This window comes from Coffea eugenioides, chromosome 2 (assembly GCF_003713205.1).
Source record: "Coffea eugenioides isolate CCC68of chromosome 2, Ceug_1.0, whole genome shotgun sequence".
In the NCBI taxonomy this organism is placed as follows: Eukaryota; Viridiplantae; Streptophyta; class Magnoliopsida; order Gentianales; family Rubiaceae; genus Coffea; species Coffea eugenioides.
In genome coordinates, this window is record NC_040036.1 from 35,832,021 (window position 1) to 35,904,109 (window position 72,089).

A 72,089-nucleotide genomic window follows, 5' to 3' on the forward strand; every position below is an offset into this window, starting at 1 on the left:
ATAGCTCGACGAGCCGCTCGTTAGGCTCGAGTCAGTGTGAAATTACAAATATACCCCTGAATCAATTAAAATTTACAACTTCCTCTATTAGGTTAGGTTACCTAATTTTCTTTCTTCACTTCCTTCGATCGATCTTCTTCCTCTGGCTCCACCGACCGACTGTCCCACTGCCAAACTCCTAATTCGTACTTCCGCTACCGCCATCTCTGCTAGCTCCACCTCCACCACTTCCGCCAGCTCCTTAGCAACCTCCAAGCTTTCTCTGCTGACTGTCCTCAGTCCCAACTCTATCGCAAGTGCAGCTCCAATGAGCGGGGGCACCCGGGTCCCTTACCTGAGAATCGAAAACACCAGATTCATCCCAGTATGCACGTAGCCAGAAAGGCAACCCTCTTGAAACCATGGCAAGTCCCAAACTCCCAATTCCCCGTTACTGCCATATCTGCTTCTACTAGCTCCATCTCCAGTTTCTCCACCGCTTCCACCAGCTCCACATAGGCAACCCAACCAGCTTTTCCGAACCCAACCACTTCAACGAGGCTGACTGACGAACCCAACCAGCTTCTCGGTGAATTCCTATCTCCGGATTTTGTCTAAGCTTTTCCAGCGGAGCAAGTGCGCAACCCATTGAGCTTTTCCTAGATTTTTGCAGGTATGTACTCAGCTTCTTTTTCTTTCTACTTAATGCGCCGTTTAATTCAACAATTTGTATAATGAAAATTCTATTAATCTGGAATGATGATCAAGAAACATAATTAAAAGGGACAATTAATATTCTATCCCACTCACTGGACAATGATATGCATTATAATGGTACCTCAGCAGGTTTTTGACTGATTTGCCTTTCTTTCGGAGTATTTGGTGTCATAATTACACCTTAATTGCTCTCATCATCTTTGATGATTTGGAGGAGCTAACTGAGAAAATGAATGATGGTCTACTTTTAGTTGGTTATTTCCGTAATCAATTTGCCAAAACATCAATTTCAATTTTGGTTGAATGCACATTGCTGTAATAAATCTGAATTTTACATTTTATTGAAATGCATGACACACTTCCGAGTTCAATAATTTCTATTGTTATTGAACTTTTTCAGTTTTTGGAGACCTGAAAACTTTGGAACTTACAAACTTGAAATGGTTGGTGGAGTTCTGCTTAGACGTCAAAGGAGAAACTAATTGCATTTGGTAAGGTGAAGAAAGTACCATATTTTACCTCTGCAGGATTTGACTATAGAAAAATTCTTTAGGGGTTGAAATGAGGTTTCAGTTAGTATTTTAACAAGAAATACACACACACACATATATATATATGTTACTGGATTATAGATTTGTTGAATTAAGTATCTATATATAATAATAGAGCTGCTAAGTGTAGATTTCCTTTTATCTCTTGTAAATTGGTTCACTATCTTGTTTGAAGCTTTTGAGTTGAATAATTAAAAAGAATGCAACACTTACACAGTGAAACATTGATAAAAAGGTCCTTGTGGTTCAGTGCACTTCTAGAGGGAAACAATAAAAAAACTGGATTTTTCTCAAATATTTGGTTTTCAATTGAGTGCTTATCTTTGTTATAAAGAATGTTTAACGTGTTACACTTCCAATTTCTTGCTAAGCCAATGAAGCATGATTCGAATGATTCAACTAATTTTTAGATGGTCTCAATGCTATCAATTTTCAATAAATGTGCAACATTAATTCTTACGGCTTCAGAATGATATGAAATGTATCAGTACAGGAATTAAGTCCTTGCTCTTTTTAAAAGGATAGTGGATTTTGCATTAAGATTATCTTTCTTTTATTGCATGTACCATCCAACAATTATTTAAATGAGATAAGTTAGATGAAGCAAAGGAATTGCGGAAGGTTGTCATTAAAGTTAATATCTAATCCAGCAATATTGACGCTTGAATTACTTAAATATAGTTTCAACCTTCTATGGCCTTCAAGGGCTCTTGATGATCTAACTCAATTATAGTATATTAATGTCAAGACTCTCTAATGGCTTTGGCTTCATGACATTGATGATTCATTTTCATACTCCTATTCTGTACAAAACAGTGAGGACAAAAAAGAATGTGTTATTCTTTTTGTTCAATCTCATAATTAAATCTCTTTGCTTATTTTTCATTTGCTATCTTCTTTTGATGGATCCACTGTTCCCATTGGTCTTGATGACTTCTCTTAGATGTGTGTCACCCCAAATTAAAGTAAAAAAGAAGATGGACTTTCTTGAAAATAATTACTGCTACTAACTTGTTTCCTAGTAATAGTAATCTGTTTTGGGACTAAAGAATGCTGCTTATGGCTTCTTTTTTTTCCTTTTGGTATAGTTAAAAGAAATTGAGAATATAAAATGGATACGTCCAACCAAGAGCAATCTTCACCAATTATTAGATCAGTTGGTGATTCCGCTAGTCCAGTGAATATCATTGACAAGGGTATTGCTGTTAACATTGACGAAGAGCTGGAATTCTCTCTTGGTGATGAAGAATTAGGGAGTGAAGATGAAGCATTAGAAGGTGATACACATGCAACCACTCAAACAATTGTAGAAGAAGCTGCTGCGGATGATGGCTTGGATGCTTTTCGAAAAAAAAAGAGGCAGAAAAAATCAGTAGCATGGGATGACTTTAAAGATGTTGAAGTTGGCCATCAAAAAACTCTCATGTCTGAGTGTATTCATTGCCATGCAAAGTTCAAGAAGACGAAAACTAGTACAACTTCAAGTTTGCTAAGGCATAGGAAGTCATGTGCTATCCGATTGCAAAAACTAAAAAAAGCAACACAACAAACAAAGATCAATTTCCCATCTGCTGATTCTGCCGAAGCTTCTCAAACCTACCTTCACTCCGGGACGTTTGATATGGCAGCCATGAGAGAGGCTACTGCTGAATGGGTGCTTATGCATGAGCATCCATTTTCAATTGTGGAGGAAGAAGGCTTCAATTTGATGCCAAAAAGAGGGATGCCCGAATGGCAAAGAATCAATCGGACTATGAACAAAAATGATTGCACATCAGTTTATGAAAGAGAGAAGACAAAATTGAAGAATCAATTAAAGAAAGTCAAGAAAATCAGCTTGACTACAAATCTTTGGAAGTCCAAGAACCAAAAAAATGAGTATATGGTTGTAACCGGGCATTGGATTGATAGTAACTGGAGATTGCAGAAACGGGTTCTCAACTTTGTGCACATCCCTCCTCCACGTCGGGGCATCCAAATTGCGGATGTTATTTTCAAATGTTTAACGGATTGGGGAATTGAGAGTAAGATTTATACAATCTCAGTCGATAATGCCTCAAATAATGACAGTGCACTGAGATGTTTGAAGGACACTTTCTCCAGAAACAAGTGTCTATTAGCAAAAGGAAAGTTATTTCATGTGAGATGTTGTGCTCATATACTGAATTTGATGGTTCAAGACGGACTTAGTCGGATCAAGGAAATAGTTGACACAATCAGGGACAGTGTGGAGTTTATCAATTAGACAGATGGAAGACGCTTGCAATTTGCTGAAATTGTACGCCAACTGCAGTTGCCAGAAAAAATGCTAATTTATGACTGCAAAACAAGGTGGAATTCTACTTATGAGATGCTGACTTGTGCATTGAAGTTTCAAGATGTTTTTCCAAGATACAGAGATAGAGAGCCAAATTATGATTTCTGTCCAACCACAGAAGATTGGGAAAAGGTTTCAAAAGTGTGCGATATTTTAAAAGCTTTTTGGACAGCAACTCATGTGATATCTGGTAGTGATTATCCGACAGCAAATTTATATCTAAATGAAGTTTGTCGGATAAAATTGCTACTAGATAGTAAGGTTGATGATGAAGATGATTTTGTCCGGTCAATGGTGCAAAAGATGAAGCTGAAATTTGATAAGTACTGGGGAGAATGTAACTTATTAATGTTTATAACAGCTATTTTGGATCCCAGATGCAAGATGAGGGTCATAAACTATTGCTTTCCATTACTTTATCCTCCACATGAAGTGCAAAGCAATATAGGCAAGGTTCGACAAGCCTTGTATGACCTATATGATGAATATGTGGAGATACATGTTTCAGGCCAAAGTGGATCATCTTCTCAACTACTAATCGGCAGTGATCACCCAACCAAGAGCAGTAGTAGTGCATCTTCATCAGTGTCTCATGTTTCGGGTATGAGTGAATTTCTGACCCATATTGCTACCGTTGAGAGTGTTCAACCCATCAAGAATGAGTTGGATACCTACTTTGAAGATGGTCTCCTCACAGCTGCAGATGATTCAACGATAGACATCGTGAATTTGGATGCCTTGAAGTGGTGGAAAGACACGACAAAATACAAGATTCTTCCCAAGATGGCTGCTGATATTTTAGCCATTCCAATAAGCACTGTAGCTTCAGAAGCTACATTTAGTGCTGGAACCAGAGTAATCGACTCTACCGTGCTTCCTTGGCTCCAGAAACTGTAGAAATGTTAATGTGTGCTGGAGATTGGTGTCGTAAGCTACACGGGGTGAAGAAAAAGGAAAAGGTAACAAAAAAAAATTATCACACATAATATTTAAATTCGGCCTTACTATTTCTTAATTTCTTTTATTTTATTTTTTTGTTTTTCCAGAAATTGAAGGATAGACAAGAGATTGTGTTGCCTATTTCTTGACTTCGGAGATGTTTGAGGTAATTTACCTTTAATTTTCTATTTAGAGTTTTGTCCAATTCTAACTCATGGTATTAAGATCACAGAGGTTAGTGCAGAATTGCAGATGGTTATAGAACGCTGGTGGAGTGCAATCATATATGCGATGGTTATGTGTTGTGTTGAGTTTGTTCCAGTAGGAAATTAAGGCAGTAGGGGACATCTTGCGCCTAATGCAAGGAGCAATATATTGTTTTCTATTGCTGTTTTTTGTCTTTTTTTTAACAGCTTGTGCAATTGCATGGGAAATTGGTGCCCTTTCGATTACATGGAAGAAACTTTGCTATTCTATTGATCTGTTTTACCATTCTTGCGCAATGCAGCAGGCTAACAATGACTACGATCATGTAGATGAACAAACATCTTATGATGTAGGCACCCTTGTGCTCCTGTTAACTTATGGTTTCTTTAAGGATTCGAAGATTTGATATTCTTTTCATATAGATGAATAATGTCAATAATGATAGTTGCGTGATTTGCTTGTACTAATAAGTTGATTTCTTTCACATGTTTATGAAATTTAATGATGCAAATGGTTTATATCATCTTGGAAATTGTTATACTTTTTGCATCTCACATTTGATCTTCTTTTGTCATGTATTTCATTTGCGTCATCTATAACTCATTGGGTATGAGTTTTCTGTTATTAGTATATCTCCATTTCATTAGTTATCACGCATGAGTTCTCTGTGCATTGCTGGTTATCACGCATTTCATTTCTTTGATTGATGGTTTCATTCTTATTTGGCATTTGCATTTTTGCCAAATCGTTTTTCTTATGATTCTTTTAACCTTTAGGAATTTTCTGGAGTTGGAGTTGGTGGACTAATTCTCCCTTCATGTCATGCCTTGGTTCTTGTGGACAACAAGCTGCTTTTAATTTGTATTAGTGGATATTTGTGGAAATTTGGATAATTTGTATTAGTGGGCATCTGGATATTTTTGGATGATTTGTATTAGTGGATATTTGGACATTTATGATTGTATTAGTGCATAATTTGTAGGCCTCAAGATCAAGAATATGTGAAAAATTGTTGTTATCATGCTAAATTTTGTCAAAAATATGTGGACAAAATTGCTGTTTTCTTGCTTAAATTTCCAGAAATTTTCGAGCTATTTTCGAGTTCGAACTCGAGCTCCTAACGAGCTAGAAATCGAGCTGACTTCGAGCTATTCGTGAGCCAGAAAATCGAGCGGAACTCGAGCTATTCACGAGCCAGAATTCGAGCTAGGCTCGCGAGCTATAAACGAGTCGATCTTGAGTTTTCTTTTTCCTACATCGAGCCGAGCTCGAGCTTTATTTTTCGAGCTCGACGAGCTCGAGCTCGAACTCGAGCTCGCGTATAAATAAGTGTAGCTCGACTCGATAAATTCAAAACTCGATTCGACTCGGCTCGTTTGCACCCCTACTTGGGTCTCCATCAAAAGTAGGCTAATAGACTTGCTAAGCTCCTTGAAATGGTACTTAACACTAACCCATATCTTGCTCTCTTTCTTCTTGTTGTTGTTGTTGTTGATATTGCTGCCATCCATGCATGAACTAATATGCCACAGATAAGGTAGCTGGATCTAATTTTAGGGAGGAGGGGTACTTTGATTCGTATTATTTGAATTCAAAGGGGGTGTTACCCTAGACGTATCTTCACCTTTACGTCTTTGAGCGGCTTGGTGAGCATCTAACATAAATCCCCCAATAGGGGTATCCAATTCATCTTCATTCCCATTCGGTCCAAGATTTTCAAGTACCACATCTTCTTCCCCCGTAGCTCGTACATTATTCTCTTGAATACTGACAATATCCCTTTGCTTTCTTTTTGGTGCCATCCTGCAAACACAAATTAGGCTAGGGAAAAATCTACCTATACTAAGCTACCGAATCCTCAAGTGATAGTAATAGGTATTTGAACACGAAAATCAAAACTAAGTCAATCCACACTAAGGTTGGCCACCTGAAGTGTAAATCAACTAGCTCGAATATTCTGTTCAACATACACACTACATTACATCAAACTTTCAATAAATATTAATTCTTAAGGTACTATAAGTAAGATTGATACGTAGGCTCTAATACCAAATAAATGTCACGCCCCGTGTTCGGAATGTAACACCGCCACACCCTAGACAATGCTAAAGACGTAAGCCAACAAATTTCCAAAACAACTACATTCACCTTTATATAAACTTTCTAAATCCACAAATACAAGATCATCCATAACAACAATTTTGCATCTTTCAAAATAAAAGCAAGATCAAACCTTCTACAATATGTACAATATTCAAATCCTATTATAAGGTATCTTATATAGAAGCACAAAAGTCATCCTCTAAAAAGTTATCTCCATCTCCATTACCACTCCTAAGATCTATCAAGATCCACTTCAATGAACTCATCATTAACTGCATAATTATAACAAAGAGGTGAGCGAAATCTCACTCAATATGTAGCACATGTATCTCATTATTGGCCTGAGCATGTTAGATACATAATATATATTTCAAACGCCATTAACTTTACAAGAACATGGTCATTATAAACATTTCAATGGCATATCATACATCACACACATAAAGGAACTCAAACCATAAGACAACAATTGACCCCAGATTAACTTAATCGGTTAACACGGGTCATAGTGCTAACTTCCACATGGTTAGCCTGTTTCATATTGCTAACGACAACACAGATTACTCGTTTCATATACCAACTACCTGTGAGGAACGAGTCCCATCAAAAATCACTTATACAAGAGCTCAACAAACATAACATTTCATTTCACAAATGACCATGGCAAGAGTGATAACAACTATCACAAATTATACTTGGTCATGCCACTTTAGCAATTAGACAAGTACCTTTCAAAATTCATCTTTCAAAAGATAAAGGATACATGCATCACTTACCTTGATCCAATGGATACCCACGCTAGTTCAAGTAATCGAAAAATGGCTACCTTCTTCACCTAGACATAATAATAAAATATTCAATTACAATCTTAAAGATACTAAACTACTCTAAATTATCATAAAAGGGAGTCTAATACTACCCTTAACCACTAATTCCTAATAAAAGATCATTTCCTCATCAAAGCAGGACATAAGGGTTAATTTTAAAGGGTCACTAACTTTCAGAAATACATCAACATGGCAAGAGATTTATACAGAGTTAAAGCCCCCTGAATCTAATTTCCAACGCAACAAACAGTACCTAAATCCGAGTTTTTTACATCAAGTTATGGCCAAAAAACTGAAATATGTCTGTACAGAAAATTTAATCCGTCCAAAAATTATAGCCAATCCGTCCGAGGATTATAGCCATGGATTTCTAGCACGTTTTCAAGGCAAAAACAAGTTCCAAATACGATAATCAAGTTCTATTTCCATCTCAAGTCATCTTCCAACCTCCATAGTTGTCAAAATCAACATATTTTAGCTCCCAAAGTCATGTAAATACATAAACAATCTTGAAAATGAATTGTTAGCTCAAGTCATTCTTTCCCTCAACATTTCTCCTTTTTATATTGATGATAGCCCTATACCCATATGAAAATAGAGACCAAAACAAACTCTATACACCATAGCCATGGAAGCTAACCAAGGATTTGAACCAAATACTAACCAATCACCCAATCAAAGAAAACCAAGATCATGTTCAAAGTTTCAAGAAAATATCTTGGTTAGTTGTCAAAGTAGAATCTCCTAACTCTTCACTCCTTAGTTGTGCTTGATTTGTCAAGAATCATTCTTGATTGTAAGGAAAAAGGAGAGAAATGAGAAAGGGTTTTGTTGGAGAAGGAAGGAAGAGAGGAAATGAAGAAGATGAAGAAATTTTTTGATAAAGATGAATAGTGAAATCCCACTATCACTTTTATTCTTTCAAAATTTCACTTATTAACACATTGGTCACTCAATTTAACATGTTTCACTTTTCACCACAAAATAGTATTTCTTCATACAAAATTCTCTACAAGACACTTGGGTATCACAATAATTGTTAGGACCGACAATTCTTATAGACTGTCTGAGACCGCAATATTCATGGATATAAATGAAAGCAAGAACATTTGATATAGCGCTAGGGATTTTCGTATCAGCCTTGACATCTATATGCATCTCTTCCATTTGGATATTTATCTACGAGTCTTTGTATCGATAATGCCCGACTAAATAAAAAAGAAAAGACAATTTGCATTATTTCTTTTTTCTCTTTTTTTTCCCAATGTGTCAAACAACAAGAATAGTAACCTCCTGTTAGATCCTTAATCCAACGTTGGACTTATATGTAAATGATTATGTGTTTCAAATTGTCAAATAAGGTTAAATCTAATTAAAATGATCAAATATAATTTGGGTTTAATGTATCTAATAGGGTGTGGGCTTTTAATATGTAGAGACTTAAGGACATTTTTTATTTCTATGATGGGTTGAAATAGGAATCCAAAAGATAATAGGAATGTTATCTATAAATAGGGTTATAGTCCCCAGGTCACAAGTATTCTTATTAACGTATATTCTAGTACCACTGACGGGATTTTAATATACGTACAAGTTAAAAAAAATCGAATTACACCCGTTCACTGCAAGTATACAGGTCAACTAGTAGTTTAGGGTATATTTCGGGTCAATCCCACAGGGAAGAGTGAACAATTACCGGTATTACTAAAGCTTCTCTATTATTTAGACTATCAATGAATTATAACAAATTTAACCTACTGAAATTATACAAAATAACAAATAAAAGCTTCTTAGGTTGTGGTATCCCTAACTACTCATGCAAGTGCTATATTTGAATCATTGAGTGTTACATTTAGGCTAGTTATGGTGTAATTTCCTTATGCATTTGAATCCTACTTTCGTAGTAAATCAATTATACTTATAACTAATCCATACCTATTCTCATGGTTATGAAATTAGCTACAAGTTCATTTCTTCAGTGAAATTACATGAAATGAATTACTAAAAATCACATAGGTGCACCTCTACTTTCGTGAGTGTACTCCCTATGATTAGCACTTCTTGAACTAGTGTTAAATCTCAATTTTCATTGCAAAGACAACACCTTAGATAATCACAATCAATGGTACCAGATTAATCATGATTTAAAGAGGTAAAGTGCTAAATAACTTGCTCAAATAATAGCAATCAAATAGCCAAATAATAAACACTAACAATCATAGAAAATTCAACCAAACCCAAGGCATAAATTTTAAAGACACGTAATAAACATGAAATCCAAAACTTGTATATTAACTAAATTTGGAATCAAGTACAAAAGATAAAGAGTTGGAAAGGAATGTAACCCTTGTCACATGAGTTTCAATTCCTCCTTCTTCATCTCCATCTTCATCTTCATCCTAATCTAGTTAACATACAAAAAGGATGAACTAAATAGCTAAACTAGCCTACACTAAGGAAATGGAAGAACTACATTTCTGCACTCTTCAAGCTTCTCCCGTATGATAATAGTGCTCTTTTCAATATTTGCTAGCTAGAGAGAATTTGCTATTAGAAAATCTAGCTACGTATGGATGTCCAGACATCTCCCAATGTCTGTGCATAAAAACTGCTCAAGAGCTCCATTTTTCCAAGTCAAATTCCCCTTTTTGATTCCCAAATCTTAGATTTGTTAAGATAGTCAATAACCAAGGTTTTTACTTGAAAATAAGCCATATTGTTAGCCCTTTTGTCTTCTGAAGAATGTGCACCGAATTCCCTTGCAACTTATTGCTGGAAAGTAGTCTGAACACAAGAGAAATGGCTGAGCAAATTGCAGAATTTCGGCTACAAAACGCGCCTACACAAAACGCAGCTTCAACCCACATTTTGTCAACTCGCGTTTTCAACTCTGTGAAATTGGCCTCACTTCAACTGCGATTTTCTATATGATGGAGGCCGAACTAGCTTTTGTGAAAAACACAAAAGTTGTAGCCCTTTGCGTTAGCTTTACAATGCTTCAAGAATCATCCAAATCGGAGCTTTATCACCTGGTCAAACCCCTGTTTCGATTTTCGACCACAGAATGTAGCTTCTGTATTCCGACTTTTTGTCCATGAAAATAGCAGAATTGGATTTCGATGTCTTCATACCAATTGTCGGTCTCTTTCTTAGCTTTAAAATGGTATAAAGATCACTTCAATCCGATAAGTGTAGCTCCAAATATAGTCGAAATACTGAAGAGTGTCAAAACTGTTTTGAACCGCACTTCTTCACTTAAATGTTTTTCACTTCATTTCTCTTTTTTACCACTTGAATTCATCACCAATTATCTACTTTTCACCTCATTTGACATCCTTTGGTGATTGGATCATTAACCTGCAAGAAAATGAAATTTTTACCATTAAAATCAATAGAAATGCCATATTAGTCACTTTTACAAAAGTTGTATCTTTTTACCAAAACCTAGTTATTTTAGTTATAAAACTAAATAATCAAACCAAAATTAACTAATAAAATGTACTTAAAAATACGTAAAATAAACTCTTATCAACCACAAAACAGCTCTTTCCTGATATCCCATTGTCAGGAAAGATACCAGAGAAAAACTAAAGCACTCTCTCACGAATTGGTAAATACGTGTTGACCTGTAAGGCCACCTCAAAATCTTCAAAGATTCAAATGCCAATTTGTCAACATGAATTTAGGTACGCTTCAGCATTTATATTACTGTTTTGTTCAAATATCTGATATTGGGATTCTGGAAATTCCTACACCTCCTCCCTTTGAAATTTCAGAGAACAGAACCAAATATTTCATTCCTACTAACTTATGGGCACGCGTTACATCATTCCTACTCAATTTAACTATCTTAACGACTTAGAAAAAGCTAGCTACATATACATTGTCTTCTTACATAGATAAAAGATGTGCAGGGCATATAGAAAGATCGTCCAAATGGGTTTAATTTGCTGCTTTTAAGCTTGACATTTGTAAGACTTATGACCGGGTATCATGGCAATTTCTACCGGCTGTTCTAAGAAAAATGGTTTTTCCAGAATCCAAGATTAATGTTGTTTTGAAGAGTATCTTTTTTGTCTCTTACTCAATTGTAATTTTTTTTTTTTTACTTAGGGTTATCCCAGCCTTTCGGCCAATTAATTCCCTAAATCTTATCCTAAGGATACAGAGTAAGGTAGTACACGGAATTCGATTATGGGACATGGTAGTAACTATCAGACTACGGAATCAGTCCAACTACCTGCGGGACACTCAATCGTAGTTAATGGAGCACTATCATCGGTAATATATCCTACCAGAGGCCTTCGCCAGGGATGCCCCCTCTGATCATCATATCTCTGTCTTATACCAAGAGGCGTTGTCAGCAGCATTATGTTCTTTGGCATCTATAGAATCTGTCCCCAAATATCGGTTAGTCGTGCAAGTCCTCCTGCATCGCATTTAGTATTTGCTGATGATAGTATTTGTGTTTTTCAAGTGCTCGGAGGTAGCTGCACTGCACCTGAAGGTGGTATTGGAGAAATATGCACATTTCTCTGGGCAGGAGATGAAATTTAGCAAATCTAGTTTGGTCTTTAGCCTCAACGCCCCTGCTAATTTGAATCAATTAACATGCATCATATTCTCTATCCAATCAGTTCCTACAATGGGTAGATATGTGGGTTTAAAAGACGAAGAACCCACTACTACAAAGGTACAAGATTTATCAACAAATTCCACCGGAGTCAAACTCTAGACGTGGCGTTGGGACACAACACCCTATTGTAACGTTGCAATACAATGACTTAAAAGTACTGTTAGATAATTTATTGATTGATTTGCAATCTCAAAAAAGTTTATTGAAGAAATGCAAGCTTGATCTCCAATAGTTGGCTCTTGCGCAATTTTAGTGTCTAAAGTTTCGTGAAAAACAAATATTGTGTCCAAATTTTCAATTCAAAATATTTTTGAGACAATTGACAAATTTAATAAATTTGAATTGATCCCAATTTCAAGTAAATTTAGGACAATTGACACGACCAAATTCATTTTTGTTGAAACCGTGGACACAAAATTTGTGCAGATACATTGGAGACCAAATTCATTTTCAATTCCTCTCTCTCTCTCTTTATTCTGTGAAGGGAAGATATGATTTTGAAAACTTATACTTTGGCCTACAAAATCTTAATTTTTTCCAAATCCAATAAAGAAGGAAGGGAAATAAAAATAAACAAATAAAAAGATGGAAGGGAAATATAAAAAAATAAATAAGAAACAAAAAATACAAAATCTTTTTTTGACTACAAATATCATTATAAGTTTTTAATCTAAAACTTTAATGGTATTTTCTATTTCTTATTTATGTATTTTTTTTATTTCAATCTCTTCCTTTTTATGTTTACAGGAAAAAAAAGAAGTAATGAAAGGATAAATTTGTCAATTTATTAATTTGATTTTGAATTTTACCACTGACCGTAAGTTTTAATGAAAAAAACTAAGTGACATTTTATTTCAAATTATGAGGAGGTTATATATAATTTTCAAGCCATACGGGGTAAAAGGTAATTTACCCATTAATCTATGCCCACTAAGTTTCGTTGGAGCTATTAATGCATGAAAAAAAAAACATGCTTTTTTCAGCAAAATGGGGACATAGACAAAACCCAAATTTGAAAGTTTCAATCTCATAAACATAATAACCACCGGATGTTTTCATTAATTCATAGTGAAAACAAGAAGATCCGCAGTCCTAGTTAAGCAAGAAAAGCTTATGAGTCAGTTCATTCATAAACTTTCGGAATTACCTGAAGAATGATGAGCTTTGGTGATACTTTTTTTTTGGCAAAATGCAAGCTTTCTACAATTAAGGTCGGAATAAGATTGGATACAAACGTCCTCTTTAAATACGAGCCATCAGTTTGTAAAGAGGAAGTTATATGGTTCTCTTTGGGAAGCTGCAAATTTTGGTGATTTGAAACCAATTTGAAAATTGACAAAATTCGTGCTTTCCTTGGCAGCTACTGGCTTTGATTGAAAGAGATGATCTTGGCAATGGCTATATTGAGTCAAAATCAGACAACGATCTTGGCTATGGAATTTGGAATGTTTTGTTTCCACTTTCCAAATGGTAGTTGGCTTGTTGCAATAAAAAAGAAAAATTGCAGTGGTCCTCATCGGCAAAATTTGATGGTCAAAATATCTAATTTCTCACGTGGGACATCTTTTTGTAAGTATTACTGTATTGGTTGCTTCTAATCAACCACAAGTCAAAAAGAAAGTTGTCTTTTAACTACTTGTTCAAATTCATAAGTCAGGCTTTCCATTAAGGAATTGAAGCCACCGCCTTGCACTCCATGGTGGTTCTGTGCACTAATCAAATTGATTTAGATGCATTACAGGGTTAGCAAACAAAGTTGTGGGCTTTCAAATGATTCTAACGGAATTTACTAATGAAAAGTCTTGCAACTCAAGACACATACTTCAAGCTTTGTGTTTGGCAATTGTCAAGCAATGCCTTACCAAATCTTAAAGTTGGGGCATTTGCAGAAAATAAAATTTTTATTTAATTTATTTATTCAAGATTTAATAAATTGAGTTGATTTTAAGTAAACTAAATTAAATTATGAAAGCCCTTTATTTTTTGTCTAACAAATTGGGCCAGTATTATGTGGGCTGTTAAATCAATTAAATATGCAAGGTCCATTTAAATTAAAATGGATTAATGGATTCATTGATTCGCAATGGACTGTTAGGCCGGCTTATTACTAAAATCCATATTAATTGGATTTCAAATTGAACCAGTATTAAACGAATTGTTGGGCCAGCTTATTGTTAAAGTTTTTCACATATATTGTTACAGTAAAATATTTCAAAACATCCGTAAAAATAGTTAATCCAACAGAGACATAGTTTTTTATATTACTTTAATTAATTTTTTCTTCTTTTTTCTTCTTTGGCTGCAAAAATTACACACCACCATAGGAATAATTCACTTAATGAACTTCGGAGGTCTCTGACTGAAAATAACGGAGCAATCATTGATGGCAATTTGGTAATGGTAATGATGGCACTTGACCATGTTATTAATGGCATTTTAGATCTAGCCTCAAAAAATGCTGATTCTAAACATGAGGATGGTTTCTTCGAAAAAGGTTGTCCTATTTGTTCTCTTGCAACGGTATCTGAAGACAATCACTGTATGCATGTAAGCAGAAATGCCTAATCCCTCCTTTCACTTAGTCCCTTCATTTTTCTTCATTTCTCACTTGTTTGTTTTTTGAATTTATAGAAGAAGTGCCTTTTAAATTTACAGAACAAGAAGAAGATGATGAATGCGAGAGAAAAGAACCCCGTGGTCATAGCACACTGTGCTTCCTAAATTGCCTCTCCATTATGTATAGTGAATCAGACAACGGTAGAATCTGACAGAATGACTCAGAATCAATACATACTTTAGATAGTTTAGCGGCCAAAACCAAATTGTTAATAGTTCAGTGGCCAAAACTCAATGATTACAAAAGTTCAGTGGCTAATGAGGTAATTTGCTCGAAAAATAATGATAGAAGCAGCGAAGGGTGAAATTCCGATGTTCATGCCGCTGAGAAAGTTTTTGTATGACTGATTCCCTGGGAGTGGGAGATTGCCAGAAGATTCAATATCACTTGTGGTAGGGAAACAACAATGGAGGCTCTCTGTCTTGGAGGTGTCTGAAGCAAAAAGTCCTGGGCAGAAATGTGAAACAAAATCTGAATTGTGGGCTTGTGTTTGCGGCTGATGACAGTATTATTGTCCAGCGGAGTCTTCCGCCCAAACAAGGTGACCCTCCTATTATCCCTGCCTCATTATCTACTTCATGTTTTGCTTTTGCTAACTCCCCTACCACTCAAAACGAGTTTTAGGTCGAGGGTGAGGTTAGGGCGATAGAACTCGAGAAGGGGATGGAGAAGACTGAAGCTTCTGTGGGCTGGAGCTTAGGATTGCGGATGCTGGAGTTGGGTTTGGATTTTGCCCGCCAATGATCACCCCGAGTTGCTTAATTTGGTAGAGAAAAATCAGAACATGGGAGTGGCCTGGAGGCAGGTTAACTCGTGCTAGCAACCTAATTAATATTCATATGGGTAAAATACAGTAAACGCATCTGTGGTTAGGAAAATAAATACGAAACTCCCTCATTGTTTAAAAACACCCATTTAACCTCCCTTGCGCTCTGAACTTCTTTGGATTGTACCTGCTAATAGGTTGGGAAGTGGTAATAATATACAATACCAAAAATACCCTCATTTATAATATCTCAAAAGGCACAGCTGCAATTAGTAGATCTTGAGTGGTACTTCAGGTGTAGAGAGAGAAAGTGGATGAAACCTTAAACCTATAGCCAAGATCCGCCGCAATCACTATCATCTTCCGCGACATCAATAAACTACAGAATTGTCGTGTGTATCTCACAAATGAAAAAGGCATTTCTGTGCAGATTGATCGAGGGTTGCGAAGCATGCATAGCGATTAACAAGGTAATCTCAGATCTGAACCCTAAATTTACTTGTGTTGATTGGTTTCATGATAGACATTTGGTAGTATATTGTTGGAGATATTTCGAAACTTGGTAAAAGAAGTGATAGCTTTGGCTTAGTCAGAAGTATTGCCGACAATATTTATCGAAAAAATTTATAAAAAAATTGCTAAGTATGCAAAAGTAGAAAAGAATGGGTCTTTTTGGAGTAATCTAGACTATTGTGGTTCATACTAGTATTGATTATGTTTTTTAACCTTTTAGATGAGTATGTTAATGCTGACTATGCTTTTTGGAAACTAAAAGTGTATGACATATTGCCTGTCCTTTTCGATACATAAGAAAATTAAATTAGTAAATTTATCTCTGTTACTTTGGTTCAGTTGTATAAGAATGGGAGATAATCCGTTTAAGAGTATAGACATATACATGCATTATGGTGGAAATTTCAAATGAAAACTGAGAATTAGATACACTGGCGAACTAGTGAGAGTATTTTGTGGATGGGACCCTGATGAATTATCTCCATTTGACTTTCAAAAGATGTATGACACAATTGAGTGCGGCGTAAGCAATATGGATTTCTAGTACTCTATCCCCTTTCATGACCTTGAAGTTGGTGTTGTTAGTATTAAGGATGATGCCGAAATCGAGTTATTGACAATATGTTATGAAAGGCTCCAGAAATGCATATATATGTTGAGAAAGGGCCTGAATCCATTGAAGTTGTGTCTTCGGATGAAAAATTATTGTACAAGAGAGTGACTGATGATAGCTTACTTGCACTTCCATATCATGATAATTGGCAATTGGCATGTTTAGATTGGATTATCTGCATCTGTTAAAGGCAGTGATAACTTTGACCCTATAGTTATTGGGAATGAGTACAATAATGATATTTTACACATTAACTGTAGAAGAAAGGGCATCTGTGATGAAGGGTCATCACAAATAGAGTCGGATCCAACTTTTGTGGGACCACATATAGAGCAAATACATGATTCAACTAATAAGTCCAAGTGGAAGAAAACAATAAATGGTAAAAAAACTAAGTGGCAAAGAGTAAAATTAACTGCAAGGAAGTCAGTCAGGCAGTTAGTTAAAGAGAAGGAAAAAGTTGATACAACTATAGAGGTCTAGCAGTCTCCCACAAGAAATTCAGCAGAAGAAACAACATTTGGGATAGATCCAACAGAAGAAACAACTAATTTGAGGGGAGAAAAAACAGCTAATGAAGGTGGAGAAAAAGATGTTGTCATACCATACTATTCAGATCTCCCGGACTGGCTAAGAGAAGGACTAGAAGGGCCTAAAGATAATGATATATTTTCAGGCTTAAATGGTCAAGAATCAACATAGGCATCTATTAATTTAGGATCTGTAAATTTTGTTAGAGTTGGTTTAGAGTAACAACAAGAAAATCAGCAAGCCAAAACTAGAAAACAAGCTGGTATAGATCGGCAACAAGAAAATCAGCAATCCTAATCCAGAAAACAAACTAGTTCAGAGCAGCAGCAATAACATCAGCAATCGAAATCAAGAAAACAAGCAAAGAACCAGACCCATGAAGAGGGGAGTCAACCAACACCAGGTGTGGATGATAGATGCCGTGTCAATGAGCAGGAAGAGAACTAGAATGAGCCAGTAGAGGATGATGAAAGCTATTTGACAATGGGATAAGATCTGATGAAGAAAGCATCCCTATTTACAGTTACTTCAATGAGAAGAAAAAGTTTAGGAAAGAGCACTTTGAACTAAAGGTTTGACAGAAATTTACTAGCTTCTCTAAATTTAGCAAGACTTTAGTGGAATGGGAAATTAGGGAGGGTATGAGCACAAATACATCAGAAATGAAGGCTCTCGAATCACAACTAAATGTGCGAAGGGGTGCAGTTGGAGAATTCATGTATGCAGAATCCAGAGAACAAAGACTTTTATGATCAAAACTCTTAAACGAGAGCACCATTGTGGTAGGGATTACAGCAATAGACATGCCACTTCAACATATCTAAGTGAAAAATTTCAGGCCAAGGTGAGGGATGATCCTGGGTGCAGTACTCTTGGCATAGTAAATGAGACAAGAAGACTATTTATGTTAGACATTAGTAGGAAGAAAACTGCCAGAACAAAGCAGAAAGCATTAGAGGCACTTAGGGAAAATGACATGGATCAATATCACAGGTTTTGGAATTATGTAGCCACTGTAAAAAAGTCCAATCTTGATACTCATATTTCATTGTAGATTGATAGGCAAGGTGTTGAGGAAAAAGCTACATTTCAGAGGATATTCTATGGATTAGGTGGTCTAAAGAATGGTTTCCTAGAAGGTTACAAACCTATAATAGGACTAGATGGCTATTTCCTAAAGAGTCCCTTTGGAGGTCAGCTGCTTATAGCCATGGGTAAGAATGCCAATAAAAACATGTTTCCTATTTCCTTTGCTATTGTTGAGGTAGAGAACTACGACAACTGGAGCTAGTTTTTGAGAGAATTAATCACCCAAATTCGAGGAGGAAACAAAGAAGTGGCTTACACTTTCATTTCGGATAGGCAAAAGGGTCTTGTCTATGCAATTGAGGAGTTGTTCCTTGAACTAGAGCACAAATTTTGCCTGAAACACATGTTCAAGAACTTCAAACAAAGATTCAAGAATCAAAACCCTAGAAACATGTTCTAGGAAGTTGTTGCAGCAGCAAGCATGCCCGAATATGATACTGCCCTATCAAATCTTGAAAGGGCTGACCTAAAGGAAGGTGACAAACTAACAATTGTAGGATGGTTCAAATGGTTACCTCTAAAGCTTTGGTCCAGAGCCCACTTTAGTACTGCTTGTAGAAGTGATATGTGCATCAACAACATTAGTGATTTTTAGAACCAAAGGGTATCCAAATACGGCTAAGAAGGTTGGTAACCAAACGAGAGGGCATGCTGAAATACGGTAGCACTTTATGTCCAAACATTCACGAGAAGTTAGAGAAACTGAAGATAAAAGCAAGAAACTGTGTCGTGGTTTATGGAGGAAATAGGAATTTGGAAGTTGATGGCTATGGAAGGACTAATGTCAATTTGGATATGAAGACGTGTACCTGTGGCCATTTTCAACTTAGTGGAATTCCATGGGTGCATGCGGCTGCTTGCATTCAAAGCAGAAAGTTGGAATTCGAGCAATTTGTTGATGCTTATTACTATAGGGAAGCATATTTAAGGGCCTATAACTTCACAATTGGTCTTGTTCTTTCGAAGCAGTTCTAGGTGGATAGCAAAATGCAGTATTTGAACCCACTATTGGTAAAAAAACAGCCTGGTAGGCCAAAGAAGCAGAGGAAGAAGGGTCCAAATGAACCTACAAATCAGCATAAAGCAAGCAGGAAGGGTCTGGCAGTCTACTGCCGGAGGTGTTTGAAATCTAAACATAACATTAGAACCTGCAAATTAGCAATTCACCATATGTCCAAGCTTTACAAGATAATGTAACATTCGAGAACCAAATCATTTCTCTAGTTTGTTTTGTTGCTGCTTATACATCCAGCCATTTCGATGTGAACTATAGGCACTGAAACGTGGTCTAACAACTTCAAATGCAACATTCATGGCTTCTGTAGCTCAGACTAGTGTCTCAAGTACTACTGCTACTACTCTCTCACAGGTACTAGTTCTCAATTGCCTATTTTTGGATGCTGTGATCTGCTTGCATACTAAGCAGTGCCACTTATAAGTAGGAACCAAGTTAGCCTATAAGTGGTACCAATCAAGAAAGCTAGAAGAGTAGATCTTCAAAGAAGAAGCAACCAGCTGCAGGAATGTCAAGATTGTGACATTGTGGCTCCAAGAGACCAAGAAAATGAACTGTAGTTATCTCTCTTTTGTTTGTTGAATATACTAGTTATGTTAATCACATTGATCCCTTCTGGGATTGAATTGTAATATTTTTGAAGCTAGAAAACTCAGTTTTTGGTTATGTTTTGGTAGATTGATACCATTATGGTATGGATGTGGTAATATGCTGCCTTTTTGTGGCAGTATTGCTGGTGACCTTTTTGGGATTGGATTATAATATTTATTCAAACTAGAAAACTCAAAATTTTGGCCTTGTTACGGTAGACTGATACCATTGTGGTATGGATGTGGCAATATGCTAGTGATATCTTTGAAATAGACTGGTGCTATCTTTGCTAAAAATGATTTAATTTGACAAGTTCATTGCGGTGTAATCTCGGGTCTTTCAATTTTTTTGTCATGTATTTTTTTAAATGTCCTACAACAAAACAACATAGCTTCATTCGTTCATCTTAATTAAAATCAGAATGTCTACTTCACTACATGCAATTGAAACTAGATGTGGCAACATGTTGGACATAACAAAATCTACTATTGTGCCCAACTCTCTCATCTACTACACATTTTTTACACTAATTTGTCCTAAACATTCATCTCATACATATAACAACCAGTGACAAAAGAGACACAACTACAGACACCATCATCATCATCTTCATAGCTCCGTCATTGCTTCGACATTGTGAATCTTCGACTGTAGTATCCCATAATGATGTTATAGTTATTACTTTCTATCCTTTGCCCAGAAATGAAAAATCTTTCCACCATTGCAGATCCAGTTGGTGAAACTCCTTCCATGTATGAACTTTGGTAGGATGATTCATTAGCGTCTCCCTCTCTACTAACTGGGTTGCATCATGTCCAAAATGAACAAGCACCATTTTCACATACAAAATACAACATATCTTTTGATGGTTTTTCAGATTCCACTACCTTAATCTTTGCTTTATTCTTGCAGAAACATCATCGATTTTGGTATCTTAGGTCCCTTGATCCACAGCCAAAGTTTTGGGAGCTTGACATTTTCAGTTTCTCCCTTGAACAAAGCTATGTTGTGCCCCCCAAAAGCTGCGCTCTTACGATTTTTGTCTTAATTTTGTGTCTCTCTGTCCAATTTTTCCATTTGCAGAACAACAACTATGGTGGGTTTCATTTGTAAGAGACATGGACAGCAAAATAGGAATGAAAACTAGTCGCTTTCAGTCACATGCGGCCATTAGGTCGCATCAATGTCACTTGCTAGCTTCCTAGCCGGTTAGCAGGTAAAATCCAAAGAAGTCCAAAGCATCGGGGGAGGGTTAAGTGGGTGTTTTTAAATAACGAGAGGGTTTCATGTTTATTTCCCTAACCACAGGGGGGTTTACTGTATTTTACCCTATTGATATTGGTGGTCAAACTAGAAAGAGGTGGAATTTGGGGCAGAACCCCTCTAAGAATTTGTGTTTCTCCCTGGTGTCTCAAGAGGAAATCAGGTCCTGCTTGAATTCTAACCCTGCTGGTAGACCTAGTTTGGAAGAACTATTCAGGTGATTTGTTTAAGGGCCTTAAGCCATTTGAAAAGGTGGTAGGGAAAATCTTTGAGGGGTGCGTTTTTTATGGTAAGGGCACCTACAAACTGGTGAAAATTCTTGGCCACTGGTTTACCAGGCCAAGTATGAGCCCATCAAAAGCTCTGATCACTATGTGGCTTCGAAGGTAATGGAGAAGGAGAAGTGAGTTGCTCCAGCAATCAGCTGAGATCAGTGTGGATGCTAATTCCCATCGATGTATCATCGGATTTATAAACGAATTGGCAAGCGGTACAAGTTATTGTGTCTCGATGCCCTTATTTGATGAGGGTTCACTGAGGCTTCTTTCAAGGAATCGATGACATGATGGTTGACCCGAGGATTGTATTGCCCTGGTTCGGATGGAAACCTTAAAAGGTCTTGGTTTCCTCCATGAAAATCATATGGTTCTCAAACGTGCCAGTCCAGACCGTATTTTTTTTCTATAGGAATCCTTTATGCATTGCTTTGGGTCATGATGCAACTCTGTGTCATGCTTGGAATTCTGACAATGCTAAAAATTCAGTGATAAATTCAACGATTGATGAATTCAGTCATGCTTAGGAAGTCTATGATGCTGGGGAGGCTTATTCCTCCAAGGCCGACATATGGCTCCTCAGATTAACTGCTTTGGAGTTGGCCTATCACCGCATCCCTGTCAAGACAAGAGCAGGCTTAATGGCTGTTATACATCAATCAAAACAATTGTTTGCCTACAGGACTGAAGCACCGCTTGTCTAGGGAGAAACGAGACAGTTCGCCAGCAATTTCGGTCACTTTGTCAGCCTATGCCTCCCTGAAAATCTAGCACAAAGACCATTAGCTATCCAGCTGTTGGAACATCCATCTTGAGAAGTTGCACTAGTCTTGAATGTTTCGATAAGGTGCTTTAAGTAATATGGCCATTTTGAAGCTTCTCCTCCCGAGTCTGCTTGAAGTATTTCGTGTTTTCGACTTACTGTTTTTGATGCTTAAAGGTGCTTAAGTAATGTGGCAAGTTTGAAAAGTTTTCCTGCCTATGCTAAAATGAGAAATTTCAAATTTTCGGTATGCTGTTTTTTGTGCTCTCAAGTTTATCTTGCTTACTTTTTGATATCCTTTTGTGAAATTTAAGTACTTAGATTTTTTTTTTATTTTGGGTTAATTATTGACCTTTTGAAATTGAGAATGCTTGGATGTTGGTGTTATAACAATTTTTTTTGGGCTGCTTCTTCTCAAATTGTTACTTGGGAGCTTTATTTTCCCCTGATAAGAAAGAAGATGAGGCATCAACAATTACTATCCCTGGCAAACCAACATTTATTTGCAACATGTCTTAGTATAATGATGGAATATCTTAGTGCCTTTAGAAGCATATTGCATTTGGTTATGCAGGTAAAATTTTCATAGGAAGGGGAAAATTAAAAGTAGAAATGCCTTTAATAATCATTTCACCAGTCAATAATTCCTTCAGAATGCCAATTGACACTGGATGTTGAAACTTTGAATGCATAAAACTATTTTTTTTTTTTGGTTGCCTGCCACGGTATCCAGGGTTTTGCCCTGACTAATCCGTTGGTCGACCCGGGTCGCACACCTGGCTGTGGTGGGTGAGTCTCCCAACAAGGATAGCTGCATACGCCAGATTTCGAACCCGAGACCTGCTTAAGCGGAACCAAGCTGCTTACCACTTGGTCCAACCCCAGTTGGTGCATAAAACTACTTTATTGAGAGGCAATTGGTGACATTATGTTTACTGAAGTGATTCTTTGCAATGCTACAGAACGAATGAACTAGTTATAAAACCAAACCGCATTGATAGCCTCTACTCGTGTCCTACCTCGTGAGAGCTAGATTTGCTAATGCTTTGAAAATTAAAGTTTTTTCACATTTTTATCATTTTTGGCACTGACGGGCTATGTTATTGCATCTGGATAATCCACCTAATTCTACCCTAAAATTCTATGCAGTTGTGTTTTTCTTCTTCATCTCCTCAAATCTTTTTTCCTTCCCCCCCCCCTTTCGTCTCTGTTTTGAACTTATGCCTCATGGTATGCCTAACTTGCGACCTTGATAATGATATGGCCTATTTCTTAATGTCAGTTTGCTGGCGCCTTCAAGCAATGTCAAGTTCTCAAACATTACTAAAATCTTTTTATTTGCTACAAGATCAACACTGTGTGCAAGGAAAAAGTGGAATAGGATCAGAGAGTTTGTCCAAAATTGTCTTATTTCTGCAGCTCTTTTGCGGAATATCCCATTCTGCTGGAGCAGCAGACCTTTTGGCAAAAAGTGCTTGTGGCTTCAATGTTTTGGAGCAGTTAGTCTTTCCTAGTCCTTTTTTGCAATATCTGCTGGATTTGAATTCTACTTAACATCCTCAAGAGAGAAGGACAACTTGTAGTTTCCACTCTAGACATGTATTATTGAGGTTGACGTTAGTCTGTTTTAGTTCTTTGATGCTTGCTAAATTGTGTGTTCAGTGCTTTGTACGGTTGTATGACTTTCTTCAAGCAATCTGTGCATTGTTGTTTTCTCATTCAGAAAACTTGCAATCCTTAATAGTTGTAAGAACTGGATTTTCTTTCTGCTGATTCAATTAAATATGTATGTATGTGTCTCTAGTCTTTCAAAATCATGGTTCGAAGACTCGGCCGAGACCGAGACGACTCGGCCGAGTCGTCTCCGTCTCGGCCTAGTCCGAGACGATACCACGATCGAAACGTTCCGAGATACGTGACAGGCCGAGACGTCACCGTAAACGGTTGAAACGACCGAGTCACTCCGAATCATCCCGAGTCAACTTGAATTTTTATTATTTTTACTAATTTTTAATTATTTTTATTTATCATATTTTTTACAAATTTTAGAATATTAAATATTTTAAAAATTTGTGTCTCACCAAGACCGCGACCGATATGCCAAGACCGATGTAGAACGTTCCGGGCCGCAACCGTGACCGCGACCGCGACTTTGAACCATGTTCAAAATGGAGTTTCTGAAGTATCAGGAATACATGCAATATCTGAAAAACAAAAGGCTTGGGAAAGAAGGGTATATGGCTATCAAGTTAGACATGGCTAAAGCTTACGATAGGGTGGAATGGCACTTCTTGAAAGCTATGATGCTTAAAATGGGTTTTTGTGAAAAATGGGTATACTGGATTGCAAGATGCATGGAGACTGTTTCATACTCTTTCAACTGCAATGGGGAGGTAAAAGGATATGTGAAGCCAGGTAGAGGGATAAGACAGGGTGATCCACTGTCACCTTATCTTTTTTTGATTTGCTCTGAAGGGTTCTCAAACTTACTCCAAAGATCTGCTGAGGATAGGAGCTTGAAAGACGTGAAAATTAGTAGGCAGGGACCAAATATTACTCATCTTTTCTTTGCGGATGACTCACTCATTTTCTATGGAGCTGATAAGCAGCAAGCTGAAGAAATCATGAGAATCTTAAAGGTCTATGAACAAGCTTCTGGACAATTGATCAACTTAGAGAAGTCATCTATGATCTTTAGCAAGAATGTAGAGAGAAGGCAGAAAAGTGAGATTTGCAGTATACTAGGGGGTATGGAAGAAGTGAAGCAAGGAAAGTATCTTGGTCTACCCATGGTGATTTCAAGGACAAAAGACCAAATCTTCGGATACATAAGAGAAAACATCAATAGAAGATTGGAAGGCTGGAAGAATAAGCTGTTAAGCAATGCAGGAAAGGAAGTTATGATTAAAGCTGTCACAATGGCCATGCCCACATATGCTATGTCGTGCTTCAAATTGCCAAGGAAACTTTGTAATGATATCAGTTCAGCTATGGCAAACTACTGGTGGGGGAAAGCTAATGGGAAAAACAAAATGCACTGGATTTCTTGGCGGAAAATGGCTAGGGACAGAAAGGAAGGGGGACTGGGGTTCAAGGATTTGGAGGCCTTCAACAAAGCTCTATTAGGTAAACAGATCTGGAGGATAATCACCAAGCCTAATCTACTTATGAGCAAGGTCCTGAAAGCCAAATATTTTCCTAAGGGGTCTATCTTTAATTGCAAAGTGCAAGGCTGTGCGTCTTGGTTTTGGAAAGGCCTGATAAGTGTGAGGGAGATGGTGGAAGAAGGTGTACTGAGGAGAATTGGTGACGGGAGCAGCACTAAAATATGGGATCACAAGTGGATACCAAAAGCCCCGAATGGCAGGCCTTCTACTCCAAGACCCCAAAACTATGAGTATGACACAGTCCAACAACTCATCACCAACAGAAGATGGAACACAAATATAATCTTTAGACTCTTCAACAAATCTGATGCAGAAAGTATACTCAGTATTCCAATAAGTCTAGCTGGTAGAGCAGATTCTAATTATTGGAAATACAGTGAAGGGGGTGTGTACACAGTAAGATCAGGCTACAAGAGATTAATGGAAGATAGTTCAGGCACAAAAACAAATATGGAGAATGCAGGAACAAGCCTTGATGCTGGTGGTATCCAAAACAAACATCTTTGGAACACTCTGTGGAAGCTCAATATTAAGCATAAAGTTAAAATCTTCATCTGGAAGTGTATCAATGGTGTTTTACCTGTTAGAGAGGCTATACACAAGAGAGCTGCATTAGGGGATCCAGTGTGTAAAGGATGTGGAGAAGAGCCTGAGACAATTGAACACACCTTACTGCAATGCCCTCTAGCACAGAAGATTTGGGAAGTAGCTCCATTAATATGGGATGGAGCTAAAGACCAGACAGGGAACTTTCAAAGATGGTGGAGTACAATTACTGAGGCTAGGAAAAGGCAAGAAGGGAGAAGCCACATGGGACTTACGGCTAATATACTGTGGCAGATATGGAAGGACAAAAATAAGAGGGAGTTTGAGCATCATACTGGCAGCCATCCGTGTAGTGTTATTCAAAAAGCACACAAGGAGTGGCTAGAACTAGAGGATCTAGAGCCTATGAAGAACTCTAGGAGTACAACAGAAACACTGACGACTTTGGAAGAGGACTGTCATGCACAACAAAGCCAGGACCTCATCATCCTGAAGATGGCAACCAGAAGATCACAAAGACATGCAGTGCTGGGAATTGGAGTTGACATTTCTAGGATGCAAACGGGGGCAAAGGAGTTGTGGGCCTTAAAAGACAGAAGCTCGGGTGACCAAAATATTGCTGATGCCGCAGCTGTTCAATTGATTTTATGCAAAGCTTTGGACAGACAGTGGAGCAACATCAGTATACAAATTCACAACAAGGACCTACTGAAGTGCCTCAAGTTTGGCAAATCCTCAGACTGCAGATTGACAACAATCCTTGAAAATATATTGTGTTTAAAGTCTTTGTTTCGAGTGTGCTCCTTTAGCTTAGTTAATTATGATGATAAGGATGTTTGTGCTAATATTAGCTCTTATGCCTTAGGCATTTTGTTGGATGAGGAAGTTCTTGTTCCTCCGTGCTAATGAGCACGTGATGTACATATTTTCGGGCCTTTGCTCGATTTGTTAACTCTTTTTTATAGTTCAATGCAAGCAAACTAACGTTTCGAAAAAAAAAAAAAAAATATCAGCATATTTTACACTTGCAGACACTAATTCTGGAAAAACTAGAGATAAATACATAGCGAGTCAGGATTTGTTGTTTTTTCTTTCATCCTTGTAGTCACTGTGCTGACAACTTCCAAAGTCTCATGAAGAGCTTATTGTTTCCTAAATTATCCATTATGTTTGACAATTGGCAGTGGTTCAACTTGAGGATATGCTGGCTTCTAGCCACTCTGGTATCTTCAGTGCTTTAGTCTAGATATATATTGAACTCTTGCTAACATTTTGTATGGCAACTTGTAATAGCTTCAACTTGATCCATTTTTTGACATGCTGGCTTTCAGTGCATGGAAACTTGAATTTACTTGGTTTAATTTTATCAAAAGTTTGTCAGAGAAGTTTGTTTTGAGTATATTTTTAGTTGATATAGAAGACGTGCTTGATATAAAGTACATATCTCAAATATGATACTTGATATGTGCCCTCTTAAAGCTGTGAAGTCCTTGAATGTTCCGTGTTCTGTGAAAGATGTACATATCAACATCATAATATCTTGACTGTAGTTTAGCATCTGGACTGTACGTAGATCTTGTAAGGTCCAATCATAGAAGAAGTGGTTTATCACCTCGATGAAGATTTGGTCTTTATAGCCAGTACCTTACACAACCCAAGGAGAAAGCCCAATGGAAAATCATAGGGTTTTACCTATAAAAACCTTAGTGTTGACAGTGACTGGAGAAATGTAATGTTCACTGCAAGTGTTACTTTTCTACCAGGAGATGCCTGATAATGTGTATTAGTGACTTTGAGTGTGTTATATGTAAATTTATGAATGTACACATAAAATTCCTTTGTTGTGTCAAATAGTTCTTTAGCTACAATTTCAGTGAGAATCCACTCCCAGACTTGGTACATTTCTTTCTATGCATGATATATTTGGTTCATTAAACTGCAAGACATCTTAATGTATTTTGGCTTCTGAACTCGCAATAAATTGGCATTATGGTAACGAATGGTTTATGAATCTATTCAAATTAATCAGCATGTTTTGTTGTGGTTCACATTCATAATTCAACAAGATACCACTAGGGGTGTCCTGGCATGTAGCTCACACCATCAGGGTGACACAGCCGAGCATTATTTCTCAAATTTTGTAGTTAATGCGAGACTGCTTAATCTCAAATGGTTCAATATAATTGAGCATAATATTAATGTGTGGAATGGTATGATGAAAGTGGTTACTTAGATTTGTATTTTTGACTAGTGCACTTTAAGTTTTCAGTCTATACCTTTTGCTTATGCTTACAATTTTCTTCCAGCTTCACAATGTTCTGACTTCTGGACCTTTAAGTTTCTAAATGTTTAACCAAAAACTGATGCATAGATTGAACTCTTTTTCCTAATCCTCTTGTTCCACCGTGTATTTTAGATCCTTGCACTAATTCATATTTTGCAAGATCTCTACATATTCTTTGCTTAGAATTTTTTTCTTCCTGAAGCTCAAAAGTTTTGGACATGATTTGGTAGGTCAATGGATGCAACATAAATGAACACTGTATTACACAGGAAGACATCCCCAAGGCGTTCCGCCCTGGAAATTCAAAGATGTCTACTTGAGTGAGATTCACATTAAAGGCATCGAACACTGTTCCCCTTCATGTGACCAGTCGTAGCATCCATGGGAAGGCATTGGGAGAATGCAGAACTGACAAAAATATCAAGCAAAAGACTAACATTATTGTAGGAAGCCATGTTGTGAATTTGCTAGAGGGTAGCCAAAACCCAAAAGTGCTTATTAGCTTTCTGGTTGCGAGGAATTAGGTAAGTTGGTATATTTACAGAATCCCCTTATGCACGGCGTTGGGGCAACTTTTCAAATATGGCTGTCAATTAACGTAGGTTGTGTTGGATGCATGGATTGTATCTCATTACATATTTGTTTGGCATGTGCTTAATGTCGTGCAAGTTATCAAATAAGCAGTCGATTGACACTTTTTTCTTCATTTAGCTAAGTCTGTATCTCATTGCATCATGATTTAAAATGACACTTGATCCTTCATTTGGATTGAGTCGATCGTGAGATTTAACTCCTTTTTGAATTTGAAGCTGTCAATTCTCTAGTTTGCCATTCTTGATCAGAAAAAGTAATTAACTCTGACTTTTTTGTCTCAACACTGGTTAAGTCGAGCAAGTAAACTTAAATGCTAAGAACTCGCATGCATTTATCTGATAAAATTGAAGATGACAGCTTCGATCTTTTCTTATTGTTTTCTGTAGTAAATTATACTTCTTTTTAGTTTTATAATTATGAAGAATACTTTTTATAATTATGTTTACAATTATATTTCTTCAAAAAACTCAATAGCGCCAGAAACTAATTAGGAAAATTCAATGGGCTTGCAATGCTTCAGTTTTTCTTCTTGTTTTTGGTTGAAACATAAAGCATTCTACTTGAGTTGTGTGATTTTATCTTAGGTTTTGGGGTTGAGGGATAAAAGAGGAAGACTATTATATTTTGGTTTTAAAAAACTTTGTAAACTAATAGCTACTTGTGTGTATATTATGGCATCATTTACAAGAAGTTTTGTGTCAATACAATAACAGTAGTAGTATGCAACTTGCTTAGATTAAAGCTGGCAATAGTTCGGTAGAGAACTAAGATAGTTCCTAATCTGGATTTTTATTAATTTCAATGCAATTGGTCAGTTTTGTTGGTACACTTGCACCATTAAGATTAAGTTAATTTAATATTCCTACTTTTCATGATTTACTTGTGAAATTTCACTCAAAATAGAAAATATAAAACCATATATCAAATTTCAAGAATCATAAGAATCACAAGGATTGCCCAAATTAACATTGGAGCTAACCTTTACTAAGTTGATGAACCATAGAAAATTAATTGTAACTTGTTTCTTTTTTGGATTAATTTTTCTTACATTATCCGTGTATATACTTACAGACCTATATACATGTCGCATTATTTCAATTTGAATTTAAATACTGAATTTTTGTATACATGACCTGCATCTAAATGTGTTAATGTATACATTCATCTAAATGCATTAATGTATACATTGACCATGCGTAAAAGATGTTAATGTACAAACGGACAATTTATAAATATTCCTATACTTGTCAAGCATTTACAATGATATAATGACAGTACTTATCAGTTTACAATGAGATAAGATACGTTGAATTTGAACGATTCTAAATTAGTAAGTAATCTAATCCAAATCTGAATTGACCACTAATTTGAAAATTCAAAAGATATTTACAAATGTCTTTAACTCAGTCCAACAAGAGTACGGTAGAGCAAATAGAATGGTGGAATGATCCACCTGATTTTGAACCACTAAACTTGCTGGATATTTCATTTGCAAGTTGATGCATCAAATCCTGCTTTGATGTCATAAAGAAACCAAGAAAAGGAAAAAGGTTCAATAGCAGTATAGCACTCGTGGGATTGCTGTTTGAAATGTAAGTTAGATTAGTATTGCAATTGTCAAAAGTCAATTTGGGTAGCAAAACCTCAGAGGAAATGATTTCATGTCCTTTTTTGTTTGTTCCAAATTAATCTTAAACGAGAGGTTCCGTTGTTAACTTGTTAAGGATGTGATCATGCATCGTGGCTCCATAGTCATCTAGAGGAAAGAAGTGATACAAATTATGAAAAAGGGTAATTAAAATTCAAGCTTTTTCTTGTGTTTCAGGCTCTGAAAATTTTACCCTAATGATAATAATTAGGCAATAAGAAAAGCTAAAACACTAATTAACAGCAAAGTCAAATGCTGTAACGTGCTTTATTGGCAACCCTTTGGATTTTATCAGTTCAAAACCAATTACATTTGGCATGACAGGATTTGTACACTAGTTCTTAATTTATACACCCTCAATTATGGCCAAAGAAGAAAAAGGTGTACACTTCAATATTTGGTCAAAAAATGGCCAACCTCAGTAATTGCTAAACGCCTAAACCAGATGTGCCTCCTTGAATTTTTGTTCTTCAAATATTTCTGCTGAATCAGATATTCAATGCAAACATATTGGAAAAATCACCCATCAAGATCACCTTTAAATACATCCCCCATTTTGATCTCTTGCAAACACACTTCTTTTATTATACTCCCTCCGTCCCATTTATAGTGTCATACTTTCCTTTTTGAGCTGTCCCAAAATATTTGTCACTTGCTAAAAATAGTAAAGACTTATCATTCACTTTCACTCTTTTACCCTTTTGGTCCCCACAATAATCAAGTTATGTGTGCCCTTTAAACCCACTTGTTCAGTATTCATGTGTTTGAAAAGCCCATATGAATATGTGCGTGGAGTAAAAAACCATGAGAAACTTGGTTGAAACCTCAGCGTGCAAAGCACGCACAAGATATGTGCAAACAAAACAAAAGTTCTGGTCCTACCATCCAGAAGTTGTTTAGGCTTTAATTTGAAATGGCAGAACCGATTGCATTTACACGAAGAGCTTGGGCGAGGGACAAAACGGTAAGCAACTCACCTATGCTGGAACTATTCATAAAAAGCACAGTTTTCTAAGTGCGACGAAATTTTTGGGACGGAGGGAGTAATTATTAGTAAGTAACTAAGAAAAGTATCCTTTGTCTGCCCTAGCCGAAAAAACACATAGCCTCCTTAAATGTTATTATCAACCTGATTAAACAATTATTTTTGTATTTAAAAAACTTCCTTTTTCAAGATTTATACGTTTTATTATATTTCAGCCGTAAAATAGGTATTGATGATTTCAGAAATTTGAAGTTTCTCATGATATCACTTAAACACCTCTAAAGTTTAAAAAATTTTCATAAACTATTATTGCTAATTTATTATAAGTTTTACATTAAACTTGAAAGTTCGTGCATATACTCTCATAGCTTATAGCTTATGTATCATGTCTGACATCACCCAGTTCTCTCTCGTGACCATCATGACCGTCGTCCACCTTAAAACTCCGGTTTCCACAGGATCCAATTTTAACTTATCATTTCGACAAAAAAAAAAAAAAAAGACCTCACGACAGTTGTCCACCTCACACTTCCAAGGACCATTCTTTGTATTAATGCTTCCTTTTTTCTAAGAAGACAGTATAGTATATGTTGACAAGGGTTCTTAGAGGTGGTGGGATGAAAGAAAGGATTGCTTTACAGGTACGTAATCCAAAAACAATAGGATTTGAAACTTAGAAAGTTGATAAGAAGGTATTATATAATTATAAGGTACGTGTCATGGTGCGATGTGTTGCACTACTGTCAATCATGTTTAACCAAATCAATAAAGTAATTCTATCATGTTTAGCAAGGGCAGAACTAGGGGGATGCGGAGTGGCCTCATCCCCCAAGTTTTATAAAATTTAATTTTCTTTTCCTGTAAAATTAAAATTTATAAAAATACCTTTTTATAAATTTAAGCTCTCACCCTTGCAAAAGCCTAAAACATTTTAGTTTCCATGTTAAAGTTTAGGTATCCTAAAGGTTGCCCCCTCAAATTATATTTTCTGGTTTTGTCTATAACGTTTAGTACCTACTAGACAAATTAATAATTCTATTTTTTCATTGTCAAACCATCTATCTCAAAATTAACAAAATAAAAACTATTTCACTTTCACTCATATGGACCACATTGAGTATATTCCGTCATAAAGAAGACATGAGGGTCGTCCACAAGTGCGGTCCAATTGTACATCTGCAATACACGACATGGAATGTACCTATCTTTGAATTCAATAACCGTAGTTAGATTTAAGAAAACAAATCTTCGATAAGAAGAAAATCATGTGTACATGCACGTGTGTAAAGAAGTGATAAACCATTGAAGTTTACCTAGTGATCAGAAGAATACTCTAAGAATCTTTTGCACTGTTAAGTTCAGGATTCAAATTTCATGCTTGGGAGTTGGAGGTAAGTATGTAAAGAAGTGATAAATTTCGATAATAGATTTTGTGCATTTTGATTGCGAGTTATTCAAGAAAAAATTTGTAGAATATTTTCTAGACACGTTTCTCATTTACCTGTTCATCTTGTATAGATTACATCACTAAAATGTATTTTTCTACAAATTCTCCCATCCAAATAGATCCAGTTCTTGATTTTTTTTCAAAACTAAACAAAAATTTGTTATTGCTCAGAATCGATGATGGAAGAAGCTTGAGCGATAGAAGAACAAGTGGCGAATGGAAACAAGGGTAGAAATGAAAGTTTGAACATCATTGAATGGTCAAAGACTCAAAGCTGTCATGGCTTAAATTTGAAGTCCCAGGCCGGCAGGGGGAAGGGGAATTTGAAGCTCATGAATTGAGATCTTGATTTCAAATCTCTCTATTTTTCCTGCTTTTACGGCCCCACAAATTTTCCCTGCTGAAAAAAAGAGAGAGGGAATTAGTGTTTGCAAGCCTAAACATTTATTATGCTTGTCTTCATGCACTTTGATATATATGAACATCGTACTCAACGATTGCCATCGAAGATTCCCCTCAGCCAATAAGTACAGAAATGAGTGATCATCTTTTTCTGCGTTTTAGCCTTTAGGTGCCTTTCTATTTCCATTTCCCACTCAGCCAATGAGAATAGAATTGAGTGATCATCTTTTTCAGAGCTTTAGTTGCCTTTTTATTTCCTTTTGCCACGATAGTTGGGACCTCTTGGCTACTACTTTACAAATTGAAAAGGAACCTTATGAAGGGGAAGAAAAAAAACAGAAAAGGAACCTTGTGAAGCCCTAGTCGTTTCTGCTATTACATTTTTTCTCGCACGATATTTATTCTCTTGGTCGAGAACGTAGCAATAGATACAGTTCAATTATATCTCAACATAAAGGGATAATTTTAGAAACCTCCTCTAAGGTTTTTGACCATTTTATTTGGCACCCTCAAATTTTAAAAAATTTCACTTCTTTCTCTTACTTTAAGTTTTTTTGTATCATTTATGACCCATTTTAAAATATAATATTAAAAATTTATTTTGGGGGGAGAGAATACAATTTCATTCCAATCTTGCCCATTTTCTTGTGATTTCTTGATTGTCAAAATACACCAAATTTTTCTCTTAATTTTTGTAAATTGATCGATAAAAATTTAAAAACTGATATCAGAAAACTCTTTAATAGTTTTTGTGCCATTGTTTTGAACAAGAAATGTTAAATTACTTAAAATTATGAATAATTTACAATACTCTTAAAATAACTTGCAATAATTTACAATCATAATATTACAACCATGATAATACCTTTTGGTACTAGCTTAAAAATAATACAAACAAATTTATATATAATTTTTAGCATGTTGTCTCTTTTAGCTTTTAAACCATCGATTTAGACTAAAAATTAGAAAATTGAAAAAAAAATGTAAATGATATATAAAACTTCTTAAATTTACTCACAACACTTTACAGTAAAAAAAATACACTATATTCTGTCCAACAAGAATAAGTCTTCATACTTTTTGTTTTTATTTCTTATTAATATACTCAAGTTTTTGTAATAAAAAGTAAGATAATAAAAGGGCAAATTTGGAACGAGAATATATTTACTCTCTCAAAATGAATTTTTTAATATTATATTTTCAAATGTGTTGTAAATAATACAAAAAATTTTAAAGTAAGAGAGGCAAGTGAGATTTTTAAAATTCAAAGGTGCTAAGTGAAACTGTCAAGGTTTCTAAAATTATCCCCAATATTAATAAGAAATACTTGGTACTGCAAAAGAAGCAATTAAGTATGTCTTTTATGCAATTAACCTATAGTAGTTTTCTTTTTTTTTTTTTTTTGTGCTTTGAATTTTCTTTTTTATAATCAACAGAGATATCCACATTTTCTTGAAAACCTTGAAGCCATGCCAATACATATGGTGGATGACAAAGGATCCACCAATTGGTTCAGTGATACAATAGTATGTACATACAGTTGTCAACAAAGATACAATTGGTTCGGATTAACTCTACTTTGCACTTTTAAATTTATATCACTTTCTCACTTTACACCATGAACTTCAATTTTGGACACTGTGCACCCTAAATTCTTAATTTCAAGCACTTTGTACCCTAAATTCTTAAATTTATTTCATTTAATTTCAATCAATTATTATATTCATAAAATTAATGAGATAAAGGGAGGTAAAATTTAATAGCAATGTACTTTTGTTATAATTGTGATTCCTCAACCTTTTTTGATCATATTTAGCAACTTATCATTGATTTATATGGTCTTAATTGTTAGCAAAATTAAGGAGGTGAAAGATGGTGCAAATTAATGACAATATATTATTTTATTTTGCTATGATACCTTGATACTTTTTAATTACTTTCAATATATTATCATTGATTTGTTGAGTTCTCTATGCCGTTAATTTTGCAAAAGTTGTCATTGACTGGAATCATATGGGACAAAATTGAGAGTTTAGGGTGTAAAAGTATCCAAATTAAGAATTTAGGATACAAAGTATCCAAAATTGATTCAGAGTGTAAAGTAAAAGATTGATACAAGTTTGGAGGTGCAAAGTGGAGTTTGCCCCAATTGGTTCAATACAACCAAATGTATCTACAGTGTAGTACAAATTATCTCACGTATCTATACTTCCTTCACTACTTTCAACGAAAGCATGTAAATTGTTTAATTGAAGTTGATCAGCTTCACTAGCACCAAATAAAGTAAGTGTAAAATTTATACACATTAACAGAGTGACAACAACCAAATATATCTACAATCTGGTACAAATTATCTCACATAACTATACTTCCTTCACTAGTTTCAACGAAAGCATGCAAATTGTTTTCTCAATTAATTGAGGTTGATCCAAATTAAGTAAGTGTGAATCTTATACACACTGATAAAATAACAATGTATACACTATCATAGTTAGACATATAATACATATGCAAAATTTAGATTACTTACCATACATCCAATTGTAATAATTTATACGTTATCAGTGTATCGAGGATTAATTTATTAATAATTAATTATTAGTAACATGATATATATACTAATCTTTCTCTCTCGAGTCAGACACCATGGCAGATTGACCATGAGCAGGATATTCAAATTGGGGCAGCTTAACAAGAAACCCTAAGTCACATTCCATCTTCCGTTTGAAATGTCCAACCCAATCTAGCTACTTATGTGTAAACTTATACACATTTTATCGTCCGTTTGAAAAGTCGAACCCAATCTAGCTACTTGTGTGTAAACTTGTACGAATCTGCCGAGCTACACTCAAAAACCCAGTATTCATTTTCAAATCCGCTGATAGCATACTGGAACACAAGTACAATGGCCACCACCAAAGCCTTCAGACTTGATGGGGTGAAAGTTTCAGAGTTCAAACCCTGTCTTCCACCATTTACCACTAATGTGGTAGGCCACTTTGAGTGGCTATCCGACGAATATGTAATGCACTCATCTGGGCCGGTAGGTGGTTCAGTCCTCTCCGGTTCTCTCTAACCTCCTTAGGTCCCCCTCTTCCATAGTATAGAATAGAATAAAATAAATATAGGGTCTATCGTTTCAGGCAAAAAAAAAAAAAAATACTGGAACACAAGTACGTAAGGGGATCATATTCTGGTATTGCAGTTTACCATGATTTTCTTCTGGAAAAGACTTAAACCCACCTGCAAAGAGTTAAATCCCACTGCAGGACGGTACGACAAACAAAGGTGAGTTGGATATACTTCCGTATGACGGCAGAACTCATTTCCACAATGCGATTTTGATGCAGCAATAAGAAATTATATCAAACTTGAAATCAGTCATCCTTTGGGGTTCTATAAATACCATCCTTCCTGTCAGTTGTGGACACATTCCTGCCTAGCTAATTTTAGTTTCAGCCAAACTACATATTCATACCTAGCTCAACTGAAATTAAACTTTCCATGGCATACCAGAGCGCCTACAATATGAATTACCAGATACTACTATGCTTGATACTCTTCTCCCTAGGCTTTCTCCTACCACTGCCATCCCATTCTGCTGATCCAAGCCCGTTGCAAGATTTCTGCGTTGCAGATCTTGATTCCTCTTTATACATTAATGGCTTTCCGTGCAAAAACCCTGATAATGTATCTTCACAAGACTTCTTCGCCAATGGGTTCCAACAAAGTCCAGGAGAATTCAATATTTTTGACGTCAATGTCACTCGTCAAGATGTTCGTCGATTTCCAGGACTCAACACTCAAGGGCTGTCAATGAACCGAGTGGTTTTGAAGCCCGGAGGGCTGAATGCACCCCATTCCCACCCTCGTGCATCCGAGCTGGCTCTAGTCATGGATGGAAAACTGCTTGTAGGCTTGGTGACAACCGGAAACGTTTTATACTGGAAAATTTTGACTTCAGGAGAGTTGTTTGTGATTCCTCCTGGGCTACTGCACTTCCAACTTAATATTGGACATGAGAACGCGCGCTTCTTCGCCTCGTTCAACAGTCAAAATCCAGGGATTCAGTTCGTCCCCCTTGCTCTTTTTAACTCCACGCCTTCGATTCCTGATCTCGTGTTGAGTACAACATTTCAAGTAAATCAAAGTATCATTGAGCTCATTAAGTCTAGGTTTGCAACTGTGTCAACTGTGCTTAAGTCATCTTATTAACACCCTATCCCAGGTGTTCTTCATTATTGTTGTCATATTAAATCAAGGCCAAAAAATAAAAATTTCTATACTATCGTTTAGTAGTATTTTGGTCAAGAAGTTTTAAGTAGCTCTTTTGGAGCAAGTTAGGGTATTGTTACTGTCTACCAGCTAGTATTGTATTAAATAATTTCTTATGGTTGTCAATAGTCATATTATTGATTTCAGTTAAGAAAAGTGAAATTTTAATAGTTTTGTTGTTGTATGTGTGTAATAAAACCTTCCTATATATATTGGTTTTGTGAAATTTATCTCCTATAGATTTGTTGATATAATTGTTGAGATTCTACATCTATATCAGAGCTATAGATTCATGAAATTGTTCCTGGAATAAGTTATGGAGTGCTCAGTCAACCGCATAAGGCCACGAGGTTTTTTTTTTTTTTTTTTTAAGGAAAAAAAAAAAAAAAAAACTCTCTATTGATTGCAAGCCTCAAGATGTGATTTTTACGCAAACAGGGTCGAAAAGAAGCAAACGATGTCGTAGATGGATTTCTCTCACAACATGGTACATAACTACGTTAGGTTTCTGATTTAAGAGGATTCAAAGGATAAAAAATAAATTATTTTCTTTGCAAACTCATAGCAAGTAGATTTAGGCATATACATCCACCCATAATGAACCTGTACAACCCTCCGGAAAGAGATTTTCACCAGTCCCTCTTCGTCGCGCCCACAATAATAGCAATAGTACCAAGAATGGCAGCAACAGTGCATGTAATATATCCAGGCTTTTCTCGAGGATCAACTTTTGCACAGAGTATGATGAATGCAGCAACATACCAGGGGATTGCAGCAAGAAAGAAGCCAATGATAAACAGGAACCAGCCAAGGCCAATGCCACAGCAAGGGAGACGACGCTGTCTTCCTGTTACAGGTGTTCCCTCAGCAACTGCATGTCCCGGGACAGCCTGATAACCATGAGCATAGTATGGTCGATCTGAGGCACCTGGAGATGGGACCGGCTGAGGGAAGCCGATCACTGGTTGAGGAGGGTAGTTGGCTACTCCTTGGAAAGTTCCATATTCGGGTGGTGGTGGTGGTGGCGGTGGTGGTGGTGATTCTTGCTTTTCTTCATCATCATGGTGGTGATGGTGGTGGTGGTGGGAGCAGTATCTCTCTTTCCCATCGTCACTCATTTTTCTTAGGCTAGAAGGATATTTCCTTGACTAGGTAAATGAATGAAGAAATTTGATTGATTGGAAGTATAAGTCGAAAATTAAAACAAAATTAAGTGCAATAATTGAACTTGGCTTTTGTTAGTTGGGGTAGCTCTGGCTTTGTCCATGCCCCTGATCCTGAAGAGTAGAGGAACAGTAATGGGAATAGGTCCTTGATCAGCTTTCGCATAAGGCCATGAGGTTGGTTCTAGAGTATTTAATTGGTCAAAATTTGGCCATAAAATTGGTCTGGAAATTATTAGTTTGATTGTGGATGTTGCAATAGAGATTGGTTAAGAATTCTATTATTGATTATCAAAATCACAAAGTGATAAATTATCAATGAATTGACATCAATAAAAACAGGTGCTTGGATTATTGTAGCAATTTAAAAACAAATTAAGCCCAAAAACTTGACGTGCGTGGGGTATACATATACAATTAACTCATCTACAATCAAGTTTTACATTTATAATTCCTAAATACCCCACACGCGAATTTTTTACAAGTATACAGGTCGTGAGCGAATATAGGGTATTAAGGGTTGAACCCATAAGGAAGAGTGGCAATTACCGGTGTTTTTCTAACTCCTTTATTATCTAGACAACTATAAACGTAAAATTAATGAAAATAACACTAGAAAACTCCTAGAGATATGGAATTCCTTACTACTCTTGCAAATCAAATTACCGGTTAAGTGAATGCTATTATCTTGGTTAGTTATGGCGTAATTTCCTAATGTATGTGAAACCTACTCTCGTAGTGAATCAACTATACTTATAGCTAAACCATACCTACTCTCATGGTTATGAAATTAACTACAATCTCATTTCTTCTATGAAATTACACGAAATAAATCACTAAAACCACAAAGGTGCTCCTCTACTCTCGTGAGTGAACTCCCTAGGTTTATCACTTCCTTGAACTAGTGTTAAATTCCAATTCTCATTGTAAACTTAATACCTTTAGATAATCACAATTAATGGTCTGTTAATCATGATTAGATAAGCAAAAGTGATAAATAACTTGCTCAAAATAATATTATCAAATAACCAAGTAAACGTCACTAACAAGATATAGAAAGTTCATCCATAACTCTAAGTATAAACTTTAGCAAAACATGAAAATAAACACCAAACTTATATTATAGTTAAACATGAAATCAAATACAAAAGAGAAAGTGATAGGAGAGAAGTCACCCTTGTCACATGAGTTTCAAACTCTCCATCTTTGCACTACAAATCTTCATCCAAATCTAACTACAAATACAAGAAGGAAAAACTACACTAACTATTCTATACTACCCTAACTACTGAACTAAGGAAATTCTAGTGAAAACTACATTTTTGGTGAGTTTCTCTAGCCGTCCAAAGTTTTTAAAATGGTCCTCCAAGGCTGCTATTTATAGAGAAATTCAAGAGCCAAATGAGTTGTTTCTAGTTGTCATTTTTTACTCTTGAAACTTCTATGAGTTGTCTTTCCAACTTTCCAACCTTTTCTTGATCAGATACGGCCGAGATTGATAGCTGGAATTGAGTTGGAAAAGTTGTGTGAAAGCAGAGCAAGTTGCAGAAATCAGGTGAAAATACGCGACTTCAAGCCACGTTTTCATGAAGTCGCGTTTTCACTTCTGTGCATTTGGCACCGCTTCAACTGCTATGTTCTCAATGATGGAGGCCGAACTAGTAGCCCTTTGAGTTAGCTTCCCAATGACTCAAGAATCATCTCATTGGAGTTCTGTGGACTGAGATATGATCAAAATACCATCAACTGGTCAAAGCTCTGTTTCAGCTCTCGACAACAGAGTTATACTTCTGTATTTTGACATTTTGACAAGGAAACGACTGAATTGGACTTCGATGTTTCATACCAAATGTAGATCTATCTCTTAGTTTCAAAATAGTATAAGAATCACCTCAATCTGATCATTGTAGCTCAAGATATTTCTGACATACCATAAGGTGTCAAAGCTGGAAAACTTGCTTCTTTTGTTCTTGATTGCATTTCCTCTTTTGCACTTCATATCTTCTTTAAACTACTTGAAATCATCAATATTCATCCAGATATGTTCTCAATTCACTCCCTTTGATGATTGAATCATGGAACCTACAAAAATATGAAATTTTCACCATTAAAATTCATAGAAATGCAATTTTCACACTTAAACCCATAAAATGCATATTTTCACTATAAACCTAGTTCATTAGCTATAAAACTAAAAAAAACACACTAAAAATATGTAAAATATACACTTATCATAAGCGGCACGATGAACTTGTCCAGATGCATGGAACATTGCAACAACAAAAGTTTTTGAAGATTTAGAATTCAATTGATATTAATGGACTTTGCAAGGGAGATTATTATTTGTGAACCTGATTCAAGAGTGAGTTCGATTTAAAGGAAATAATGTTGACACATTAAATCAAGGCTTAAAATTTGAAGTTTATATACTATTTTTTAGCAGTATTTTGGTCACACAAGTTTTTAGTAGTTTTATTAAAATCCAATTATGGTAGTTTTACTATTTTTGAATTGCTACTATATTAGATAATTCTTGTAGTTGTCAATCACATAGTCTATAAGTAGGGAGTTATATTATTGTATTCAGTTGAAAAAAGTGAAAGTTACATAGCCTTGTTATTATGGTGTTATTAATATTATATTATTGATATTATTGCTCTTTTCTCACACATCTATATCTGTTAATCCCATATATATTAGTATTGCAAAATTTGTCTTATATAGTTTTTTGGTATAATTGTTGGGATCTACAATTCTTATAGCCTATTTGAGACAACAATATTAATTAAAACAATAAATTGAATAAAATTATATAATAAAAGATTAATGAAATGCAATTTTAAGGAGGTGTTATCGGAGATTTTAGTACAAATATGTAAATATTAATGTTTAAAATGTATAAGCATTTTTCACACTAATTAATCTTTGTAGAAGTAATTAATTTGAAAAGATATTAATTTTCTATGAAAATATAAGATATACAACATATTTGGCAATAGTGAAATTAATTTTTTTGTATCATTTAAAAACATTATGATCTTGCTTAAGCTTTTTGAAATAGGACAATTAGTAAAACTCTTTGTTTATATAAGAGAGTTGTGGTAAAAAAAAAATTTACCACTTTTATCGTTATCTTTGTGAAGTAATCACATGTTGATGCCTATTAATTTGTTAAAATTTATTAAATTTATAATATCTTATGTACAAAAACATTTTGCAAATGACAGTATGCATTATTTATTATTTGCAACTAAAAGGAATGTTAATGTAGAAAATTTTACTTCGGGAGATTTATTGATTAGTTAGTTTAACTAAGTATTTTTTCCTACTCAAAGGAAGTGTTAAAGTAAAAAATTTACTTGGATAAGCTTTTCAATAATTGATTTAATGAAATATTTTTTGCCTAAAAGATAGGGATTTAAACATTTGAACTAAAGTAACAAATAATCAATAAATAACATTAATTAAACTTATTAAAGAATAAAATAAATTCACAAATCTTAAGAAATAACACATAGCAAAGTATTGGAAAGGTTCTAGAAAATATGGATTGATGAATAGTATATATTACTAGCTTTTTAACCAGTGCAATGCACGGGAATTAAAATTTTTTTAAAAATAATTAAAATTTAAAATAAATATATAATAATCAATAAAAAAATTATCTAAAATCCTTACAATGAATGCAAAAAACTGAGTGCATCAAATTTTTGTACAATTGTATAAATATTAATTCTTATCTAAAATTGTGATTATGCTTGAAAGATATAGGCATATTTTTCTCTAATTTTTAACTTTTAACATTGTTTTCAACAATTGTAACTACAACTTTTTTAGGACCCTTGTACATATGCTTGAAAATATGCACACTTGCTTCATTCTTGTGTTTAAATAAAGGGATGCATTTGATTGAATTTGTTAAAATCAAGATAAAAATCAAAATCTATTATAATTTATTGAAACTTTCTATCAAAGGTACCCAATGTAAATTTGTTTGGCTAATTTTTTATTTCATTAGAAAATAAGAAGTCAAGAATAAGTTGAATAATTAAAACATTAAATTAGATTTTTTATTATAACAATTTGACAATCTCCATAAATTCAAACCCTCATACTGCATTATTATGTTAATAAATATTTTTTCTAGCAAGGAGGGAAAGGGAATTTCTATTTTAGCCACTAGACTGCGTTTGTAAATATACTTATATTTTCATAGAAGGAAATATACTTGCTTGCCCATAATCTGATATTGTCCTTTGCAAATCATGCATAACTTCAATATCTGTTGTACAATATTTTCTTTTTTCATAGCTTGAGCCCACAGAGAGATTATCATTCTTTATCTTTTTCAACCAAAGCTAAAGTTGCCCATCATTATAGCACCAAAAAAAATAATAATAATAACCTTACAAATTTTCCAAAAGACAAAGAAATGACATATTTCAAATTTTCAGTATATCATACTCTTAAATGATTATGATGCAACTAAGTTATGAAAGATAATTAACATCTCAAAATTCATACTTGAAACACTAATGATTGTATTTTTATCTTATGATGTTATGGTTTCTCTGAAATATGTATGGTCTTTGAAAAAAGAAATGAAAGGAATATGGAAGTTTTTCTTAAACTCACAAAATAGTAAAGAAAGCCATTGATAGCAATGTACATGTAGACCTATCTAAACATAGTGGTAAAGTAACTCTGTCTTATTTTCAAAAGGTACCCGAATACCCCATCATCCCATCAAAGATGAATATTAAAAAAACATGAAAAAGAATATTGAGGTTTTTTTCGCTCATTTGAATATGTGAATAAAATTCATGTTGAAACATATAATTGTTAAATATTGTGCATATTGAAACATGTACTTGTTAAATATTGTGCATGAAGTAATGGAAAAAAAAGGTCTATAACGAAAATGAAAAAAATTAAATTTATGTATAAATGTTAATATAATGAAACTTACCTTGAGTTGTGGATAGCAGGTGAAACAAAGGATGATAAATTAGTTTTTTTTATGGAAAAAATCATTTCATTCAAACAAATCTGCACTAATGGCAAAAAATACATCAAACAAACATGACACAGATACATATAGATATGAAATCAATAGATATAACAAATCTAAAAAAAAAATAATACAAATAAAGATAACATTGATGCTCCTATATATCTTCTATCCTGATGAATCACTGTAGCCCAATACATCAGTACATGTCTACTGACAATCGGATCTGATTACAACTAGCTGAAGTCCAAGGAGAAATTTAGATTTGACAATAATGGAGAAATTGCATATTTGAGAAACTAGATTCTAAATTTACAAAATCTCAAATTTCACAAAAATGAAAACCTAAAATACTCTCAAAAGGAAAAACTTAGAAGAGAATAAAACTCTCACTAGAACAATCTAGGACAGAAGAAACTCTTACTAGGAGATCCTTGGAGAAAAGAATCTCTCATTAGGAAATCTTAAAAGATAATTTATTCAAATAAAAGAAACTAAAAATTATAAAGAATACTTCCTCCCATGGGGAAAGACCAGATTTGGTCTCTCTCCCATGGGAGAGATGAAAAAGATCTTGATTGAAAGAGTTCTAAAGAGAAGGGAGGAAAAAGAGTTTTAGAGAGAGAAATGCTTTCAATCGCGGATGATAAATTAGTTAGACAGAGAAATTTAGAAATATGAAAGAGCTCAACCAATTATTTAGGATTAATGTAGTACTGAAAGTAATTAAATTTGGTTAGAATTTAACTACTTTGTTGAATTTGAAAGTAGCTTAGATTAGGTAGTATATTTGAAATATGTAAAAATAAGTATTAACTAATAAGTCTGTCAAATTGTGCTACTTGAATAGAACATAATGTATGTAATTGACGTCTCTCTCTCTACGATGAGAGCCTCTCTCTCTTGTAGAGCTTTTCCCTCCTCAATGTAGGAGAAAAGGTCTTTTGAAATTTTGGGTCTTTTGAAATTTTGAACTTTTCACTTTGAAGTGGAGACTGCTGCAAATCGTTCCAGGCAACTAGTGGCAAATCACAAACCATTTCATCTTATACACCTCCTCAAATCAGTAAGAATTGAGCTTTACACCAGCATTCAGCCAAAGTATACGAAGGAAACGGATAAACACAGAGCTGTGGTGGTGGACCTGCACGGGTGGGGACCAAACCCTGTCTGAAGCTGGGGAACACAAAACAAAAAGGGGAAGTTCAATCGACATAATGGGGAAGAAGTATTTCTGCGTGTTCTCTTATACAAGAATATATCAGGTAGTAGCTTTTATTGTTTGAAAACCTAGAAAACAAAAAAGGTAAGTCTCTTTCTATAAAATCTTGTCCTCCTTTAGTAAGTGTAGCTCTGTTTGCCTTGTCGTCTGTTTTGCCTCTTCTAACTAGTCTAATATCTTTGTGCTGTAAATAAGGAGGTCTTCACCTCTTTTACTGCAGGTTTAGAATCCATTTGTGTACATCTGTAGTGACTGTACTGGGAACACTCACAGCGTAACCATGGCTGACTCCTTGAACAGAGCTTTTCAGAAGTTTGATCTGGGGGAAAAGGAAGTAGGAGCTGTAGACCTAAGTTGGGGTGATGTGGAATGATAAGAGTTTATTTTACGTATTTTTAGTGTGTTTTATTAGTTAATTTTGGTTTGATTATTTAGTTTTATAACTAAAATAACTAAGGTTTTGGTAAAAATCTACATTTTATGTTAAAGTGGCTAAATATTGCATTTTATGGATTTTTATGGGAAAAACTTCATATTTTGTAGGTTTAATGATTCAATCATCAAATGAAGTGCATTGAGAAGATATTTGGATGATTGAAGATGGATTAAAGTGGGGAAAATAAAATATGAAGTGTAAAAGGAAGAAATGCAATTTGAGGACAAAAATCAAGAAAAGTCAGCTCTCACAACTCAGACACATTTTCGTATTTTGACTATATCTGAAGCTATACATATTGGATTGAGATAATCTTTATACCATTTTGAAGCTAAGAGATATATCTACATTTGGTATGAAGACATCAAAGTCCAATTCAGCCGTTTTCTTGGTCAAAAAGTCGAAATACAGAAGCTGCATTCTGTGGTCGGAAATTGAAACAGGGGTTTGACCAGAGGATGGTATTTTGACCATATCTCAGCCTACAAAAGTCCAAATGGGATGATTCTTGATGATATGGAAAGATAATTCAAAGAGGTACAACTTTCAAGACTAGCACAAGAGCAGATTCTGCCGTTTTCATGGAGAAATAATTCATGCAATCTGTCAAAAAGAAATTCCAGCAGCAAATCCTGACTTTGATACATGTGCAACTTTTCTTGAAAACTTTTTGTGTATTTTAGTTGAATTTGCAGCTGCGATTTTGGAGATTCTTGACAATAATCAAGCAATGAGGTCATGGATGATAATTTAAGTTTTGTCTTAAACTCATCCAAACACCTATAAATACCCCTCACAATTCAGCAAATAGGGGAGACGGGAGAAGCTTGGAAGTGCAGAAATGTAGCTTTTCCATTCTCTTAGTATTAGTTTAGCTTAGTATAGAGTAGTATAGTTCATCCATTCTTGTTTATTATCTAGATTAGGATGAAGATGGAGGATGAAGAAGGCAAGGAAGAAAGCTCATGTGACAAGGGTTGTATTCCTTCCAAACTCTTTATTTTTTGTATTTGATTCCAAGTTTAGTTAATATACAAGTTCTGGATTTTATATTTAATATGTGTTTTTAAAGTTTATACCTTGGGTTTGGTTGAACTTCCTATGATTGTTAGTGTTTATTATTTGGCTATTTGATTGCTAGTATTTGAGCAAGTTATTTAGCACTTTGGCTCTTGAAATCATGATTAATCTGGTACCATTAATTCTGATTATCTAAGGTGTTATTTCTGCAATGAAAATTGAGATTTAACATTAGTTCAAGAAGTGCTAAACATAGGAAGTACACTCACGAAAGTAGAGGTGCATCTATGTGGTTTTTAGTGATTCATTTCATGTAATTTCACTGAAGAAATGAACTTGTAGCTAATTTCATAACCATGAGAATAGGTATGGATTAGTTATAAGTATAATTGATTCACTGCGAAAGTAGGATTCAAATGCATAAGGAAATTACACCATAATTAGCCTAGATGTAGTATTCAATGATCCAAATATAATACTTGCATGAGTAGTTAGGGATACCACAACCTAAGGAGCTTTTATTTGTTAATTTCTTGTATAAGTGCAGTAGGTTAAATTTCTTATCATTAATTGATAGTCTAAATAATAGAGAAACTTTAGTAATACCGGTAATTGTTCACTCTTCCTTGTGGGATCGACCCGATATATACCCTAAACTACTAGTTGATCTGTATACTTGCAGTGAACGGGTGTAATTCGGTATTTTTTAGCTTGCACGTATGTAAAATACCCGTCAAGTTTTTGGCGCCGTTGCCGGGGAAGATTTGGCAATATCGGTGTGAAGAGCAACTTTATTAATTTAGACAATTTTTCTTATTTTTGTTGTTTTTGCTGTATCTTATGTGTTTTATGTCATTTTTTTTTTAATCAACTTTTATTTTATTTTATTTTTTTCTGTTTTTGTTTGTGTCTTGGAATCTATCCTTCTTAACTAATCTTACTTTTGAGATTGTTTAAAAGTAATTTTAGATAATGAGGAGGGTAGGTGAATTTGGAGGACAATGCTTGAGAAGTGGAAGATTGGTAATGGATGATTACCAAGTGCAAAGCTCCTTTAATAGAGGTAACCAAGAATTTACTGAATGTATGTCTTTTGAAGATGGTTTAAGGTGCTTAAAGGCAAAATTTGATGTAATTAAGTTACAAGTTCAAATGGACACCATGATGCATGAAATTGAGCAGAGAAGGAATGTTAATGCTTTTAATTCTTATCATGTGATTTGTGACTTGTGTGGAGATTATCATGCTACTAACACATGCATGCAAGCACAAAATGTGGATTATTATGATGAATTAGAGCATTACAATCCCTGTTTTGATCGATATAGTGCTAATGCTTATGGTTGGGATAATCAATGTGTATATAGTGATTCTCCATATTCTTATGATTACCAACCTGAAAGTGTCCAATATGAATCAAAACCATCTTGGGAGTTAGCTTTAGAAAAATTAGCTAATCTGACTTCTGACCGTTTTGATAGGATTGAGGAAAGAATAGATGAATTAACTTCTCACTTTGGCAGAATAAATGAGCAATTGAATGCATTGTGTGAGGTTATTTCTTCTAATAAATTGCAAAATGATCCTAGCATGAATGGTAGGAATGTTGTATGTGAAAATGGATTGCATTTTGATGAAAATGATGAATCTCAATTGTGTTTCAATGAGCAAATGTCTATTTCACATGATAATATCTTTGGAACTAACTTTGAACCTCAAGAGGTGAGTTTTAATGACTCATTTTTCACCCCTCTTGAGGAGTGCATTGAAAGTATAGGTTCTAAGGGTATTGCTGCCCAAGATACTCTCATGGCATCCCTGTTGGTAAGTTCTCAAGTGGTGTATTTTCAAGGTAATATTCATGAAACACTTGGAATAGGTAAGCCACTTCCATCTCTCACATCATTAGAACATGTGACTTTTGCTATAAAGTCACCTTTTAATGATCCACCACGACCTAAAATGGTGGATTATTCGTTAACTAAGCCTCCTTGAAAATTGAGGTTCAATAGTCGAGCCAACGACTATAAATAAAAGCGCTTATTGGGAGGCAACCCAATGTTTTGGCTATTTATGTTATTTTGGTGTGATTTTATGTTTAAAGTATGTGTTTGAGTTATTTCGTTATTTTTCATTTATAGGTATTGGAAATGAAAGCAAAAGTGACCAAATGAGGTGAAAAAGGCGAAGTTTGATCAAGGAACTCAACCCCTCGATTTGAGTAATTGTTGTTTTTGATTCGTTACAAGGGGTTAAAATGCATGTTTTGATCATTTTACATGTGCATTGAATATTTTAGCAAACAAATGATCTATGATGCATTTTGAGTAATTAGGGTACCTTTTGTAATTTTGCAAAAGTTGAATTTCTGCTAAAATTCGCAGCAGAAAACGCGTTTCTCAAGAAAACGCGCCTCTGAATCGCGTTTTCATTGAATCGCGTTTTCAATTCTGTGCCTATAATGAAGAAAACGCGCCTTCAAAACGCGACAGAAAGTCGCGTTTTATACCAAGTCGCGTTTTCAAGCCTGTTCAGAAACCAAAAACGCGCCTTCAAATACGCGACTCCAAGTCGCGTTTTATAACACAGTCGCGTTTTCGATCCTGCAAGATATGTGAAGAAACGCGACTTCACAAAACGCGGCTTGGTGGCGCGTTTTGATGAGTCGCGTTTTCGGAGGAAAAAAAAAAATTTGCAGATTCCTTGATTCTCTTTTTTCTTCTTTTCGTCATATATATTTTCTTGTACCTTGAGTTGCTTATTGTATTTTTTTATATAGGTACATCACTAAAACAAGGGCTTGAAGTTACGGATCGCCGTTTTGATGTCTTAAGCCTTTGTTATCACTTTTGTTTCTCATTTTCCATTTTTAGGTTTACATCACTAATGGTTATCCAATGGAACTCATGAAGCGTTGGAGATAAACGGACAATGGATTTTGAAGCTTCATATTCAATCACATCATAGGGGAGTATTACTTTCTTTATCTTGATTTTCCTTTTTACACATTGAGGACAATGTGTATGTTAAGTGTGGGGGGAGAATTGAGATTATATACATTGTATGTGATTGAATTATTAGTTGCAAATATTGGACTTGTGTTAAAATTCAAAATTTTTCTAAAATCTTGTCCAAAATTGCAAACTTGCCCCAAAAAGTTTCATATTTTTTCGATTTTATCCAAGGGGTACCAAGTTCCATACCATTAGTAGTTCAAATTCCTCCTACATTTGAGATAAATATATGTGATTTGGAAACTTCTTTTCTTATTTAACTTGGAAATGACTATTATGTGATTATAATTTTTGCATTTGTAGGAAAGTATATCTTTTAAAGTGGAGAAAATTATACCTATATTTTTTTTGCATATTTGATGAAATTTCTTCTCTTTATTGGATTTTATAAGTTAAGTGATAAATATGGTCAATAAGTGCAATACTCTTCTCATGATTATTCTTTTGAGGAATTTATTATTATCTTTGCTGTAAAAAGAAAAAAAATGAAAAAAAAGAAGAAAAAAAAAAGATCTATTCTACTCCAATGATTCTTGTACTTAGTAACCGGGAGTCTTCATCTACAAATGTCGACTTTCGCGTAAAACGGTACTTGAATTAAGAGTATGCAAAGCAACTTGAGTATGTGAAGTGTTGAGTAACCGGTGATCTTCATCTAAAAATGTCGATTCTCGCGTCAAAAAGCATTCTCACATCTTAAGTAATATTTAGCTACGTTATATGAATAAATATCCTTTTAAGTAGAATAAAGAGATGATCATGAGTTTAGGAATTATTATTGACCATATGAATTGCTTGCTTGTGAAATTGGGAAAGGATGAGAAATTGAATTAAACTTGTTATAATTATGGCATAATTGGCTCTCCTTTACTTGATATTATGAGTACTTGAACTTAATTGAATAATTGCATAATGGTTATTTACTTTGTTTTGAGGAAATGAAGTTGAAATGCTACATATGTTTATTTTCAAATTTTGGATCATTGTTGGTTTGTATTTTTATTGCTTGAGGACAAGCAATGGTTCAAGTGTGGGGGTATTTGATAAGAGTTTATTTTACGTATTTTTAGTGTGTTTTATTAGTTAATTTTGGTTTGATTATTTAGTTTTATAACTAAAATAACTAAGGTTTTGGTAAAAATCTACATTTTATGTTAAAGTGGCTAAATATTGCATTTTATGGATTTTTATGGGAAAAACTTCATATTTTGTAGGTTTAATGATTCAATCATCAAATGAAGTGCATTGAGAAGATATTTGGATGATTGAAGATGGATTAAAGTGGGGAAAATAAAATATGAAGTGTAAAAGGAAGAAATGCAATTTGAGGACAAAAATCAAGAAAAGTCAGCTCTCACAACTCAGACACATTTTCGTATTTTGACTATATCTGAAGCTATACATATTGGATTGAGATAATCTTTATACCATTTTGAAGCTAAGAGATATATCTACATTTGGTATGAAGACATCAAAGTCCAATTCAGCCGTTTTCTTGGTCAAAAAGTCGAAATACAGAAGCTGCATTCTGTGGTCGGAAATTGAAACAGGGGTTTGACCAGAGGATGGTATTTTGACCATATCTCAGCCTACAAAAGTCCAAATGGGATGATTCTTGATGATATGGAAAGATAATTCAAAGAGGTACAACTTTCAAGACTAGCACAAGAGCAGATTCTGCCGTTTTCATGGAGAAATAATTCATGCAATCTGTCAAAAAGAAATTCCAGCAGCAAATCCTGACTTTGATACATGTGCAACTTTTCTTGAAAACTTTTTGTGTATTTTAGTTGAATTTGCAGCTGCGATTTTGGAGATTCTTGACAATAATCAAGCAATGAGGTCATGGATGATAATTTAAGTTTTGTCTTAAACTCATCCAAACACCTATAAATACCCCTCACAATTCAGCAAATAGGGGAGACGGGAGAAGCTTGGAAGTGCAGAAATGTAGCTTTTCCATTCTCTTAGTATTAGTTTAGCTTAGTATAGAGTAGTATAGTTCATCCATTCTTGTTTATTATCTAGATTAGGATGAAGATGGAGGATGAAGAAGGCAAGGAAGAAAGCTCATGTGACAAGGGTTGTATTCCTTCCAAACTCTTTATTTTTTGTATTTGATTCCAAGTTTAGTTAATATACAAGTTCTGGATTTTATATTTAATATGTGTTTTTAAAGTTTATACCTTGGGTTTGGTTGAACTTCCTATGATTGTTAGTGTTTATTATTTGGCTATTTGATTGCTAGTATTTGAGCAAGTTATTTAGCACTTTGGCTCTTGAAATCATGATTAATCTGGTACCATTAATTGTGATTATCTAAGGTGTTATTTCTGCAATGAAAATTGAGATTTAACATTAGTTCAAGAAGTGCTAAACATAGGAAGTACACTCACGAAAGTAGAGGTGCATCTATGTGGTTTTTAGTGATTCATTTCATGTAATTTCACTGAAGAAATGAACTTGTAGCTAATTTCATAACCATGAGAATAGGTATGGATTAGTTATAAGTATAATTGATTCACTGCGAAAGTAGGATTCAAATGCATAAGGAAATTACACCATAATTAGCCTAGATGTAGTATTCAATGATCCAAATATAACACTTGCATGAGTAGTTAGGGATACCACAACCTAAGGAGCTTTTATTTGTTAATTTCTTGTATAAGTGCAGTAGGTTAAATTTCTTATCATTAATTGATAGTCTAAATAATAGAGAAACTTTAGTAATACCGGTAATTGTTCACTCTTCCTTGTGGGATCGACCCGATATATACCCTAAACTACTAGTTGATCTGTATACTTGCAGTGAACGGGTGTAATTCGGTATTTTTTAGCTTGCACGTATGTAAAATACCCGTCAAGTTTTTGGCGCCGTTGCCGGGGAAGATTTGGCAATATCGGTGTGAAGAGCAACTTTATTAATTTAGACAATTTTTCTTATTTTTGTTGTTTTTGCTGTATCTTATGTGTTTTATGTCATTTTTTTTTTTAATCAACTTTTATTTTATTTTATTTTTTTCTGTTTTTGTTTGTGTCTTGGAATCTATCCTTCTTAACTAATCTTACTTTTGAGATTGTTTAAAAGTAATTTTAGATAATGAGGAGGGTAGGTGAATTTGGAGGACAATGCTTGAGAAGTGGAAGATTGGTAATGGATGATTACCAAGTGCAAAGCTCCTTTAATAGAGGTAACCAAGAATTTACTGAATGTATGTCTTTTGAAGATGGTTTAAGGTGCTTAAAGGCAAAATTTGATGTAATTAAGTTACAAGTTCAAATGGACACCATGATGCATGAAATTGAGCAGAGGAGGAATGTTAATGTTTTTAATTCTTATCATGTGATTTGTGACTTGTGTGGAGGTTATCATGCTACTAACACATGTATGCAAGCACAAAATGTGGATTATTATGATGAATTAGAGCATTACAATCCCTGTTTTGATCGATATAGTGCTAATGCTTATGGTTGGGATAATCAATGTGTATATAGTGATTCTCCATATTCTTATGATTACCAACCTGAAAGTGTCCAATATGAATCAAAACCATCTTGGGAGTTAGCTTTAGAAAAATTAGCTAATCTGACTTCTGACCGTTTTGATAGGATTGAGGAAAGAATAGATGAATTAACTTCTCACTTTGGCAGAATAAATGAGCAATTGAATGCATTGTGTGAGGTTATTTCTTCTAATAAATTGCAAAATGATCCTAGCATGAATGGTAGGAATGTTGTATGTGAAAATGGATTGCATTTTGATGAAAATGATGAATCTCAATTGTGTTTCAATGAGCAAATGTCTATTTCACATGATAATATCTTTGGAACTAACTTTGAACCTCAAGAGGTGAGTTTTAATGACTCATTTTTCACCCCTCTTGAGGAGTGCATTGAAAGTATAGGTTCTAAGGGTATTGCTGCCCAAGATACTCTCATGGCATCCCTGTTGGTAAGTTCTCAAGTGGTGTATTTTCAAGGTAATATTCATGAAACACTTGGAATAGGTAAGCCACTTCCATCTCTCACATCATTAGAACATGTGACTTTTGCTATAAAGTCACCTTTTAATGATCCACCACGACCTAAAATGGTGGATTATTCGTTAACTAAGCCTCCTTGAAAATTGAGGTTCAATAGTCGAGCCAACGACTATAAATAAAAGCGCTTATTGGGAGGCAACCCAATGTTTTGGCTATTTATGTTATTTTGGTGTGATTTTATGTTTAAAGTATGTGTTTGAGTTATTTCGTTATTTTTCATTTATAGGTATTGGAAATGAAAGCAAAAGTGACCAAATGAGGTGAAAAAGGCGAAGTTTGATCAAGGAACTCAACCCCTCGATTTGAGTAATTGTTGTTTTTGATTCGTTACAAGGGGTTAAAATGCATGTTTTGATCATTTTACATGTGCATTGAATATTTTAGCAAACAAATGATCTATGATGCATTTTGAGTAATTAGGGTACCTTTTGTAATTTTGCAAAAGTTGAATTTCTGCTAAAATTCGCAGCAGAAAACGCGTTTCTCAAGAAAACGCGCCTCTGAATCGCGTTTTCATTGAATCGCGTTTTCAATTCTGTGCCTATAATGAAGAAAACGCGCCTTCAAAACGCGACAGAAAGTCGCGTTTTATACCAAGTCGCGTTTTCAAGCCTGTTCAGAAACCAAAAACGCGCCTTCAAATACGCGACTCCAAGTCGCGTTTTATAACACAGTCGCGTTTTCGATCCTGCAAGATATGTGAAGAAACGCGACTTCACAAAACGCGGCTTGGTGGCGCGTTTTGATGAGTCGCGTTTTCGGAGGAAAAAAAAAAAATTGCAGATTCCTTGATTCTCTTTTTTCTTCTTTTTTCGTCGTATATATTTTCTTGTACCTTGAGTTGCTTATTGTATTTTTTTTATATAGGTACATCACTAAAACAAGGGCTTGAAGTTACGGATCGCCGTTTTGATGTCTTAAGCCTTTGTTATCACTTTTGTTTCTCATTTTCCATTTTTAGGTTTACATCACTAATGGTTATCCAATGGAACTCATGAAGCGTTGGAGATAAACGGACAATGGATTTTGAAGCTTCATATTCAATCACATCATAGGGGAGTATTACTTTCTTTATCTTGATTTTCCTTTTTACACATTGAGGACAATGTGTATGTTAAGTGTGGGGGGAGAATTGAGATTATATACATTGTATGTGATTGAATTATTAGTTGCAAATATTGGACTTGTGTTAAAATTCAAAATTTTTCTAAAATCTTGTCCAAAATTGCAAACTTGCCCCAAAAAGTTTCATATTTTTTCGATTTTATCCAAGGGGTACCAAGTTCCATACCATTAGTAGTTCAAATTCCTCCTACATTTGAGATAAATATATGTGATTTGGAAACTTCTTTTCTCATTTAACTTGGAAATGACTATTATGTGATTATAATTTTTGCATTTGTAGGAAAGTATATCTTTTAAAGTGGAGAAAATTATACCTATATTTTTTTTGCATATTTGATGAAATTTCTTCTCTTTATTGGATTTTATAAGTTAAGTGATAAATATGGTCAATAAGTGCAATACTCTTCTCATGATTATTCTTTTGAGGAATTTATTATTATCTTTGCTGTAAAAAGAAAAAAAATGAAAAAAAAGAAGAAAAAAAAAAGATCTATTCTACTCCAATGATTCTTGTACTTAGTAACCGGGAGTCTTCATCTACAAATGTCGACTTTCGCGTAAAACGGTACTTGAATTAAGAGTATGCAAAGCAACTTGAGTATGTGAAGTGTTGAGTAACCGGTGATCTTCATCTAAAAATGTCGATTCTCGCGTCAAAAAGCATTCTCACATCTTAAGTAATATTTAGCTACGTTATATGAATAAATATCCTTTTAAGTAGAATAAAGAGATGATCATGAGTTTAGGAATTATTATTGACCATATGAATTGCTTGCTTGTGAAATTGGGAAAGGATGAGAAATTGAATTAAACTTGTTATAATTATGGCATAATTGGCTCTCCTTTACTTGATATTATGAGTACTTGAACTTAATTGAATAATTGCATAATGGTTATTTACTTTGTTTTGAGGAAATGAAGTTGAAATGCTACATATGTTTATTTTCAAATTTTGGATCATTGTTGGTTTGTATTTTTATTGCTTGAGGACAAGCAATGGTTCAAGTGTGGGGGTATTTGACAAGGGTTTATTTTACGTATTTTTAGTGTGTTTTATTAGTTAATTTTGGTTTGATTATTTAGTTTTATAACTAAAATAACTAAGGTTTTGGTAAAAATCTACATTTTATGTTAAAGTGGCTAAATATTGCATTTTATGGATTTTTATGGGAAAAACTTCATATTTTGTAGGTTTAATGATTCAATCATCAAATGAAGTGCATTGAGAAGATATTTGGATGATTGAAGATGGATTAAAGTGGGGAAAATAAAATATGAAGTGTAAAAGGAAGAAATGCAATTTGAGGACAAAAATCAAGAAAAGTCAGCTCTCACAACTCAGACACATTTTCGTATTTTGACTATATCTGAAGCTATACATATTGGATTGAGATAATCTTTATACCATTTTGAAGCTAAGAGATATATCTACATTTGGTATGAAGACATCAAAGTCCAATTCAGCCGTTTTCTTGGTCAAAAAGTCGAAATACAGAAGCTGCATTCTGTGGTCGGAAATTGAAACAGGGGTTTGACCAGAGGATGGTATTTTGACCATATCTCAGCCTACAAAAGTCCAAATGGGATGATTCTTGATGATATGGAAAGATAATTCAAAGAGGTACAACTTTCAAGACTAGCACAAGAGCAGATTCTGCCGTTTTCATGGAGAAATAATTCATGCAATCTGTCAAAAAGAAATTCCAGCAGCAAATCCTGACTTTGATACATGTGCAACTTTTCTTGAAAACTTTTTGTGTATTTTAGTTGAATTTGCAGCTGCGATTTTGGAGATTCTTGACAATAATCAAGCAATGAGGTCATGGATGATAATTTAAGTTTTGTCTTAAACTCATCCAAACACCTATAAATACCCCTCACAATTCAGCAAATAGGGGAGACGGGAGAAGCTTGGAAGTGCAGAAATGTAGCTTTTCCATTCTCTTAGTATTAGTTTAGCTTAGTATAGAGTAGTATAGTTCATCCATTCTTGTTTATTATCTAGATTAGGATGAAGATGGAGGATGAAGAAGGCAAGGAAGAAAGCTCATGTGACAAGGGTTGTATTCCTTCCAAACTCTTTATTTTTTGTATTTGATTCCAAGTTTAGTTAATATACAAGTTCTGGATTTTATATTTAATATGTGTTTTTAAAGTTTATACCTTGGGTTTGGTTGAACTTCCTATGATTGTTAGTGTTTATTATTTGGCTATTTGATTGCTAGTATTTGAGCAAGTTATTTAGCACTTTGGCTCTTGAAATCATGATTAATCTGGTACCATTAATTGTGATTATCTAAGGTGTTATTTCTGCAATGAAAATTGAGATTTAACATTAGTTCAAGAAGTGCTAAACATAGGAAGTACACTCACGAAAGTAGAGGTGCATCTATGTGGTTTTTAGTGATTCATTTCATGTAATTTCACTGAAGAAATGAACTTGTAGCTAATTTCATAACCATGAGAATAGGTATGGATTAGTTATAAGTATAATTGATTCACTGCGAAAGTAGGATTCAAATGCATTAGGAAATTACACCATAATTAGCCTAGATGTAGTATTCAATGATCCAAATATAACACTTGCATGAGTAGTTAGGGATACCACAACCTAAGGAGCTTTTATTTGTTAATTTCTTGTATAAGTGCAGTAGGTTAAATTTCTTATGATTAATTGATAGTCTAAATAATAGAGAAACTTTAGTAATACCGGTAATTGTTCACTCTTCCTTGTGGGATCGACCCGATATATACCCTAAACTACTAGTTGATCTGTATACTTGCAGTGAACGGGTGTAATTCGGTATTTTTTAGCTTGCACGTATGTAAAATACCCGTCATGGAAGAAGGGAGGGAGGAGTGTAGACTCAGCTTGGTAGGACGCATTATGGGGGAAAAGATCGCAAACTTCACAGGAGTAAAAAATTTCACAAACCATGTGTGGGGATACCCTTGGAACATGAGGGTAACAGAGTTGGGACCAAATGTGTTTATGTTTAACTTTGAGGAGGAAAAGGATAAAGAGAGAGCTCTGAAAGGCCGACCCTGGGTTCTGGACAATCAGCTCTTAGTGCTAAAACAATGGAGTGAGGGGATTGAGATGGACCCAGAGGGTTTTAATACATCGTACATGTGGATACAGGTATAGCAGCTCCCAATCCACTGGCTTTGTCGAGCATCAGGTTTTAAAATTGGGGAAGTATTTCAAGCGGTTAAGGACGTTATAATACCCCCAGGGGGAGGAAAGGAAGGAAAGCATATGAAAATTTTGGCAGAAATAGATATATCCCAACCTCTTGTTAGAGGATGTCCTGTCAAGCACAATGGGGTTGAAGTATGGGCTGAATTTAGATATGAGAGATGCCCGGATTTTTGCTATAGATGTGGGGTGATAGGACATAGTGATAAAACTTGCAACTTTGAGGATAAGACGGGGAAAATTTTGAGAGAAGGTCAGTATGGAGCGTGGTTGAAAGCAGGGAACATTATGACATCTCCTATGTGAAGTCCAGTGGGAGAAAAAGTGCCAGTTCAGGAGACACAAACACAAATCCAAATACAAGGAAGGGAAACATTGACTCCTGGACAAGAAAGATGCAAATTAAAAAAGATGGCCCAAAGCAAAGAGACTCTAAAAAAAGGGGTGCCAGAGGAAGGACAGAAGGGTATGGTGCAGAGTTATAGTCAAGAGGGTAACTTGGTGGAAGGAAAGGAAATAGTACTGATCAGGAAATTGGAGGAAAAGGAAAAAAGAAAGGATGAGGGACAAGGTGAGGAAATTCAGGTGAGTACTCCCTCAAATACAGGGCCAAATGAATACACTGGGGATCAGACAAGAGATAAAGTACAGGAGATGTGTGTAGATGTAAGTGAAGGAGAGGGAGAGCAAGAGATAGACAATAGGCAGGAAGAAAATGAGGTGGAGAAGAATAGCACAGGGGAATCAGGAAAGATTTTAAAAAAGAAGGAGAGCCCGAAGGAAAATGTGGGAACTGGACGAAAGCCTCGACTTGCAAAAGGGACCATGAGAGGCAGAGGAGCCCCACTGACAGAGAAAAGTTTGCAATCAAAGCAGTTCAACCTGAGAGAGAAAAGGAAGACCATGTTACGGGATGAACCAGAGGACATGATTGTGGACTCAGAACCTACGGAACAGGGAAGAACAAAGGTTCAAAAGAAAGAAGTACAACTGGAAACACTGCTGAGGGTGACGGAGGCAATCCCTAAAGGGCCTCCATTGTGTCAATGAAGGTTGGGGTGTGGAACTGTCGAGGTGCAGGGAGCCCCTTGACAGTTCCCCAACTTAAGGAGGTAATACATCTTCACTCCCCGGGAATCTTATTCCTCAGTGAAACAAAAAATCAAAAAAAGTTTATGGAAAGTGTAAGACAGAAGTTAAATTTTGAAGATAGTGTTATAGTAGACTCAGTAGGTAAAGCTGGAGGTTTAGCTTTGTTTTGGAAACATTGGATAAAGGTGGTGGAGGTGGAACTCTCCAACTTTTACATTGCTGCTCGTATGATGGATATGGAGGCAAGGTGTGAATGGACTTTTATTGGAATTTATGCTAGTATGGATGATGGAAGGAGAAGAAGTCAGTGGAGAGAGATAGAAAGGACAATGACAAAATGGGGAGACAAATGGATCATAGTAGGTGATTTTAATGATATATTGTCAAATGGAGAGAAGTGGGGTGGAAGACAAAGACCTGAATGGAGTTTTGCTGACTTTAGGGGGCTAGTTACTGGGAATGAACTAGTAGATATAGAATACGAGGGTAAGCCTTGGACTTGGTGCTCTCATTGGGAGGGTCAGGAGATAAAACAACGACTAGATAGAGCATTGGCAAATAAAGAATGGACCAAACAGTTTGAAACAGCAAAGTGTATCCACATTGAAAAAGAGGCTTCTGACCATAGTTTGATTATGCTTGACACAATGCCAAGACGGAGAAAGGGGGGGAGGAGATTTCATTTTGACAAAAAAGGGCTCAGTCGCAACACATTCAGGATTTGATAAGTAGAGAATGGGAAAAACCTCAACAAGGATCCAAAATGTTTAGCTTGACAAGGAAGGTGAACAGTTGTAAAATGCGCTTGATAGAATGGAGTAAGGCAAATGAGACAAATTTTGGAAAAGAGATAAAGTGTCTGAAGCAGCAGATCATGGAGGCAAAGGCAGGGGACTATGGAAAGAATAAAGGGCTCATAGCTGAACTAAAGCTGAAGCTTAGCCAGGCCTACAAACAAGAAGAGCTGTACTGGGCACAAAAGGCAAGATGCAGGTGGTTGCGAGAGGGAGATAAAAATACAGCTTTCTTCCATGCAAAGGTGAAAACTAGAAGGCAAAGGAATAGACTAACATGCCTGCAAGATGAAACTGGGAAATGGTGTGAGACAGAACAGGAAATTGAAGAGGAAATATGCAATTTCTACCAGAAAGTATACACATCTTCTCAGCCATCTGACATTGAAGCAGTTACTGAGGGAGTTCCCCGTACAGTCACTAAGGAGATGAACACAATGCTGACTAAACCAGTGGAGGAGAGGGAGGTGAAGACTGCTTTATTTTCTATGCATCCAGATAAGGCTCCTGGTCCGGACGGTATGTCCCCTTTGTTCTTCCAAAAGTACTGGAATATCTGCAAAACTGATATTGTGTTAGCCATTCAAAGTTTTCTTTCTGGTGGGCATTTGCTCAAAGCTTTAAATAAAACTATAGTGACCCTGATTCCCAAAGTAGAAGCCCCTATTAACTTGTCCCAGTATCGACCTATATCTTTGTGTAATGTCATATATAGAGTCATTGCAAAAGTGTTGGCAAACAGATTGAAAAGAGTCATCCCAAAGTGTATTAGCTATGCACAATCTGCTTTTGTCCCAGGAAGACATATCCTTGACAATGTCATCATAGCCCAGGAACTGATTCACTTCTTGAAAAATAAGAGAACAGGTAGAAATGGTTCCATGACCCTAAAGCTCGATTTATCAAAGGCCTATGATAGAGTGGAATGGCAGTTTCTTGGGAGAATGATGATGAAAATGGGCTTCTGCCCCATCTGGGTAAAATGGATCCTAAACTGCGTCACTACTGCAGCTTACTCTTTCAATGTCAATGGCCAACAGGTGGGTTATGTCAAACCACAGAGGGGCATAAGGCAAGGAGATCCCCTATCCCCCTACTTGTTCCTTATATGCGCTGAGGGGATGTCTAGTCTGATGCACCAGAGTATACAAAATAAAGCTATAACAGGAGTCCAAGTGGGAAAGGCATGTCCACAACTGTCTCACTTACTCTTTGCTGATGATTCTCTCTTTTGCTGCAAAGCTAGCATCCAGGAAGCTGAACAAATGAAGGAGATGTTTGCTATCTACGAGAGAGCTTCAGGACAAGCTATCAATTACGAAAAATCTGCTGTGTTCTTTAGCGCAAACACAAGCAAGGAAATGAGAAGTAACATCTGTGTTGCACTTGGGAATATGAAGGAAGCAGTAAGTGGCAAATACCTAGGATTACCTATGCTGATAGGAAGGTCTAAGCAACAGGTATTTGGATACATTAAGCAAAAGGTGAAGGACAAGCTCCAAGGATGGAAGAGGAACCTGTTGAGTCCAGCAGGAAAGGAGACCCTTATCAAATCAGTGGCAATGGCACTTCCCACCTATACCATGTCATGCTTCAAGATTCCCAAAGTATTGTGCAAGAACATAAGTAGAATGATAGCTGCCTTTTGGTGGGGTGGGGGAGGAAATGAAAGGAAACTGCACTGGACTAGCTGGAAAAAAATGTCTCAGGTGAAAGGTAGAGGTGGTCTAGGATTCAGAGACTTGGAAAAATTTAATGAGGCACTCCTGGCCAAGCAAATGTGGAGAATAATTACCAATCCAAATCTGTTGGTAAGTCAGGTGATGAAGGCAAAATATCTAGCAAGGCCACAGAACTGGAGTAAGGATCCCCCAAAATGAGCCTCGTGGGTATGGAAAAGCATAATAGGAACCAGGAAACTGGTGCAAGAAGGAATAGGAATGCGAGTAGGAGATGGGAGATCAATTGATATTTGGCAGGATAAGTGGATACCAGGGAGTGACAATGGAAGATTAACAACTGTAAGACATCCACAATGCACGATCAAAAAAGTAGCTGAACTGATCACGGATGGAGAATGGAACCAGGCAGTTCTCAAACGTTGGTTTATAGAGGAGGATATCCAAAAGATAAAGGCCATTCCAATAAGCACCACAGGCTGCCAGGATAGAATGTACTGGAGATACACCAAGTCAGGTGTTTTCACTGTGAAGTCAGCCTATGATGCAGCAATGGAAGCAAGTAAGGAACAGCTGAAGGGAAGGGTGCAAACAAATATTGAAAGCACCAGTTATGATCAACAGAACTCAAAAATCTGGAAGAATGTATGGTCCTTACAGCTGAAACACAAATTAAAGCATTTCCTGTGGAGGTGTCTGCACCACAGTCTGCTCGTGAATGAACAGATAAATAGAAGGACAGGCAAAGGCACTCCAATGTGTAGAAGCTGTGGGGAGGAGGTGGAAACAATTGAGCATATGCTGTTCTTTTGCCAAGATGCTGAAACGATTTGGAAGCTATCATCAGTGCAATGGGATGGTTTGAAGGACATGAGAAGCAATTTTGTAAGGTGGTGGGAAGGGATATTAGGAGCAAAAGAAAGGGATCACGGACAGGAGCACATAGATCTCACCGTAAATATCCTATGGCAAATATGGAAGGCAAGAAATAGGAAAGTTTTTGAGGCACAAGAGGCAGATCCCAGAAAGTCAGTCCAGCAAGCTCTAGTAGAGTGGGAAGAGTATATAGAGGTTCAAAAAGATACAGCTGGAGAGTTCATTCAACAAACAGTACACTCAAGCAATATAGGGAAATGGAGTCCACCACCAGGGGGACTGATAAAAATAAACACAGATGCTGCTTTCTCTAACAACATGAGGAGAACAGGCATGGGAGCTGTGGCTAGAAATGCTGAAGGTAAACTGGTGAAAGTCTGGGCACAAGCTGCATACAAAACTAGTAAACCACAAGTGGAGGAAGCAGCAGCAATTAGGATGGGAATGCAAATGGCTCACGAAGCAAACTGGAAGGCAGTAGAATTCCAATCTGATTGCAAAGAGGTGGTGGATAGGATAAACAAGGAAAATGGGCAGCAATCAAGAGTAGATGTTATCCTGGAGGACATTGCGAATATGAGATGTTTGTTTGCAAAATGTACTTTCTCTTTTGTCCATAGAACTGGAAATTGTTGTGCACATAGTTTGGCTAAGTTTGCGGTACAGCTAACAAAAAATGTTGAATGGGAAGAGTACTTTCCCATGTGGCTCCATGAGAGTGCACAAAATGATTATACAGGAAGCAATCCTGATGTATCAAATCTTGTACTATCAAGTTTATGAAATGAAGATTATGGTGTTTGACAAAAAAAAAAAAAAAAGAATAGAACATAATGTTTGGATAGAGTTTAATTGGTTTGTTAAATATGAAAGCAAACTAGATTAGAATTTGGATAATGAAAATTATTAGATTAGAATTCGAATAGTGGAATTATATGAAAATTGGACATGTGAGCCTTATACAACAGAACATATTTGGTATTGGAGAACGTTAAGTGATGAGTTTAGAATTTTTAAGACTAACTTTTTATTGCAATGACTTTTTTATACTAGTAACTTTGAATGTATATCACATGTGCATGATTTGAAATTCGAATTTGAATTCATGTTACGTGGAATGATTTAAACTTGCTAGTATAAAAAAATTATATGCTGATAGTGTATAAAAAATTTATCCAAATTTTTATAGCATTCAAAAAAAATTATAAAACACATACCAAACTATTAGTGTTAAAAAATTCTAGAATAGCTTAACTGATAAATAGGTAGATTAGGGAGGCTTATTGGTAAGTTAGTTTAACTATGATTTTTGCTATCGATAGGAAACGCTAAAGTAAAGCATTTTTTACTTTTTTTTTTTTACTAAGTTAGTTTAACCCTGTTGAACTAATCCTATCGAATTTAAACACTTGAATTAAACTGATAGATAAGCATTAGATAATATTAATCGAACTTGTTAAAGAATAAATAATCCAAAAATCTTAAAAAATAACACATGTCATATTATTGGAAATTTTCTAGAACATATCAACTGATGAATAGTATATAGCATAGATAGATAGATATAGATATAGATATATGATACCAATTCAAATCCTAAATTCATCAATTGAAAGAAAAATAGACTAATAAAAAAAAGAAAAAAGAGAGACCATCAATGCATTATGTTCATGCGTTGTGTGTTCCAAAATCTTTTATTGCTTCAACCACTCTCGACACCCTCGCACCAAGTGTGAGGTCTTGTAACTTCACAGCGAACAAAGTAGTTTGTTCTATTGATAAGTACGGATCACTTGTTCACAAACGATCATGTGTTCAAATTTCACTCCTAATCATATGAGGATTATATTTATAGGTAATCAGTAAAAGCTTCTACAAGCGACTTATAATTTTGAAAATATGTTTTGACTTGTAGTGGTGATCAAAATCGAATCCACCTAAACTGTTTTTTTTTTTTTACTTAAAAAAAAACTTCACAAGTTCCTGTTCATGCTTTTCTTGCATGCTGGAAGCCTTGTCTAGAAACTAATGAATAGGGGTAAGCACAGGTCGAGTACCCGCCCTGTCTATCATTTGGCTAATCCGATCGGCACCTTACGGATCAACCATTTTCTAATCCTTACTCTCCTCGCATATCAGTGGATACCCTCAGGTACCCATTGAGATAGGATCGGATCAACGGGTACCCGCCTCGCCTTACTAATTATTTAATTTTTAAAAAAATATTTATACTAATTTAATTTGTATTTTACACATTCATCTAATATTTAATTAAAAAATTTTCTCAAAAAAAGTCTCTCACTAAAAAACAAACATGCGAAGAGAATACAAGAAAAGGAAAAAATTAAAAGAATTTAAAATCAATAAAAGTTTGAAATAAATAGCACTTTTTTAAATATATGTTCTACATTAATTAAACTCTTTTCTATAAAAACATAAGATCATGACCTCTATAAATGAATCTTATAAATAAACTATAGTCTCTCACATTTGTAATGCAATTTGTTCAATGAAATTGCTTATTTAGGTTTAAAAATATTAATTTATAGTATTGTATAAAAATAAAAAAAATTAAAAATATATATATGCAGGGTGGATCAGGTATCCGCAAATTTTTAATTGTGTGACCCTAATCCGCCTAATATCTTAGCCTGTATCTGACCCTCTTTTGACCCGATTAAATAATATAGATCGGATATCCTAATTTTCAAATGGGATCGAATATGTTGAGTTTTCGAATTTATGGATAATTTTGCCCACCCCCTGCTAAAGAACATTTCCTGGAAGTTCAAGATTTTACCAGGAACGGTCGACTAATTGTTTGGAGTGTTTTCTACATGCTACCCAAAATATACCGGTAAATACCACATGTAAAAAGAAAACATAGGGTTTATCACCTAAACATCAGATCAGCACATGGTGCCTCTTCCATTTCCTCACATATGCTACGTTGCCATGCATTGCCTCACCACGTGTCACCGACAAAAAACTCCATGTAACGCCCAAAATTGGTCTAAAGACTCTAAACAAGACTAAAATTTTAGCTCCTATCTGTTGGTACATTACCGTACAAGACGTAACAAGAAAAAGGATGGAAAACAAAGAAGAGAGAGAGGAAAGAAACGGAGAAGAAAACAAAAATAATGATTGTGCCAGCAAAAGGCACGATGTCCCGTTAATGGCATTAAACGTATCAAGGTTGTGCAGGAATGTTAAAGAGTCCATTGATTTCTATACCAAAGTTCTAGGATTTTTATTGATTGAACGACCACAGGCTTTTGATTTTGACGGTGCATGGATTTTCAATTATGGAGTTGGGATCCACTTAGTGGAGGTCGAACATGAAGATAGGTTGCCTGATGACCAGGACTATTTGGACCCCATGGATAACCATATCTCCTTCTAGGTTTCTACCTTTAACATTTTTTTATTATTTTATTATTTTTGGTTACAACTAGAAAATTGGTTTTTGCTTGAATTTCAGAAAATAAAAGCATAAGAATTTGTTAAATAGTATTTTCGTTTCTTTTCCAATTTAAAATGGTAAGGAAAGATATTAAGTGAATGGAAAAAATTTTGAATTCTGTCATTATTTCTAAAACAGGGTGCAAAATCGATAACAGAATTTTTCATTTGCTTATCATGTTATGAGAAAAATGCAGTTTTGGTACCTAAACTTTAAAACACGAGCGGTTTTAGTCCCCAAATTTTGGACGAAAACAAATTTGATACCCGAACTTTTAAATTTTGAGCACATTAAGTACCCTTGACGATTTTTTTCCAAATTGTTACCGGAAAAAGCCATGTGACAGTCACTTGTCCCGCCACAATTGTATAAAAAAAAGGCCAAAAATGCAGTTTTTGTACCTAAACTTTGACGCACGAGCAGTTTTAGTCTCCAAATTTTGGACGAAAACAAATTTGGTACCTGAACTTTCAAATTTTGAGCACATTAAGTACCCTTGACGATTTTTTCCCAAATTGTTATCCAAAAAAGCCATGTGACAGTCACGTGTCCGGCCAAAAAAGCCATGTGACATTCCAATACTAAGTATTAAATTTAAGGACTAATAGCGTAATAAAGAAAAATCCAAGGACTAAATAACATCACATGAGTCAACAAAACCCAAGAACCGATACAAATGAACTCCAATTCCAATACATTAATCTAAGAATCAAGTCACAAAGGTATAAATAATGATACGTAATCCTTTATTTCTCTTGCCTAAGTTGACTTGAAGAAACTTGAACTAGTCATGTATTCTGCTACCTAACTTGATACAAGAAACTTGAACTAGTCCTCGGGACAAAGCTGCAAGCAGCTGATTCGGAAAAATTTACAGAAGAACAATTACAAATGAGTCATCCAATAGGGAAGCAATCAAAGGTGTATGACGATCATTTGGAACTCAAGTATGGACCAAAAATAGATGTTTGGCCTCAAATTAATGCCTTGAGGTGCTTTTACTTCAGCTCATCTTCTCTATGACATTGTGTAATAACGGGACACAAAGCCCCTGAGATGTTTCTTGACAGGTTGTCGATGTCTGTGCAATAATAAAAATAAATATAGTTGCCAATTAAAGTAACCAAAACCCGATTCTAAGTACTGGAGTAGGGACTCTAGGTGTGCAATGGGTTACTTGATTCACCCTGTTTCCGAAGAGTTTGTATAATCTGATATACCAGAATGGGATTGCTTATTCACAAGGAATTTTTGATTTGTATAAAGGGCAAGTAGGGTTGTCTCCTCAGGGACTAGGGATATTTGTCTTTTTTGAAATTCACAGTAACAAGAGGGTGTTTTTGTATAAAAGCTGACAATTAAAGCAGTTCGAATAAAATCAAATAGCTAACTAAAAATTAAATGACAATCTACTAAAATCATATTAATAATAACTAAAGGCCTAACCAAGAAATAACTTCAGCAATGGTTTACCTAATTGATCATTGATGCAAAGGCAATTCCAATTATTTACTAATAAATAGGTTATAACTGCTAAACAAGCGATGACAGTCAACCCTTCCTTAAAGTACGCCTGTTAATCACTGTTCTAATTGAGAAATAATCTTAGGTACGCCCGTAAGATTTAATTCCCCAACTACCTTACGTATTAGAGAAGCCCTATTCTGATCAAATAACGCACTACCAGGGTTATTTCAGGTTAACCCGCGTATTCCCCTGATACAAATCCAATCATGCCAGTTGTCACTATTTCAGAATAATTAAACAATTATGGATTTAACACCCCAATTGACAATAATTTACCAAATCAATTAATTATCTGGATCCAAGACAATCAATTAATTGAACAACCATAATCACTGCATCAGAGAATATACAAATACCAACAAATAAAAGGAATAGGTAAAATTAATTCGATTTCACAATTTTTAGGCGAACCAAAGCCTCCGTTGTTCCTTGACTAGAAAAAGGGGTTTAGTTCATCTTTGATAAGAAAAGCCCACATAAAATTGAAGCAACAGTAGCGGCCATCATTTCCGACGGAGAAAACTCACTTCGTTCGAATAATGAAAGAAAACGAAAACTACAGAGAATGATTAAATCTTCCAATTGCTCCTGACATGCGAGAAGAAAAGCTACTAAGAGACCCACTAGAGGGCAAAAGGAAAAGTCAAAAAAGCTAATCTAAAAGTAATCACAATTGTCTGCCTCTATTTCTTGTCTAAATCTTTCTCTCCTCTGCTATGCGGCGCCCCAATTGGAGAAGGAAGACTGAGGAGTCTTTTTCGGTCTCCTCCCTCTTCGGAAACTACCGAAAGGAGAAAATGTACCAATCTTCCAAAAATGCTCCTGGAATAAGGAAGTAGAGTTGACTTGTTCTTCCTTGTGTTGACTGCTGCTAAAACTCTTTTTCTGGTAACCGTCAAATTGGCACTTGTTTGAGTATTTTTTTTGTTCTACTCCCTGTAATAAATACAAATTTTCAAAAGTGAGTAGAATTTGATAATTAATCCACATCGGGCCAGATAATAGGGGAAATTAATTATAAAATAAATGATAAAATTGCGACCTATCATTTTCAGGATTTCTAGAGACCTCTGCATGTGATCTTCCACTAGATAAACTCCTATGCTGTCTGAAGTCATTTGTACTCGGGAACTGCGAACTTCCTCGACTCGCAGGTCTTATTCCTATAAGCTGTCCCAGCGGCACACTCTGATCTTGGAAGAATGATGTTGTGGACTAGTGTATATTGAGAAAAGAAACAATACCAGCCAAGAAACTACAAACTAAGAAGGGGATACTAACACAATGAAAAAACAGTTGGGATTAATGTACTGGAATTGGAGCTCATTTGTATCGATTCTTGGGTTTTGTTGACTCATGTGATGTTATTTAGCCCTTGGATTTTTTCTTTATTATGCTATTAGTCCTTAAATTTAATACTTAGTATTATAATGGCATTTGACATTTTTTTGGCCTTTTTTTATACAATTGTGGCCGGACACGTGACTGTCACATGATTTTTTTGGGTAACAATTTGGAAAAAAATCGTCAAGGGTACTTAATGTACTCAAAATTTGAAAGTTCGGGTACCAAATTTGTTTTCGTCTAAAATTTGGGGACTAAAACCGCTCGTGCGTCAAAGTTTAGGTACCAAAATTACATTTTTGGGCTTTTTTTATACAATTGTGGCCGAACACGTGACTGCCACATGACTTTTCTATTTTTCTCTTTTTTTGCTTTTTTTTTCTTTTTCAATAGTAACAAAAGACTTAGTCTCTAGCCATTAGAGTCTTTTGATGCGAACTCCAACATTTGCCAGATGGAGTAGCCTGGTTACTCAGTTCCGATTGCTACGCGACTACGCACTCATAGCAATTACTACCTTTTGACGCGAGTATCGACACTTTAGGTGAAAACCCCCGGTTACTCAGTAGTAATAACTAGTAGAGTACAGTCAACTCTTATTTACAACCAGATAACACAATAACTCAAAATAACAAAAAAGTAGCAGCGGCCAGCCTCATTTCTTCAAACATGAAGAACTAAAGTTAATAAATGGACCAATTCATATAAAAAATGCCAACAATCATTCCCTATGCCTAGAAAAGTTAATAAGAGTCAAACAATCACCGACATTCACCAAAGAGATATTCTTGGACTCAACTACATTAACTAGATACACTTTTATTACTAAAACTTGGCAATAGCAGAATTAGAGTCAACAATCCAACATCAAACTTTAGTATTCACATGAGAGCTGATCACTAAAAAGAAAAAAAAATAAATGAAAGATAGATAAATAACAAACTAAAAATAAAGGAAAAACATCTAAAAGCTAAAAACTAGAAATACTAGCACCACAGCTGAACCCCCCATACCTAAATGAGACATTGCCCTCAATATAACAAATAAACAGCAAAAGCAAGAAGAAGGGCAACGGAACTTCGCTGAAATCCCGGGGACCGTGGCGGGGTCACAGCGGTGGGTTAGGCGGAAATTCAGGTGCAAGACCCGCGTGCCCCAAAACCTCAACAACATGTCTCTAATTGGACAGTCAATTACACAACTCAACCAACCGAAATTAACAAATGTCCCAAGAAACCGACAATGCTGGCAACAACAGATCAAAATTTGGACAAGAACAACTCAGTCACAGATGCCCAGCTATCAATCAGGTAGCCAATCACATAGGATGAATAAATTTTAGGCAAACTACCACAACCAGTACCACTGGTGCATGCACAGGTAAGAAACAATTCAAACAGTCAACGCAAACCATTGCGAAATCCCAACCAATACCAAACAGTACCAGAAATTAGAAGAAACCAAAATGGGAATCAATTTGCAAATACCTCCCAAATCAACCCCAAATAACTCCCGAATAAATTAACTGTCAGAGGTGCCGTCAAATATCAACCCCAAAGGTGCAGTAGAAGCCTCAAACAAATCAACATGTGGGAAATCAAACAAATCAACCCCACCAGTGCATAGTAGGGCAACCAATTAAGAAAGGGGCAACAAGAAATTAACTAACGATATTCCATAACGATATTCCAGAAAATGATGTCCCAGAGAATGACGGCGCGGCAAGGGTGGCGCGTGTTGGCGGACTGAGCAGCGGCGTGCGGCAATGGGGGAGAGAGAGGGCAGCGAAGGGAGACGCGGCTGCTCGCGGGAGGAGGTTTTGTGGCCGGCGCTGGCGCGATGGCGGTCGAACGAGGAGAGTGGGGGAGAGACAGGCGGTGGAGCGTGGGTGGTGGCTAAAGGCGACGCGAACGAGTGGTGGTCGCGCGAGGAGAGAGAGGGAGAGGGAGTGCGCAGTGGAGATGGAGGTTTGTGGTGGTGGCGTGGATAGGGGCATCGGACAAAGAGAAGGAAAAGGGAATTGGGGAAGAAGGAAAGAAAAAAGAAAGAAAGGAAGAAAAAGAAAAAGGAAAATAGTTTTTTTTCTTCTTTTTTTGTTTATTTTTGAGTCGTCAAACACGGCGCGGGCACGCCAATATTGGAAAAAGTATACCAACCATGGTGGGTTACTTTTTGCCATTTAACGCATGCCATTAACGCGTGGGCACGCCAAGATTCAACTTCCTGCCAGTGTCGCAAGATGGTGAGATTTTACCAACATGGCGTGGGCACGCCATGTTTTACAAACGTCCCCTGACCTTGAGGCTGGAACTTGTAAGATTAACGTGTGCCCTCCTCGCGTGGACACGCCAAGTTTCCCTATCCTGGCTACAGTTGAGGAAAACATTAAGAGCAATCAGTGCCCAAGTAACCAAAGACAAATTGAAAGAATTGAACAACAAAAAACAATAAAACTAATATTTGGGTTGTCTCCCAAAAAGCGTCTTTTTTTAACGTCTTTTGCTAGACGTTAAATATCACTCTTTAATTTGGATGTAATTCAATTTTCCTTGTAATCTGTGGCCTTCCTCCAGGATCCAAATAGCCATTGAATGTAGCTTTCTTTCTTAATTTCCTATTCCTTTTCACCTCATAAATTGCTTTCATCCCCTGATACTTGTTCGCAGCAATTTTGAATTTACTCCTACAAGCAAACTTAAAAAATTCTTGTACAGTGGGATTAGTAGCATGAATAGCGAACACAAAATAAGAGTTAATAAGATATTTCACTGTATTAAAAATATTAAAATGGCAGTACTTAAGAATGACCTTCCTAATATAATGGACGATGGATTTGGGGCACTTCCATCATCCATGTAAAGCACATAAAAATTGATAGGAAAAATTAATCCATCTACTTGTATTAAAATATCCTCAACAACTCCATCTAGATAAGAAAATATACGATCAGTCAATTGAATTATTATCACTATTTTTTTAAAAAGTTCTAAATTTAGGGAATCATAGATTGATTTATACATTACATTAATTGAAACTCCTAAATCTAGCATGGCATTTTTGATATTAGAATGACCAATCTTACAAGGGATAGTAAACATATATGGATCTCCGCATTTAGGTGGTAGTTTCCTTTGTAAAATCACTGAAACGTTCTCACCTACCACAATAAGCTCATCACCCCTCAACTTCTTCTTGTTGACGCACAAGTTTTTCAAGAATTTAGCGTATTTTGGCACTTGTTTGATCTCGTCCAACAAAGGGATATTGATTGCCACCTTTCAAAACACCTCTAGAATCTCCTTTTTCTTATCTTGCTTCTTTGGTTTCTCTAACCAGCTCGGAAAAAGTGGTGAGTTAATTCCAACTTTAATTATAGAATCAGGAATTACCATGGGATTTGCATTTCTTATTCCTTCCT

The 72,089-nt window shown here is 35.4% G+C and overlaps 4 protein-coding genes across 4 annotated transcripts; 3 read left to right on the top strand and 1 right to left on the bottom strand.

Moving 5' to 3' along the window:
• Window positions 1-2,358: 2,358 nt before the first annotated feature.
• Window positions 2,359-3,492, top strand: LOC113759604 (zinc finger BED domain-containing protein RICESLEEPER 2-like). Its single transcript, XM_027302182.1, has one exon. The coding sequence runs from the start codon at window positions 2,359-2,361 to the stop codon at window positions 3,490-3,492; it is 1,134 nt and encodes a 377-aa protein (XP_027157983.1).
• Window positions 3,493-3,552: 60 nt separating this feature from the next.
• LOC113759605 (zinc finger BED domain-containing protein RICESLEEPER 1-like) lies at window positions 3,553-4,461 on the top strand. The gene has a single exon (XM_027302183.1). The coding sequence runs from the start codon at window positions 3,553-3,555 to the stop codon at window positions 4,459-4,461; it is 909 nt and encodes a 302-aa protein (XP_027157984.1).
• Window positions 4,462-36,775: 32,314 nt separating this feature from the next.
• LOC113761476 (germin-like protein 1-2) lies at window positions 36,776-37,800 on the top strand. The gene has a single exon (XM_027304477.1). It carries the CDS (start codon window positions 36,890-36,892, stop codon window positions 37,598-37,600), a length of 711 nt encoding a protein of 236 aa, XP_027160278.1. The 5' UTR covers window positions 36,776-36,889; the 3' UTR covers window positions 37,601-37,800.
• Window positions 37,801-38,098: 298 nt separating this feature from the next.
• On the bottom strand, window positions 38,099-38,970 carry LOC113762392 (60S ribosomal protein L18a-like protein). The gene has a single exon (XM_027305834.1). It carries the CDS (start codon window positions 38,776-38,778, stop codon window positions 38,290-38,292), a length of 489 nt encoding a protein of 162 aa, XP_027161635.1. The 5' UTR covers window positions 38,779-38,970; the 3' UTR covers window positions 38,099-38,289.
• Between the last annotated feature and the right edge of the window lie 33,119 nt (window positions 38,971-72,089).

What these genes read in the sequence shown, in the direction of transcription:
- LOC113759604 (XM_027302182.1), top strand. Translation starts at nt 2,359, where the DNA reads ATGGATACGTCCAACCAAGAGCAATCTTCACCAATTATTAGATCAGTT.
- LOC113759605 (XM_027302183.1), top strand. Translation starts at nt 3,553, where the DNA reads ATGCTAATTTATGACTGCAAAACAAGGTGGAATTCTACTTATGAGATG.
- LOC113761476 (XM_027304477.1), top strand. Translation starts at nt 36,890, where the DNA reads ATGGCATACCAGAGCGCCTACAATATGAATTACCAGATACTACTATGC.
- LOC113762392 (XM_027305834.1), bottom strand. Translation starts at nt 38,778, where the DNA reads ATGAGTGACGATGGGAAAGAGAGATACTGCTCCCACCACCACCACCAT.